At 38.9% G+C, this 72,089-nt stretch overlaps 1 protein-coding gene across 3 annotated transcripts; it reads right to left on the minus strand.

Annotated features, from left to right (window-relative positions):
• Positions 1–6,774: 6,774 nt before the first annotated feature.
• LOC137298894 (innexin unc-9-like) lies at positions 6,775–39,562 on the minus strand. 3 transcript variants are annotated; one of them, XM_067831257.1, is made up of 3 exons: positions 39,514–39,562; positions 13,626–13,707; positions 6,775–12,148 (listed from the first exon to the last, which is right to left on the minus strand). In XM_067831257.1, exons 2-3 carry the CDS (start codon positions 13,637–13,639, stop codon positions 10,945–10,947), a joined length of 1,218 nt encoding a protein of 405 aa, XP_067687358.1. In that variant the 5' UTR covers positions 13,640–13,707; positions 39,514–39,562; the 3' UTR covers positions 6,775–10,944. The 3 variants fall into 3 exon arrangements, with proteins under 3 accessions (XP_067687358.1, XP_067687357.1, XP_067687359.1); XM_067831256.1 differs by lacking the exon at positions 13,626–13,707 and having other exon boundaries at positions 39,514–39,548; XM_067831258.1 differs by lacking the exons at positions 13,626–13,707; positions 39,514–39,562 and adding an exon at positions 21,530–21,592.
• Between the last annotated feature and the right edge of the window lie 32,527 nt (positions 39,563–72,089).

A 72,089-nucleotide genomic window follows, 5' to 3' on the forward strand; every position in this document is an offset into this window, starting at 1 on the left:
TCTGCCCGATGTACTTCGTTTTTATGGAGCGGTTATCAACGCATCCTTGTACACCCAGAAGGTATTGTTACATGACCTCTCTGCTCGATGTACTTCGTTGTTATGGAGCTGTTATCAACGCATCCTTGTACACCCAGAAGGTATTGTTACATGACCTCTCTGCAGGATGTACTTCGTTGTTATGGAGCTGTTATCAACGGATCCTTGTACACCCAGAAGGTATTGTTACATGTCCTCTCTGCAGGATGTACTTCGTTGTTATGGAGCTGTTATCAACGGATCCTTGTACACCCAGAAGGTATTGTTACATGACCTCTCTGCAGGATGTACTTCGTTGTTATGGAGCTGTTATCAACGCATCCTTGTACACCCAGAAGGTATTGTTACATGACCTCTCTGCAGGATGTACTTCGTTGTTATGGAGCTGTTATCAACGGATCCTTGTACACCCAGAAGGTATTGTTACATGTCCTCTCTGCAGGATGTACTTCGTTGTTATGGAGCTGTTATCAACGCATCCTTGTACACCCAGAAGGTATTGTTACATGTCCTCTCTGCAGGATGTACTTCGTTGTTATGGAGCTGTTATCAACGGATCCTTGTACACCCAGAAGGTATTGTTACATGTCCTCTCTGCAGGATGTACTTCGTTGTTATGGAGCTGTTATCAACGGATCCTTGTACACCCAGAAGGTATTGTTACATGTCCTCTCTGCAGGATGTACTTCGTTGTTATGGAGCTGTTATCAACGGATCCTTGTACACCCAGAAGGTATTGCTACATGTCCTCTCTGCAGGATGTACTTCGTTGTTATGGAGCTGTTATCAACGCATCCTTGTACACCCAGAAGGTATTGTTACATGACCTCTCTGCAGGATGTACTTCGTTGTTATGGAGCTGTTATCAACGGATCCTTGTACACCCAGAAGGTATTGTTACATGGCCTCTCTGCAGGATGTACTTCGTTGTTATGGAGCTGTTATCAACGCATCCTTGTACACCCAGAAGGTATTGTTACATGTCCTCTCTGCAGGATGTACTTCGTTGTTATGGAGCTGTTATCAACGCATCCTTGTACACCCAGAAGGTATTGTTACATGACCTCTCTGCAGGATGTACTTCGTTGTTATGGAGCTGTTATCAACGCATCCTTGTACACCCAGAAGGTATTGTTACATGACCTCTCTGCAGGATGTACTTCGTTGTTATGGAGCTGTTATCAACGCATCCTTGTACACCCAGAAGGTATTGTTACATGTCCTCTCTGCAGGATGTACTTCGTTGTTATGGAGCTGTTATCAACGGATCCTTGTACACCCAGAAGGTATTGTTACATGTCCTCTCTGCAGGATGTACTTCGTTGTTATGGAGCTGTTATCAACGGATCCCTGTACACCCAGAAGGTATTGTTACATGTCCTCTCTGCAGGATGAACTTCGTTGTTATGGAGCTGTTATCAACGCATCCTTGTACACCCAGAAGGTATTGTTACATGACCTCTCTGCAGGATGTACTTCGTTGTTATGGAGCTGTTATCAACGGATCCTTGTACACCCAGAAGGTATTGTTACATGACCTCTCTGCAGGATGTACTTCGTTGTTATGGAGCTGTTATCAACGCATCCTTGTACACCCAGAAGGTATTGTTACATGTCCTCTCTGCAGGATGTACTTCGTTGTTATGGAGCTGTTATCAACGCATCCTTGTACACCCAGAAGGTATTGTTACATGTCCTCTCTGCAGGATGTACTTCGTTGTTATGGAGCTGTTATCAACGCATCCTTGTACACCCAGAAGGTATTGTTACATGTCCTCTCTGCAGGATGTACTTCGTTGTTATGGAGCTGTTATCAACGGATCCTTGTACACCCAGAAGGTATTGTTACATGTCCTCTCTGCAGGATGTACTTCGTTGTTATGGAGCTGTTATCAACGGATCCTTGTACACCCAGAAGGTATTGTTACATGTCCTCTCTGCAGGATGTACTTCGTTGTTATGGAGCTGTTATCAACGCATCCTTGTACACCCAGAAGGTATTGTTACATGTCCTCTCTGCAGGATGTACTTCGTTGTTATGGAGCTGTTATCAACGGATCCTTGTACACCCAGAAGGTATTGTTACATGTCCTCTCTGCAGGATGTACTTCGTTGTTATGGAGCTGTTATCAACGCATCCTTGTACACCCAGAAGGTATTGTTACATGTCCTCTCTGCAGGATGTACTTCGTTGTTATGGAGCTGTTATCAACGCATCCTTGTACACCCAGAAGGTATTGTTACATGTCCTCTCTGCAGGATGTACTTCGTTGTTATGGAGCTGTTATCAACGGATCCTTGTACACCCAGAAGGTATTGTTACATGTCCTCTCTGCAGGATGTACTTCGTTGTTATGGAGCTGTTATCAACGGATCCTTGTACACTCAGAAGGTGTTGTTACATGTCCTCTCTGCAGGATGTACTTCGTTGTTATGGAGCTGTTATCAACGCATCCTTGTACACCCAGAAGGTATTGTTACATGTCCTCTCTGCCCGATGTACTTCGTTGTTATGGAGCTGTTATCAACGGATCCTAGCACACCCAGAAGGTATTGTTACATGACCTCTCTGCCCAATGAACTTCGTTTTTATGGGGCTGTTATCAACCCATCCTAGTATACTCAGATGTACTGTTTTGGTATGGTGCTTATTCAATCCTGTTATCCTGCTAATTTCCTCTATTTAAATGCGAGCTACTTGACAACTAATAGTCTATGTAAGAATCGTATCTGGCTCTGAATCTGCTGTCATCACCGCTAATTCAAACTCGCGTATGTTCATAGTTAAGAGTTCATATTATGATGTGCTCAAATTTAGTTATCGTAATGTCGCCTTCCTGGTTAAGGAAGACTAAACAAGGATTTGCAGCTTACATATCCTGAATGTAAAGCATACAATTGTACATACACTGCAGTGGCAGCATAAAATAGGTAAATCGGTTAAACGACCGCTATACATGCCATCATTGATTGTAGTCTTGATTTATATATTTATCAATTATACCAAATGCATAAGCCCTAAGTGTCTGAAAATACTGAACAGCTCTCAAGTCAATAAATACTTTTTGTTAGTACGATATTATTTCCTTGGCAAAAATAATTCTCTGATAAGTGTAGAAATTCGGATAGTTTTTCTATAGAAGGCGTCAGGCGATGAAAATAGACTATTAACAAAGAAATCCGATTATATGAATATACATGACATTTCTTGCCAATCTTGTGCATTGAGACATTAAACGGGAGAAACTCGGCAAAGCTTTTCGCAGTACAATGTAGTCCCTCTGACGTCTCAGGAGCAGTTTCTCCTCAATGACGTCACAATACTCTCGTCAATACTCTCGTGCCCTCTCGTCGACCGATCCTCACAAATCCCGCAGATCGTAAGCCTTGTGTATATATATCAATATCGGACCGAGTTATTACTCAATACTACACTATTGTCATAGTGATCGATATCCAATCACAAGTCATTTTCAGTCGGTACAATGATTTGTGTTGCCGAATCCTATCAGGCATCGTGCTAGAGCGACAATCGATGATGGCTGAACCTTCATGATGAAATGGCCATTATTCTCAAACCATTAACCCTTTCAAAGCTGATGGTGTTGTTCATGTGTTTTGTGAAAGAAATATCTCCTTGCATACACGGTACATCTAAATCTGGCACTTGATAGGATTTGTGGCATGAGAAATAGCCATAAGGTTATATTTTCCCATCTTGGAGCCAAAGCCAACGCTCATAAAGGTTTCATGCAGTAATGAAAACACAGCTGAATATTGTTACAGAAACACTGTTATCATAAGAAATACAATTATACTAGTAGAAAATTCATAACACCGAAAGTGAGAATTATTGAGATTATTTGAATTGCACTCGACTGACGTGCTTCAGTGAAGTATAATACTTAAGTCACATTTTTTATTTCAATCACCACTTTGAAGTAAATTAAACCAATGTGCATCACAGAAAGTAAGGGTGATTGAATCGCGTAACAAACAGTTAATGTTCTGCTTACTACTGAATACAATTTAAGCACGACTATTAAGTAAGCCCAGTCTTCTTTAGCTGCACAATCGCGACTGAAGAACTTGCTTATATGCGCTTAAGGTGTTTATTTTCAGGAATCAGTATTCAAGAATTTCAATATTTCTATGCGCTCATCTTCATTGGCGATAATCTAATATATCGGATGGTTACACATGCTTCCTGCAAACATCTGCCTGATTCGTGTGTTTGACATCATGGATACTATTCAGTTAAACATGTGGATATCATTTCGCGGCATCCTAATGTGAGTAGAAATAAAGCAGGTGTTCGGCTCTTAGGTGAATATTTCGAAAACAGGCATTACGATCCAAGAAAGGTTCCAAGGGCGAACATGGAACTTGAAAAAGAGAAGAAGAGTTCGGACACGCATAGGAAAACCTACAAATGACGACACTTCCTACTGGGCCATCCATGGTGTCTCGATGTATGTCTGAATACTGTAGGAGTTGCGCGCGTGTGCGTGTGCGTGTGCGTGTGCGTGTGCGTGTGCGTGTGACATTTGATGGTGTACTAATCATTGAAATATGTTATCCATGTTTTTATATGTGCGTCTTAGCGAATACATATCTGATGAAACTGATATAACTACGCCGCTAAATTAGTACGTCATAAGCAGACTACGTCATCATCACATTTAAGTGTTTTATATGCACTTTTGGGACTTCGTAAGATCTGCTTCATTAAATTTGATAAAACAGCAACTGGTAGACTTAAGGATACCGTACTGGAAGCCTAAACATGGATATAACAGGTAGTGGATTCTTTATTAAATCTGTCTCCACTACGTCCTTTTTAAAATCAGAACCGGTAGAGGTACCATCGGTTTGCATTAACTGCAAACTAGTAATGACTTTTGATAAGACTGTAATGACCCCTATGGATTCTCTTTACCACATGTAAATGCCGAAGAACATGTCTAGTAACTGTATAAATTGCAACAAGTATTGAAACTCTAACACCCCCATCAGCACATAGTTAACCAAAATAGCCCTAACGGGGCTGATTCATCAACAATAAGCATGTGATACCAGTTGATAGTGAGTGAGTGAGTGAGATGGGTTTTGCGCCGCCTTTAGCAATATTCCAGCAATCGCATGGCGGGGAACACTAGAAATGGGCTTCACACATTCTGCCCATGTGGGGAATCGAACCCGGTCTTTCGCGTGACGACCGAACGCATGAACCACCAGGTTATCCCCGGCCCGGTATCAGTAAATAAAGGTGATAGGTTGTGGGTGAGATTGATGCAATGTAGCTTTGATGAAAATTTCTCTTATATAACGGCGTGTTAGGAATATGGGATCAGTTATGAATGGGAAACCTTCCAAGTGCAAGATGAACCAGCCAACGTCCTTCTCTGCACTGAACCGACCAGGATGTCTGACTGAATTGAAAAGAACATGAAAATAAATATTCAGAAACTTGACTTCTGGTGTTTGTGCCAGTATGGCAAACATTTTCAAGCACTCCATAAGCGACCAGATAGGTCGAACATGACACCAACTACTTATGACATAGAACATCAAAGTATGAAACGGATATTACGATATGGAAAGAATGAATTAGATGAGCGTTTTTTCAATTCGAATACTAGTAAATCATTATAATCTCGTTAGAGTCTCCACAACATCGGTATTTGGATATATTTTGTATTTTGGTACTTTTTCGAGCATTGATTCGAAATGGTCAACGACATGTCCTTCCATCCTCGTGAATGTAGGCATTATAAACGTGACTGGTGCCTAACTGTTCTACTGTTTGTCTTCCGTTGGGGTATTCCGTTTTTGGAAAAGGACCCGACTGTAGGCTCACTGTAAGATATCCATTCATCTGTATTTAGAAACTATGATTTATTCCGAGATAAGAGTGAGATTATCTTTGTGTTTCTTTTAAGTTTGTATCGAGCTGCGATGTTCAACGGATGAAGGTGTACAGCTCCGTGACGGCAACAGCGTCGTCTTTATTGAAGGAATATTTTCATGCGAAGGGGACCTGTGAAACTATCAGCAATACGTCATATTTGGCTTAAGTGACATACGACATAATCCTTAAGTGTTTTTCTTTATTAATAACAGAATCTCTTCAATTGTACACAGAAAACGAAATTTAAAGTTTAGTTTCAGCAAAGCAGTCACACGACTTTCTCGCCATGACTTGATTATCTGTCGGCCCATGAAGCAACCGCCTGGTTTGTTTACAGGGTGGCGTCGCATGACTGGCGTACAGAAGAGCGTCGTGACACGCAACAGACGAATACTTTTTATGGAAATGACAGTGCTACCAGTAAGAAAGTCATACCTACTGTCTTCGCGAACACCTGATATCATCACTGAGGTTCACATAACGGTGACTTCTCTGGCGTTGACGTAAACGTTAGAACGTTAGAACGTTCACAGACATACAACTGTACCAGTTGCGCGGCATGTACAGGTCATTGCAGCAAACATCCTAAAGTTTTTGATGCGCACGTACAGGACAAACTGTTCGTATGTCCATGTGAGAGTAGACAATCAGATAAAATAGCCATATCTGGAATGACATAATGCCTCTTAAACGCGTAACGAGAGACTATATGCTTTAACAAGCATGCAACTAAATAATACCTGTTTCATTCTCCTTTCCGAGGTCGTGCTTTCTTGGCGAACGTGAGACAGTGCCCATTTGGACAAAAAGTAACGATTCATAAATCCCGGTGCATAGTTTATTCGTAATGGAAATAATGATACAGTTTTATCTAAATCAAATAAACTCTAAAGTCTGCTTGAGTGAACACTATATTTTGCATGTACAATACCTTTTACTTGCAAATCACAATGGTGATTTGTGAATGAAGGAATGTTATTTCACAATGAACAGATATATCAGTGGTAAAGTCTCACCCAAAACTACTTGATTACTACTGAAAAATGTATTTAAGATATATTCAAATATGAATGATAATCAGTAAGATTGTAATACAGAGGTTATAGGCTAGAGTGTAAAAATAACACTAAATTATTTTAGACTGGACCCATTCTCTCTCATGACCTGCGTTTTACCATTGGTGCATTATGATAAAGTCACAACTGTCTGAGGTTTCACTGGATAATCGATATGCACGCAAACCAATGCAATGCAGTCATGATTCAACTGTTACTTGAAACTGGAACCGGTTTGAAAACAGATTAAAAGTAAATATATATATCCTCAGAAAATAGTTCTCGTGACAAAATATCTATACATATAAAAACGAAAACAAAAACCAGGTGCTTTATTACGTGTTGCGCTTATGTACAAAGTAGAGCCAGCGATTCTTTGACTTGTGCATCAAGGTTTCAAAAGTGCTTTGAAATAAATTCAGTTTTGGAAACCGGTTCCACCTTCATAACTACAACACTCTCTCAATACCAACACAGTCTATATATCACATTTGGCAATTTTACAGTTATTTTTCTAACAAATGAAAAATCAACGACTCTCTTCATGAATATTTCAACTACTTTCTAAATATTTCCATTTAAACAACGTAACATTTTTATAGGAGTCTATATGACGGAGGGACACTAATATATTCTAATTGTTCCATTTCAGTTTATTTCACAGTTTTGGTCAACAAAACAGGAAAAAAGATAAAAGTTTAATATCTTTTATAAAGTAAGCTGAAACAGAATATTGCTAACCTTTACAATTTTTTCCACTTTTGAATCAAGTACCTGAGCTGTTTAACTCATTGTCGACATCTCATGTAGGCTTAAATATTATGGCTTTGATAATTCCGATGTAACTTTTCTTTGGTATTGAAATATTATATGTTTATTTTAATCAAATACACAAGTTCCACTAACATTTTGCTAAGTTAGAAAAACATACTATGTAAAAATAATTATTGCCAACTGATAGAAACTATATGAGGGAGGTGAAATGGTATCCACACCATTTTAGGCCTAAATCGTAATGAGAACATGAACAAGAAACAATAGAATAAGATGGGTACAGCGTAAAGAAGCTAAAACACTAGAAGATATGCAAACATAGTTTTTCCAGCCACCCAACGACTTTGCGTCTAATTTTGTCCATAAATCGTTTTGATTCCCATTCTCTACCAACCATGTATGCTGCGCAATTTTTCACGTAACATTTTGAAAACGAGAAAAACTAGTGCAGTTACGCTTCGGTCTTTCTCAACATAAATATAATGCATTATGTTTACGTTCCAAGAGAATCTTATGTATACATCATGGGTTTTATTTCATTATGTTGTTTCATAAGGTTAAATGATATAAATCAGATTATACGCCATTTAAGTAGGTGATATAATGTATGAAGAATCATTAATTGTGACCAATAAAGTCAAGAAAAAGCAGTCTGACATTTTGATTCTTGTATTATGGGATTATAGTATATTTGTGTCCATTATCATGTAATATTTATGAATGAAACATCTATATTTGATTACCGGAAATATGATGATTTTATGAAAAAGTCGGACTGTGCTACACCAATAAATTTCAATAACGGAAAAAACAATATTGTTATAGACAACTTCTTAGAGATGGAAAAAGATGCAAGACAATCAGACTTCGCCCCTTTCTTCTTACTTACGATGCATTAAAAATGAATGCATTCAGTGAACTTCGGTATTTTGGAAGAAAGTATTCTGCTTACAACTTTTTGGGTACCTTCTTTCATGACTATTTCTGAAATACAAATTTACGGAAAATACCGAAGTTTACCGACAAAAAGCAGCATGAGATCGGCCTTTTCAAGAAATCTACATGAGGAAGGACATAAACGTTTCTCCACTGGTGAACTTTATTCACATAGATATGTATACATACAAATGAGCCAATTTCCAGAATGATTTCAACATAACGCCTTATGCCCGGGACTAATTAATACTTAATACGCTTTCTGTATTGATTTATCATCACTAATATATCTTACAACGCCAAAACAAACCCCAGTATACTTTTACACATGATTATAAAGTCTACCAATGGAGTGTTTTCTTTGAATTCACTACAGATCAAAAGACGGACTTGTGATTATGTGACTAGAAGCTTGTAACAAATGAAAACAAAATAAATAAATAAAAAACCCAAAAACAATTGTCCCGAATCACAGACAAATGTTCCATTGCATGAGTTCGTAAGGGCAGTAATGATATTCAAAACTTTGTACACATAAAAATGTGAAAAAACAAGAACGAGGTTACAGTCTCACATAAATATCACACTCGCTAACACACATTCAGGTGCGGGGTATCCCTTTCTTTGTACAGTAATACAATTTTGGCTTCAGATATTTTACATTTGCATTAAACAATAAATATAACTTCATAAGTTTACATAAGTTAATGCATAGAAACGACCGAGTTTGGATGACTATAAACTTCTAAACGTCATTGACCGACGTTGGTGCTTCTGGAAGTCCCTAACAGTCAACTAGCTGTCAAATTACTTCGTCTTTTCCCGGTACCCTACATGTCATTAAACGGAAACAGTCGAACTGTTCGAAAGCCATCGACTTCAATGAGGGGTTACAAAACATAACAATAAATAGTTAATTCAGCACCCGTGGTTTCCATGACATCTAAGTTTCTAAAGAACATTTCACTGGCCAGGATTACCGTGCTAATACTTAACCTCAGTACTACTATTTTTCTAAGACAAACTGGAAACTGCGTTTATTGATGCAAAGACTACACTGTCATTGATGACATACAAAAAATGACCGATACACTACACTCGGAAAGGGTACTACATTATTACATATAGTTCCAATAGAAATCCAAACTTGGTCTTCCTGTGACAATGACAATGAGGTAACCATAGATGGTGATAAATGTTATGTCTGTATGATTACCTCCGTAGGTGAACAAGAAAACATCACTATGATGCAGCCTGGCTATCGTTAGGATGATCACAATTTTGTTGTCATTATGTAATGACATACGACGGGTCTAGGACCACCACTTGCATCTTCCTTATTGCTAGGAGGGTCTGTAGAACGCATGCATTTATGATGCCAATGACGTCACATCCGGGTTAACGCCATGCTTGTATCACTGACGCCATATTCTATCTTCCCATACTCTAAGCTAAGAATAGTATATCCCTTATTTACACCCGTTGGTGAGATTTTACTAAAAAAAAAAAAAGAAATATTTTTTTTATTCTGTTTTTGCTTGGAATGACACAAGTGCATGAATGATGTATCCTTTGATCGTGAAATCCAATGAGGACTTGCAAATATATAAGTGATAAGAGCGCATGAGGCAATATTTGGCAAAATTCGAATTTTGAAAAGAGAGGCTTCGGTGATTTAATGTTTCTAGTCACGTGGTTATGTGCTGATATTTGGTCTGATATTTCATAATTCATCACCAGTTATGACAGTTTCACAGTCACGTGATCACATTCCACGAGCACCGTAATCAGGAAGCTCTGTCTGTCAGCTGGCACACGAACCTAGCCTCGCCGTTGGATGTGTTCAGTAATTTGGACGGTGCCACTTGTTAATTCAAACGGTGAATAATGAGTTAATTTTGGCTTAGATTAATACCTATACAATCGGGTCCTCGAAGGATCATTCACGTCTAATAAAGCAGTCCCAAATTTGGATTTGGGCTATACCTTTGTAACCTTGAGAGCCTCTTCCATACCCTGATCGCTCTCAGATTCTGTTTCCGTTTCCGGTTCAGACCCGCCAGCCTCGAGACTGAAGCCATTTGATCTCTGGAGGGGCTCGAGCTGAACTAACTCAATATTGTCATGGGTGCATGGCTCCGTCTCCTCCTCGTTGGCCCTTAGAGACCCGTACTTTATCTTCAACATGCGAAGTACCACTTGAACAGTCCGCATTTTCTGCACGGCTAGTCAAACATTACTATTATCATCACTGATCTGGTTGGCGTGCCTAAACAAAGGTTTATTCCTGTAGTGGTTCCACAGCTGAAGGATCAGCTCCGACACAAGAACGTCATTCGCATTTTTGCCAACCAGACGCAACACAAATATCCCGTCCTGTCTCAAATACTGCTCCCCGAATTTCACAGCCATCTTTTTGTCCAACTCTGATTTGTAGCAGTCGTTTACGCGAAGAAACTTTTTCAAATACCTTAAACGATGCTGACGGAAAATCATAGTGTAAACCCATATAAAGAAGTTACCGGCACTTAGGGCGGACACAAAAACTAACCAGAACCAAACGAATATAAAAATCTTTTCATTAAATAAATTAATAGGCAGCACACACTGCACTGTATAAGAGTGTACATTCTGAATCTGTCGAATGTCAAAATCACAGTGCGTCACTCTGGGGAACCGCGGAGATTCCCCCCAGTCTTCGCCACGTGCCAAATGGTCCATAACTTCAAAACCATACACATTAAAGTTCGTTCCCAGGAATTCATTAAGTATAAACAACTGGCCGACAGAATTTACCAGGTATAACAGCTTGATGAACATGTAGAGGGTCACTAAGTAGTTACCATAGCGTTTGCCCCAAACAAGACAGCAGTACTTGGCGATTTGTTGACGAATCCGAATGAAGCAACCAGACCGATATTCCCTGGCATTTTCCAGCCATCGATCCATGTACCGGACGATATGTTTGATAGTTCTTTCCCTGTCGTCGGGTGAAATATAAGCAGTATCTGCCGCAAGAGTGACAATCTTGTCCAGATTAACACCAGCAGAGGCAGTGAGGATTCTCCATAAGATACAAGGGACTTTGAAAAGGAGGGCTTGAAAGAGAAGAATCATAGGAACCCACTGATAGTAACCTATTTCCTTCTCCTTCTTCATCTGACCATGGCGGGGGACCGATTGCTCGAAGGGCACGTGGTATGTATTGGATATCCAGCATACGTTATTGGTGTATTCGACTTGGCTGTCCTCAAACTGGGCGGGACACCAGCAATGTATTGGCTCCCCCACATACTGTTTCGTACTGACGACAATAGTGAAGATGACCAGGATGATGGTGGTGTAGAGATGGTTGAGGCGATCGATCCAATCGTCATCGTACCTACCCTTCAAACGAGCATAGGTCGCAAAGCTTCCCAGAACGCTGTCAAGCCTGAAACGATATCAAAACGAGGCTTAAAAACCGGAAGTAACCACCATGATGTTGAAAATTCAAACTTCATGAAACACAAAGTAAACGTTTTGAACTGTTGTATAAATACATAGGTAGTCAAAATCAACATTGAATAAAACATGTCCTTTTACAAAACGTTAGACCTAAAGTAGGTGCACGAGTACGAAATCTATATCGCTTTTCTTCATATGTACAGATTTGTCTATTGTTTTGATGCGAAAATTTGCTACTGAGGAAGAGAACACTTGAAATTGTAAGCCCTGGAGATGAAAAAGTATTTATGAAGTAAACATTTGCCCTGACGTCCAAGGACAAACATTTCGCAACAGCCAAGCCCTAACATCCTTTCAGGTGTATCGATTAGTTAGAAACTACTAGACGTAACCATTTGTGCAGGTTTGGAAATCGAATGTACTTGTAGGTCAGTAAGTCATTTGATAAAACCTATCCCTTGTTTGAATAGCACAGGCGGAAGGAGCGGCGTTGGTAAGTGGGCAGGAAAAACACACCAGCTTACAACGGCAAGAAGATGACATTGACATAAACGGTCTGCTAATGTAACGGTAAATGTTGCCTAAGAGTCTTATTGTTCGCTGGCTTCTTGTATTACTGGTCGTATATTCTCGCCTCACATGCTTCACTAAAAGGTTCAGATGAGAATATCTAATATGTTCTTATATCGACGGTCTGAAATGGAAGGTAAAACACAGTAAAACACATAAGAAACATTGGACTAGTCAAATGTTCTACCAACATGTTAGTAAAAGGATTTCACAACAATAAAAAGACACACACGTCACAAGTATCCAGAAATAACGCCCCATTCACACATAAAGAATATAAATGGAAGCATTTAATAAAATCAGTGACTATTTCGTTACTTAGATCTATCTATGTACGGTACTTTTACAGGTGTGAGGGAGTGCCTGCTTATGTACGTGTGTAGTGTGTAGTGTGTAGTGTGTAGTGTGTAGTGTGTAGCGGCTGTCTGATGTGATGAACTGTATCAATTATCAAGTCAGATCCAAATGTTTCGGAAGCGATGAATGTACAATATATGGTGATCTGGTAAGGGTGCGTTAATGTTGGATCATGAAACACATACTCCTATGTATCGCTGAATAAGCAAAATGCTGAAACCATGTCCCCAAGTCCACCCCAACTTAAACACTAACAAAACATGTTATAATATATTGTATCAGAAACAACGTCCATATATATGAATATTAGAAGAAACAACATGCACACCGAATTTAAAAGGTTACAAGAGCTATAAGCAGGTTTGGTTAGACGTTTGAAGATTATGAGAAACATGAACATGCTTAGCAAAAGAGCTAAAGAGCAAAAGAGCTAAAGAGCAAGTGATTGTGACGAAGCGAAGCGTAAAATTGATGAAAGTGTGCATTAAGGCCGAGAACGTGATGTAAGTCTCGTGCGGGAGGATGAAAATACGAACCCCCAACCGAACATGTTCTCCTTGCAACTACTCCTGATGCCCAGGCAAATCTAGGGCTGATATTTCATGATCATCAGAGAATCTATATGTCCAAGCAAGAAGGAGAGAGAGAAAATGATTCAAATGAACACGTCTTTGGGAAAGTAGTTTGTGTTTTGTGCATTTGTTGGCTAGAGTTAGTTCTGAATTATAAATTCAGAACAGAGGTCGTAAGTTGAAGGGAAGTAGTATCAGCCAATATTTTGTTATTCTTCTCTTCGGGATCGAAACTCTGAGAGTTGATTAGCTAGGATTTCAAAGTGTTCGTTTTCGATCCAACTTGTCAAATTCTATTTGGAGGATGAACGATGCCTACTCTTTTATCACACATTAAAACTAAGGTGTGAACTTAATTATTGGATTTTGTGAAACACTAGCCCGGTACATCGGCACGGTGCCGAACCCTCTGCCAAGGTAACGCCTTGGGAGAATGCCAAAAATTGATCCATGAAAGTTGGTGTATAATCCAAATAAGAAATGCATATTTCTTGGATTTTTTTCAACTGCGGGAGATAACACATTGCATACTTCGGCTATATACACATCTTTTTTATGTGGATATCAGGTATTATTTCTGCATATTTTTTAAAACAAAACAATACTGAAGATGAAACAGTAATTATGGATTTATGAAAGGGCTGATAAATTTTTAAGACGGAAGTGAGACAAAATTCACATTTGCGCGGGGGAGAAGGGGGATCGTGTGGGTGAGTAGGGCCGTGAGGTTTCAAGGGCTGTATATGGAGAATATACTATGAGGATAGTACACTAGTATAGGAAGAAAATCCCCGTGCATAACGTATCGAACGATAAAGAGCTAGATTTGTGTTCTGGAATGGTGCCGATTGACCTTAGTAAACACATATTGTCCTGAAAAAGGCAGTATTGAAATAAACCTGCTTGACACAAAAAACGTTCCGTTTGCTGTATGTGAAATTCATGTAGTAATCCTCTGAACTCCTGTATCAAACATTCAACTGAGTTATACAAAGGTAAGTATACATTTATACATTTTTCTTATCTCCAAACATGCGTCAGGAGAAGGAAATGTTTGTGAGCATTCAAATATATTCTCTTCCTGAAAGTTACTTTGCTTATGAACGGCACTATAAAGACACAAAGACAACTTTATACCTATAATAGCTGAATATGATTTGAGACGCCATGCATATAAACTAAATCAAATACTAGTATTAATATATTGCTAGACGTTAAAGTACACTGAAAGTAAAACCAGATTTGCCCTTATGATTTTCGAATTACATTGTGTTATGTAAATATCACATTTATCATTACCTGCTTTCTATAAAATAGGAAAATATTAACCGATTTCCCGATCAATTTCGACATTTACCTTTAATGGTTCAGCATTTATCGAATCACAAATCAGAAACCTTTGCTTTCCACGGCTGACGATGATACGTTGTTCAGAAACTGGGCTACCTAATGCAACATTTCAAAGTATTTTGCGTAACAACTGCGTTTTAATTATCAACAGATCTGATTTGAAATAAACGTTTGTATCGACCAGGAGAGGCCGATCCAAACTAATCGATACCTGCTCTAAGCCTTGGGAAATGTCAGCTAACATTAGAGGAACAAATACATAGAACTGAGGTATTCGTAAGTAATTTCAAAGCAAGCCTTGATCTGAGATAACAAGAAATTCAACCTCCGGCCTCTATGACTTTTATCTGTTGATGACGAAACTTTGTGAAAAAGAGAACAGATTTGTTATGATGAAATATTTCACAGGAAAGAGTCATAAATGGAAAATTTTTACAGTTGTTTCTGTTCGCAAATGAACAAAGAAGCGATGTGATGTAGACAGAACAACTTCTGGATGATAAAAACAAACAGAACAACGATGAAAGGAACTTGCAATTATGACATCAAAACAAATATATAAAGCATAGAAACAATTTACTGAGAGTCGATATGTAGTTCACCAGAAACAAAAGCTAATTGTGGAAGCATAATATGGGCTCTTACTTTGCGGTGAAACAACGACAATGCTTAATTCGACTCGGGCACGGGAACTTGTGACATTTACACTGGATACTAATCCACTGTTCCCAGTAACATGCACCTTCCCTACAGGAGAACCTGACGTCACCTTGTTTGCGGCGCAATATCTGTCAATAAACAGACATGTACTGGGCTATGCACAGGTAGACCTTACATGCCTATTCTTCCACGTTTCAGACAGGACATCTGCTCATTCCCTGTGACATTACACCTGACAGACAGTATGGTGCTAGCACATTTACTAGACTTGCTCGTTAACTGAAGGGACATCGTTTCTGACGAAAACAATAATGCTTTTCTTATCTCAGTTATTTGTTTATCCGGTATTTTGTAAACAAAGTAATATCTATGTACCTTTAAAACTGATGATGTCTTCAATTTCCAGAAAGTAATAAAGGTACGGAGTGACCTTCAATATGCCAATGTTGCGTCGAATACCAGCACGAGGTAGGAACTTCTAAAGATCAGTACTAAATATATCATCAAAACCCATAGAAACATAAGCTCTCAGGATGTAACCTTGCACGCAGTGACCGGCGAACAATCTGGTGAGTTTCAAAAGTCAGGAATGCGCGCGTTTCATGTATGGTACTTTCACGATTTTTAACAAATAGTGGAGCACAGCAGTTGCACAAAGAGAGTCACACAGAAACTATGAGTGCTTAACATGAACCCAATGTCAAAGCCATTTTGGCATCAATGACCTTTTAATTTCAGCCTATGACCTACATATTTTCATTTAATTTCAGCAAACCCTAAACCAACTAGAAAAGAGAGATATCAATACAGATCACCTACATCTTCAAAATCTCATCATCTCCTTCAAAAGGAATTAATGCTTCAATTAGATCAAGTAGAATTTAAAAGATATGTTTTCTGCTGCCGGAACACTCACGAAGCAAAGCCGAACGATTGCAGATGTCATAAAACGCAGCAGTATGATGAAAATAGCAACTCTCATTTACAGCTGCATTGATGATGTCATAAAACGCAGCAGTATGATGAAAATAGCAACTCTCATTTACAGCTGCATTGATGAAGAGGGTTAATTTTTGGACATGGTTATTTAACCGAATAGGAACAGCTGTAGCTGGAATTTGAATAATGACCTTTGCCATACGTGCTGTTGCGCGTTGGATCTTAGTGATGTAACCACTGTCAGTAATTAGCGTTGCAAGGACGGCCTGATGTGGCATTTGTTGAAGAGACACGAGAAATCGATGGCTTGCATGAAGTGACTCTGATTTCCTTAGTATAGTCCCAACCTTCATTAGTTTTTGGCATGCCATGACACGAAAACCAATTGTGGGCATACTAACCATTGCGCAACTCTACAACAGGGTGCAAATGTGATGACACGTTTTCTCGATAAGGGCCGTGCATTCTGTATTACTTGCCCTTGGCGAGGATCTGGTAATTTATTCTCTTGATTCAGTATTTGTATTCACAGACAGATTTTGAAGAAAAGGTAAATAGCAAAGAGAAATTGCATTAAAATGGTGGATTTAGCGATTTGAAGCAAACTTGTGGATGTCTTTTGAACACTTTATTTCTGACTTTGCGTCTGATGCCGTATGCTATAGTTTATATTCAGCTGTAATCTGAAGTTCCATTAACCGGCCAGCAAACGTGAGGATGATTAGCCGTCCACATTTCGAATGCAAGTAGATGCGCGTCATGAGACATTCCTGAACAAGACAAGTCGATTGAAGTCGATTTTCTAGGATATTGCAAGGTGAAGATATTCCATTACCATAAGGAGTGAAACTAACACAGAGAGTAGTGTGTGTTTAAAACTTAATGGCCATCCTTGTGTATGTAGAAATCGAACTGGCTGTGTCATTCAGAAAACAAGACATTTGCATGTGTAACTCTGTCTTACCAAACCAGACTTAACAATACATTTATGGCGTTGAACTTGTGCTTTTTTACGTCAATGGTAGCATTAAAGTTCATTACTTATTCATACAACTAAAAGAATCTTATTACTCCAATTTAGCAAAACGCCAGCTTATCAAGTCAGGCAACTTTCTTGAATCACTGTCTATGATCGAAGCAAATATATCCAATGCCATATATATCCCCGAATTCTCGTCATATATACCATATACATTTGTGAATATGCTATTCACTACCATCTATTCTATATCCTATGAAATAATTGCCCAGTGCTTTGGCTTTGTCCTATGACTATTGTTGACGCCATCCCACCTATGGTATTAATACAGTTTTGTCAAATCGTGCTTCTACAATAGACAGACACCACACTGGTTAGTTTGAGTAAATATCAGATAGGACTTGATCGAATATGTCGGGAAAGTCAACACAATTTGCATGTATACCCGGTAAATAGCAACCCACATAAGGTCAGCCAGAAGCTTTTAGTTAACCATGTATACGTAGGCAGATGCCCTTCCGATACTAGGTATCGCAGACAATGGGAATCAAACATTGATGGTGTTGCTATTCCGCGATAAATGTTCAGTGTATCTTTCAAGGTTACTTCACAAACATGAAATACTGATAAGTATTTTTTGTTTTCTTTCTGGGTCAATAAACATTACTCTTTTTTGGGTGTTTAAAGACGCAACCGATTGCAGATAATATCATCTGAATTAATACTGAATTTCTATGAAATGGATTTACACAAGGCCAGCAGTTTGTACACACTGTGTACTCACGATCATTACATACGACATACCGACTACTACTGAAAACTGTGTCAGGAGAACATTATTATTCTTGTAATATAACGCGGAGACGGCAAGTAGTAGCCGCACTTTTTCAGTAGGAACAGAGGTTCACCTATACTTCAGAACGACTTGTTTACCACACCGCCAATATCAACAGAATCTGCAATTGCAAAGTGTGCTTAACCATGGAAATACGATAAAAAACGTTGTGTATTGACTTTCTGCAACAAGGGCGTTGTGAGTTGTGGGCGTTGCCTTTCGTTAAAATAACAGGTAATCAGAAAATGATAGCAAAAAGTATTGATCCAGAGAGCAAATTACAGTATTACCATCAGAATCAGCAAGATGACGTGAGAATGCATTCAGCGTGTGGCTGTGGAACTTCGCCAAATTTCTGTGTGTGTGACTGCCTGAACATGAAACAGTGACTATGGATTTATGAAAGGGCTGATACATTTTAAAGACAGAAGTAAGACAGAATGGACCAGAAGCTGGCCTGCAGAACATGAAAGATTCTTCTCCCCAGCAAAACAATATTTAAGCCACATTTTGATGGACATCATGGAAGAATTCTTTTGTACCAAAGTGTTACGCCAGGTTCTACATAAAAGCGACTATCGGTAGTATAGTGTGAGTTATCACCCCTTTATTTTGTTTGAAACACGTGTTATTGGCATGTCGGTATTCACTGGTTGTGTTGTAAAATAATATCCGTGTGAAATGTAGTATATACGAAATGTATTTTTGCAATGCCATAGCTAGTTTTGTTAAGACAATAATAACTGTTCACTAGAGGTACATGTCACACAATCATAGGAAAGTAAATATGTAACAGAACATGCTTTTTGGAGTCATCAAATCCTTAAGTAGACATTGCGAAGTGATGATGAAACTTGAAAGTATAAGGGTAAAGCGTAATTGGAAATGGTAGAGATAAATAAACCCTGATCATTTACCGGAAAACGTTTTATGATTGGGTCTCTAAAGTGATATTACCACGTGTTCGTGATCAGAGTAAATTTGATCAAACATACATAATCTTGTCAAAACGAACTCCATAAAACACACATAATTCAAACACAATATCAAATGATATACCCCAACAAAAATATACCGAAGACATGAAATGAAAACTCCACGTGCATCAATAATAAACCACTAATGATTATTTCTCGAAATCAGACATTTGATATTATCACGCAACATATGAATGAAACTATAAACTGGTTCGAAGAAAATCTCCCGTGCTTCCTACCCTTCTCCTGCCAGCGCCGACCCAGTAAGTTCCAATTCCCCACCGTGGTGCGATCCACCGCCGTGCAAATGGCTATGGTGGAAATGGCGGTGGTTCGCATGCATATGCTTGTTTGCGTGAGATCTCGTGTGATTTGCTTTTCGAGCATGGTGAGAATGGCGGCTGTGATTCATCTCCGGGACAGCTATTTTTCCGTCTTTATAGAAGGAAAGTTCCGAATTAGAGTTGAGCTCCTGCAGGACTATGCCGCCGTTGATTATTGCCTCCACTTTGGCTTAATTTGTAGGACACCAAGACCTATGAGAAATTATGTTGGAGATCTAAACACTTGGAATTAAAAACAACCACACACAGTTACATCATCTGGGCATGAATGACTGGACAAGCCACGGCCTCAAAAACAGTCAATGAGGAGACAGTAGGAAGCCCTGTGGGCATCGGCTAATGCTAGCATTCACAATACTGTCAAATAATACTGCAGTCCATGCCATATCCGTGAAAGCCACCATACTATATCGGGGACTGCCCTGGGTATGTCACACCTAAATATCGATTTTATAGAAGCTATAACACTTTGATCCTAAAACAAAGCAATCGCGAAGGGTTTTGTGTCCATGGCAATAACTGGGCCCGGATACCAGCGCACCTTATCTAGCTGACGTGGAGAAGAGTGGAGACGTTTGTCCTTTAGAACCTCACTTCAGCCTCTACAAGAACAAATGTTGAAGAAACAACGCTGACAATTGGAAACGCACCACTTCTCGATCCCACTCGTTGTTTAATTCAGGCCTGAGATAAGTGTAAGAGCCTTTACGCTTAGCGTCTGGGTCTGGCGTGAGATGAACGGGGAATGATGATATGTTGCTTGGCAAGAGATTTGGTCTGCAGTCATCAGCGTTATCGGTTTTCCCCAAATTGTCAGCAAAAAGACCTCAAGAGAAACCGGATGAGAACAAACTGAAGCCACGCGCTTTGTAAAAGTAGAAAATCGCCTACTGTACAATAAACCCTCGCAACACAGTGCTTTACACTTCCCAGTGTCCATAGCATCAAAAACTGTCAGTATAGTACACGAACAGCTTCTGTCCGAATTATGATCTCGTTCTACAAAACACTCCCGTTAAAACACCACATCAGTCAATAGCTCCATCGCTTCGCGACACAAGCGCTGGCTGAACATCTTCCAAGAATTCATAGCCCGGGGTTCTGATCGTTGCGAGATGGACCCCCACAAATTGCCTGGTCCACTGAAAGTGTTATGCCACGATACATATTGTCACCTTCGTGTATTATCGAAATAGAAATCCACGGTGAGCGACTACAGGCTGACGCCTCGGCTCCTACCAGACAAGCAGTCTAGGCTGTCCCCTGACAGGTGTGGAGTATGGCAGCAGAGATCAATAGCTCCAAATTACCTGGACTACTTGCCAATTTTCGATTATTTCCAAGTCAAGGAATCAAATGTTCGGCAGGGGGTGGGTTAAGCGTAATAAAAAATAGATGACTCAAACCAGATTCCAGCATCTCTACACACACATGTCGTACAAGTGAAAAGTTCAAGAACATGAAAATAAGACATCACAATTTTCTTCTAAATGAGACCTTCACACTTCTCCGATGACACAACCGTCTTGTATACACAGCTTAGGGCGTATGGAAATCTTTAGCAAATGAGCCCAGAAGAAGCTCGTTAAAGATGGAGCGACATAAGACCAAGTGGATCAGTCGGTCTCAGTCGAATCATTCACTCGCTCCCTCTAACAGTCCATTCGTTCGATCAATACCAACAGTCATACTGATTTTGCAACGAACACGTCACACTGTTGGCGTTTTCAGAAATTCGGTAGCCACACTAAGACAACAGACACATACAATACACTAATACCTACATATACATCGTTAAGAATCCGGGTCAGTGTCCATAATAACCGCACCAACCTCCATAACAAGCCACGCTATGTCTTCCTACGAAAGGGTTCCAGTTCCGCCTGCTGGTAGAGGAATTGTGGTAGCGAAGGCCAAACACTCAGGCGCATGTGAATGATCGGATCGAGGTAGTCCACGGCCAGCGTTGAGCAAGCCGCTTGGAAGGTGTGACTACTATGTTCCCGTGGAACATTCGCCAGAAGGTGGGGGTTTGTAACAACTGCAATATGGGTCTTGCGAGAGATGGACTCAATCAAATGGTATTCATTATAGCGCTCTTAACAAACAGATAATTAGATCGATTTGACGGTTGGAGTAGTCGGTCCCAGCAATGGTATACGTCCCATGGGATTGGAGACTGTTGATTGAACTGTTGGTATAATTTATCAAACTTGTATTTACATGCCCAGTTCTCCTGTTTGCCCTTAGGTTTATCGATGCTGATTACTGACAACTTATTATCATTTGTTTGATTTCAAAGTGATCAAAATGCTTTATAGATGTCATCGTCCCGTAAATGTCTTAGGAACCATGTCGTTGGTATTGACAAATACTGTTTAAAGTGATGACTGATATTACCCAACAGATGGTGCCTTACTTGAATTAGAAACGACGCCAGACATCCTTCGTTGGGATAACAGTACAATCAACTGCAAACGAGTCGCGTAGATTGATCACCGTTCTGACATATGTTTGATAACAATATTTCAAATACATATACATAATGTGTCATATGGGTTATAATTTTGCGTATTGTCTATCGATTATTTCAGCGCATCGTGCTGTCTTCGAATGTAATCGTTAATTCCTCTTAATGGAGAAAATCCATCTCGTTAATACCCTGTATTGGCAGAAAGTACAGGGCTGGGTTTTCATATCAGTCAATTCATCTTTCTTTTTCCACTTGTCTTTTCTGGTGTTATCATTTATCGATACGCTCCAATAAACATTACATTAGCGTCTCTAGAGAAGCTGTGTACACTGTTTTATTGAAATCAATACATGAAAACTCTAATCTTTGTGTGACTAGGCTGGGACGTGACGAATCCCTAGTTCTAAGAACTAGTGTTTTGGCAATTAATCTCCCGGTATTGACAATACGCATTTAGTTTACAATAACCGGGGCAACACTGTTAAGCTAAGTGAGTCGTTCTGGAATGATTTAAAGGAACAGTTGATGATAAGATAATATTTGAAGCTTGTCAGTGATGGTACTTGATATACAACCAACGCAATTAGGAAATGAAAAGGTTTAGGTTAGAAACAGAGGGATGAAATAATCCATACATTAGCAAACTGAAAACGCTTTGTATTTATGAGCAATTTACAAACAATGTAGGTAGCACAATCTCCTTTGTCCTTAACCATTTGGAAATACGCAATTACATGACATGATTTATTGCTAACATTTCTCGATGAAACTATTCGGTTGCAACTTATATTAATTGAAAATCAACCAGATAAAATGCCTGCTTTCCACATTAATTTTAACAATATGCTGGACAAAAATAGACAGGGATTATATGTGAATACCAACATCCCTAATTTATTTTGTCCACTGTAGATAGAAAAGTGAAATGGCTACCATCCAGTCATATCAGTCTGAAAAAACTTCTGATCATGTGTTTATAAATCACACTTCCAATCATGTTTATCATCACTGACATTTCCCGGTTTAAAACACAATTAACCAATCAATCATTCGTGTAATCGTTTACACAAAGAAGAAAAATAAATAATAACACCACTATGTCGAGGAATATTCTGTTCATGTCGTGGTGTGTCAATTTGATGGGACCAAAAATCCGCCAGAGACAATTTGTCAGTTTGGAGACACCTTCTGACCAATAGGCTATACATATCAACTGGTGATGATGTTTGGATCCCGACCCACTACCATGTGATCAACAACGGGACAGAGCCGTGCAGGTATCGTCTCTTAAAAGACTATAATTGTCAAAGGGTTTGATGGCCATAGACAATGCGGAATCGGAAACGGGAGCGTGTGGTGTGTTAATGACTAGACTCCTGGGATGGGCTAAATGACAGGTCTCTATCTGTTGGCTTAAGAACGTGTGTAACCATTGTCACATCAATCTAGGGAAACATGAGTCAGGAAAAGCAATCTATAGGACTGTTTGGGGTCACCAGGTCCATTTTCTCTCATACTTTATCACTGTTCTGATAAATATTTTTGAAACGTTTTTTCACGGTTAGTTATTTGCTAACAGTTTTATGACGCTGTTTTGTAAGTTAAACATCTAGATGGTTGATAGCAATATAGAGCAGATGAACACAACGGTAACTTTGATTTCAGCTCTGCTGATACAAGAACACCACTAACAGCAGCAAGGAAGAATGCCCTGGTATAACTTTATCTATCGCCAACCTTGTACAGTAGCCACCTAAAGGAAGCTTGCACAACAGCTACTTTGAGCAGACCAGGGCAGATGCCACTTTCTGCAGACTAGGGCAGCTGTCGTTTAAAGCAGACTAGGTCAGGTGTGATTTAAAGCAGAACCAGGACAGAGGTCACTTAAGAGTGTGACATCAGATACTTAAAGTAGACTAGGCCATCAGAGACTTTAGCAGACTAGGACACCAGCTGTGTTACAGTAGATTAGGACATCAGTTACCTAGAACAGTCTAGGGTATTAGTTATGTTACAGTAGACTAGGACATCAACTACCTAGAGCAGACTAAGACATCAGCTGTGTTATAGTCGACTAGGACATCAACTACTCAAAGTAAACTAGGACGCCAAATACCCACGACAAACTTGAAGATCAGTCACCTAAATCAGACTAAAGCATGAGATGTGTTACTGTAGACTGTGACATCAGCTGTGGTACAGTCGACAAAGAGATCAAGCACCTTGAGCAGACTATGATATCAGCTGTGTTAGGTAGACTAGGACATCATCTGTGCTACAGTCTACTAGGACATCAGCTGTGTCCTAAATATTACTCCGACGTCAGATACTTAGAGCAGACAAAAACAACAGCTACTCAGAGCAGAATGTGGGATCAATGCACATACTACACATGCCCACCACAATACGGGACAAGAATGATAGACATACATCACGAGAGGTATCGTTGTCTTGTTTACAAATGTCTATATGACACTTAACAATAAGAGAATTGCATAATATCAAACACTTACATCGCCTATTTACAACATGTCTACCTCACGTGAGTGTAGTTTTCAATAAACATGGAGAAATGGGTAGCTTAGTGGTTAAAGCGTTTGCTCGTCTCGCCGAGGACCCGGGTTCGATTCATCACATGAGTACACTGTGCTAACATCATTTCTGGTGTCCCCAGTCGTGATTTTGCTGGAATATTGCTAAAAACGCCGTAAAGCCATACTCACTCACTATTAAGCACTATATGCAGTGCACAAAAACGGATGTGGACGAGATTCAGCCGCTGGCTATTGGCCGTGATCAACAACAGGCGGTCGATCCACAATGGTGTTAAGGTGCTCTTTCTAGAGCTTTGTTCCCACCGCAAACATACAAATTAAACACCATGACGAATCTCGTGATGTTAATTTTCATACCCACCTCTGTCAGACGTGCATGCACCACCTGTCATCCCGGCAAGTGTTAATGTACTGAGAATGGGTAAGTCAATTACTGATACTTAACAGTGGAATACGAATCAACATGGAAGAAACTGATAATTCTCAATAACATTTCAATAATTAATGGGAATACGTACATCAGCTAATACCGCCCAGGAGCCTTTCAATAGCATTAGAATAGCACACAGCCGAGAAAGGACCCGTACATATGAGATCGCCAGAATTTATCACAAATATCCTTCGTAAGACTGCCTTCACTCCCATCGGGTTGTAAATTACTTGTCAATTTCAAATGAGACAATAATATCTAGCAACATGCATAAACACATCCCCGTGGGAAGAGGGTTTATCCACAAGGGTGGTTTAGGTGTAAATGGCAGACAGGGACCCTATACATCTATTCGTTCTCTGAGACCAAGGGATGATGATGGACAAAGCAACAATTGATTACTAATAGTCTATTCATTATGTAACATGTACTATGCATGGTAAAAGGAAATGAGCAATTATGCATTTATTATTAATTTTCGAAAGACTTAATGTTATGTCTAAATTAGCAACAAATGTATATACAGCCAACTGAGATCACCAACTTGGGCGTTGTGAGGAGATGCAACACAATATCATGTGGGTGAGTGTGGGAGTGAGGAAGTTTAGTTCTACCTCGCTTTTAGCAATATTCTAGTAATATCACAGCAGGGGCACCAGAAATGGGCTTCACACATTGTACCCATGTGGGGAATCAAGCCAGATATATCACCTGAACATGTCAGGTTGCGTATGTCACTCTTCACTTACGTGTGTATGTGTTTGTTTGTGTGTTTGAGTGTGTGTGTGTGTTTGTTTGTGTGTGTGTGTGTGTGTGTGTGTGTGCGTGTGCGTTGCGCGCGTGCTAGATTCTAATCCGCCTTTAGCCCCAGTCCACAGACATCGTAAAGGAAGAACAAATTCATGGTTAACATATATACGCCTGAGAATCGAACTCGGTCCTTCGTCCTAAATGAAAAAAAATCATACGGGTTGTATGTAGACATAGATAGATAGTTATTGGTATTCTAATTTACATCTCTCTCAATGATTAGCACTGATGTGTAGAACCGACATGCCTGCCTATTTGCAACACAAAGAGTTAATTCCATGTCGATCCCTCTGTTTAGTACACCTACTAGTAAAGCATATCACAAACATGTATCAGTCAGTAAACTAGCACGGCCTAATGTACGTTTACCGAGAATTAAAAGCGAAAACCTCACCAACTAGTGAACATATTGATCTTCTTATATACCAGATGGAACACCGTGACTTTGAGAGATTTTACAGTCGCTTCCTCTGATAATGTGAGGTATTAGACGTTACACCGTTTCCTTCATCGCGGATGTTGTTTAAGGAGGTGTTGCTCTTGACATACTTTAGGTACCTGAACACACACACACACCAACACACACCCCACTCCCACCGTTTAAGGAATGTTTATAATCAAGCATTATCCCTCTTTCGTTTAAGGAAATTACTTCACGTTTGCTTCCTGGGTTTTCACAGAACTACATGACAAGCATCACTTCACAAATGACAATCGGCTAATCTCTTTCATGACAATGTGGCCTCGGAAATAGATGCATTTCGAAGCCGAATTCATGTCCGAAATCAATATGGGTCAACCAGTCGGGTAAAACCTGAGTCTGTAGATAAATATTGGAAGCAAAATGCATAAAGAATACAAGGAGATTTTACCGCTGAAACACTGATAACAACAGAAACGATGACATTTAAAATTGAACTTCCAAACCACATGTTAAACACATATGTACGTACCACCACATAGCATCTTGCTGAAACCTTACAACTCAAAGTCCAAGTTCCATTTGCCCTTAGGTCTGAAGATGGTGAATGCTATGACGAAATATATATCTACATGTTTCATTTTCATTGGCGAAAGTTTCGTGCAGATTATTGTCATGGTGATATAAACAACCTCCTGAGACATTCCAATATATCATGTCCACATGAGATTAATTACCTAGGTCGCTAGAGACTAGAGGGTGGTGATTTTCATATCGTAGCATGGCCGTTGAGAATATGAGATGGATTCAACGTGGGAGTAATGCCGTTGACAGTATGAACACGACCTTGTTACTTGCATGTTTATGAAATTATAGTCGTTAATCAGTTAAAATAAATCTTTTCTTAAAATTAAACCTCCCACCCCACCCTAAGTCTATGAAAGCTGACTTCAACAAACATATTAATTTTCAAGTGCGCACGTGCAGGCCTGTTACTAACAAAATATATTTAAAACAATTTTATTATATACGACTGAAAAAAAATATTTGTGGTGTAACCATGCACCTTAAAATGCAGTTTCCTGCATGCCACTAATTTTGATTTCCATTTCTCTTAAGGCTGATAGCGGCTAGTGAAAACATATTATCCACAAAATATTTCAAACACCTGATGACACACATCCACCTGTGTTACAAAGGTACAAAGCCCGCAGTATCGATTTATAATGGATGATGTGACGTCAACGGTTGCTGTGGAAACGGTAAAGACAGAGAGTTGATTATGAGCAGACAAGTTAATACAGCTTGAATAACACTGTTTGAAAACTCCAAATGGTCCTCTACAGTAAAAGATTCTTGCAAAGGGAGAGAACTGTTGTAAAGAAAGGATATCCTAATTTCATCAATAATCACCACATCTGCCCATGTAACAAGTTTTACCTATGCGCTGACCATTTGCTATTTGAGGTCATCATATGAATGGAGGCTTAACTCTTGTAATATGTGATAGTAGTTAATTAAATCGCCAACCTTCACCCACTGCCGCGTTGCCATAGCAACGACACTTCCTCCCTTTGTACGAGCAAAAGGAACCGTCGCTGAAGTCATCTATTGCATACGCGTCTGCCGTGTGGGTTGACAGTTATGTATCAAAATACTGTCGGAAAATGTCACATATTTTTGACAAAGCTAATAACTGTGTATATGTGACATGATGTCCACGCAAGATAAATGTTTCCGGAACATTTCAGTTGTATCTAAAAGGCTAATTCGAGACGTCAGAGAAATATGATTCATATCAAGGACATAAGGCATTAAGCCATCTCTATGATAATGGTTGTATTGTCAAAATCTATAATCTTAATGCCACAATGCTAATCGTGGGGGAGTGGAAACACAAATCCCAACCCTCACCCAGCTTAAATCGTTAATGAATCATTTTAAATATCTCCATCCATATCTGAGATCCGTAATACTTTCTACACTGTTAATACGTGTTATCACAGTCCATCTGTGGTAGTACCGCCTACAATGCACCCACGAAATGGAGACCAAGTAATCATTTCCCAGTCACTTATGGATATATTACAAAAAATAGTCATCTACAGTCTCTCCACAATGAAATGGACATCAAGGCCGATTGGGGTACAGCAAGGGTTAGCCTTCTCATCCCTCCCTGTGTTTCCTCGTATAATCACCTACAGGGATGTTTTCCTATCGATCAACGTTAATTTCTGACTGTGTGATTATTCCATTGGTGGCGGTGGGTCTATATTCGTTATTGTACCAGAGGCGCCTGGCGATGTCAGGATGGAAATTGATCCCTTACCCCTCCCTCAAGACGCCATGGAGCAGCCGCGACCACAAAAATCACGGATCTCCCATCTTGGTCGAACTATAAGGGCTATCAATTAGACCTACCCTAAACAGGAACTTGTTATCCTGAGATAACCGCTAGGTGGCGCGAATGGTGAATTATCCATCGCCGCCATATTGGAAAATTCAATGACTTAGATGCATGAGTGAGTCTTACCTTGTATATCCGAACAGCGGGAAGAACAAACGGAAATTATGAATTTTAGCAGGAATGAGCATGACGTGACCACCTTTGACATCACACCAGCGACCACAGTTTTCGCACTTTTAGTCAATAATACAGGTTTTCAACACACGAAAACGGCACACACTACGATCAGATTATAAGCGAAACATACGGAAATCTTTTGCCATGAAATTAAATATACAATTTATTTTTTTTGAAAATTTGAGTATTCTGTTTTGTAAGTGTGGAAGGGAAAAGTAAATACTCCGTGATTTGGTGGAATATCACGCATTTTCGATATTGAAAAATGCACCTAAAATGCAAAAGTATGACTCAGTGTTTGCCTCTTTGAATATTAAATCGATCATAACGTTAAATATAATTAAAACCTCTTTATCTAAAGATGTTGAACATGGTGACCGTGACTAGTGTGTGCTGTAGTCAGTGTAAATCGATATGTGCAGTAATTCAGCATGTTTTAAGATACATTTGTACAAAATGTTAAATGTCAAATGGCTTCACGTTCCTAAGTACTGCACATTTTAGCACGTGCGCGTGGCGACGTGATTCTATTCCTCGTTTGCACAGCATAGAAAACTTCAAAATATCAATAAAATCCTTCGATTATCAGTATTAATAATGCAAGTAACGTGCCCCATCATCCAGATCGCGAGTTTCGACCAAACGTATAAACCAGAAATTCCTTACCGAAACAAACACTCATGAAAAAATAATTCAATCATCTCTAATGACATCGATTATTTGACAGTGGGGGTTGGAAATTGTTAAAAAATTTATAGACCTCCATCTCCGACCTAAGTCGATTCTTCCGACCTCTTCGCTTATAATTCCTTCACAGGAACTCCACACAATACTTTACATCAAAGTCCACATGACGCAGGAGCGCTTCTAATGAGGACTGGGAACAGCCCAAAAAACTCCATCTTTGACATAACTATAGATACATAAAAAATGACCTTCTTTAGTCATTCAAACGGCAAGGCTTGTGGTGGTCGTATGTAATATCTTAAAGACAAGATTTACTATGAACATTCTCCTCTTATTATTTACCAATATAAGAGCGCACTAGTTTAAGTAATATCAATACAGGTTCACTTATACCGAAATCATGCTTATCTGGCAGTAATGCATACTGATGATGATAATTAACTGGACTGTTAGAATATCACGAAATATGACATTAGTACATTGTACGTTATAAATCTAAAGTGTCGCCAATAGGTGAGATGAAATGAAGTCAACGTCGCAGTTGAGAATATTTCGCTCACATGACGACGCGTGTGTAAGTATGGCTACTTGTACTAGCCCAGACTTAAGCCGGTTTTATAGTGCCAGCTCACTGAGATACCATGCTGCAGTTAAGCATGAATACCCACTCATTATACAGACTCCGAGCCGACCAGTTGTTGTTGTACTCATATTAATGTCGAGGGCCAGGCAGGGACCAACAAGTACCATATTTTAAGCGTGTTTTGGTATGAGGCGGTCACTCGAGATATCAAGTGCTGCGTACCACTGAATTAAACCCGATGTAACTATGTATTCTTGGAATCAATATTCATTTCACAGTAAAGACGATGGATTACATCACATGTAAATAAAGCTTAGGAATCGGTGTCACTAAGCATATTTGTATATTCCCCACTTCTGGGAGCACGACAAGACAATGCTTGGTCATTTGTAAAGTTTTGATTGTAGTTCCTTAATAATGTACGGAAAATATTTTTAAACCACTCTAACGAAATGGATTTAGACCTTTAAAAACCGATTATTGTTGAAATACTGAGGAATCGTGAATAAATTATTTCAGAAATATTTTGAATTAGTTTAAATAAGATGTAAATATATGTTAACATCATCAGCCAGTGAAATATAAAATCATCTAATGTGAAGAGTACGTAAGAATAACAGATTCAACTATACTTGGTTGATATGACTGGTAAATCTGTCTATTGTAGCATATTCAAAAGAGAATGAATCTTCATTTTTTTAGGATTATATTTTAACAGGATAATCTTACTCGTGTTAAATACCGGTATATGTACAACCGAGGTGGACACAACTTGAACTTGTTTTCCAGTCGTCGCTTGATCAAATGTCTTTTCGATTCAATTAATACAACCTAACATATCGTTTATCAAAGACGTACACTGCTCTTTTCCTATGTTCTACCATATATAATACCCTTGTTTAAACTTCAATATCCTTAATACTCCCAAATGATACCTTTATTGTCGCGGCTTACTAAAAAATATCAGTGGGTAGGTTTCATATATCTTTAAGAACGGTAAATTGTTTTTTCTACTGGAATTAAAAATATATGCCTTAATGCCTGAACCAGAATGCTATATATACTGTGAGCATTGGCAAAAACGATGTATCTAATAAAACATTATACCAGGAACCTGTTTAATCTGCACCGCAATCGACACGCGCCTGCCACCTATACATCACTTAAAAAGAAAAAAAAACCATAAAGTGTTTTGTTGTCCCAATACTTACATTATCTAGGGTCGTTTAAATCTGATTGAATGTAGATAACCTTTGTGAAAAACAACCGCCACAATCTTTCTTACAGCAATTTCAGACAGCGTCGATCACTTACCCGAGTCGAGGGACCTATTATTAATCTTGTGTCGACGGTACGCGACGTTCGATTCCTAGATGTGGTAGATAGGTTAATTAAATCTTACTTCGGACAAGATATTTCAAGTCCGAGCTCCTGGCCTGTACTCAGAATCTTCAAATCAAAGAGTATCGGAAGGATTGGTCCTTATCGTTGATTCCACCTTCAGAATCATGGTCTTTTACACCTCTATCGTACATTTTACACAAACTGGAAGCCAGCAGGGATTATCGTGTCTCTCGAACGTAACCCTGATTAACATGGGTCGAGGACATTTTCAAGACACGTTGTTTTCTTGTTTAATATAAACTATGCACTGTTAAATGTTAGTGATATGAATTGCTCGGGTAAATGCTTCAAACACGTTGTAACATTTTTTGGAATATTTGAAGAACCTCTGACAGTGATACAACAGTTCAAACTGCATATTTGATCTACAACTAACCGCATTACGTTTTTAGGTAGATTTTCTCCAGAATGGCGCTATGTTTGTTTCATTATCATCGGCAGTATGGCTTAGATTAAGGGGAATGTTTCATTATCATCGGCAATATGGATTAGATTAAGGGGAAAATGGTTTGGTCTTCAGAAATAATCGTCGGAAAAATGCTCCAATACTCCCGATATACAGATCCTAAACACGACAACCAACTGATTTAATCGGTGCTTGAGTATGTGGTCGTTTCCTAGCAACGGATTTAAATCCCGAAGCCGTTTTTAATAGAAAATGGAACTTTTCATCTTCTAAAACACCGCGGCTACTTCAGTAATAACTAATTTAACTTCAAAATATCCATGGTCGAGGTATACATTTGAGCCTGTGTCCCTTGAGGTACACATCAAACAGTGCAATCTGAAAGCCTTCCAAGTACGTCAGTATAAAGTAAAAACTAAAGCTTCTTTCACGGACCTGGAACGATGTAATTTATCACGTAATTGATTAACTTTCAGATGTATATGAAATACATGAACGTTTCAAAATTAAGCACTGCAGCATTTAAAGGTTATTCTCAGTGTAAAGTTTCAAGAGTGTTCAATTCATCGTTTGATATCAATTTTCATCGTCTGCGACGAAACCCCATTCCTAGCCTGGTGGGAGATGCATATAGCTGAGAAATTCCGTGTCAACACAGTCCATTGTTACTTCGTCATAAATAGGACCAATTTATAAAAAATGACAGTTTTTCGTTATGAATTGCCTGATTTTTATCAATCGTTACTCGTAAGCGATAGGCGATCTTTACAGTGTTAAAAGAACCATCGAAAACCTTGGCATGTTTATCAAAAATTGAACAGACTGGATCAATAGATTTTCGATCCCGTCATTACAAACCGATGCAGTTTCCATTATAGCACACTAATTAAGTCGATGTGCGTCGTTTTATTCCGGGAATACGACAAGAAAAAGCTTGTTGATTTATGGAGTTTTGATTGGAGTCTCTCCAGGATTGTATAGAAAATATTCTTTACATAAACGCTTAAACGAAATGGCTTTTAGACTGCTTCTGAAACATTGTACCATTTAGAGTCTTAATAGTTACATTTGTAACTGCCCTTCTTAATCTAAATTACGTATAATGACAGGTAAATTACCAACCTGTCGAGGTGGAGGAGAATTTAATCACCGAAATGGTACCAAGGATGGCAGTTGTCAGGTGCAATATCAATATGCCAAACAGGCTACTTTAAAGGCATTGAAAACTATCCCTCATATATATGAAACGTTTAATTTTGATAATCAATAATCACCTCAAACATCAACTTTTTGAATTTCAAACATGCCCTTGCCTGTGTGTGTTTGATTAGAGAGGTGAAGTCCTTAATGTCTGTGATTGGCAGGAAGGATGTGGTCGCCTAGCAACAAATGAACTATCAACATCCGATTGGCATAGCCGGTTGTGAAATAGAGGTATGTCATCCTTATTGTAACAGTGCCGCCTGCGTATAAACGATAGCTGGATGTGTAGGCGATGGAGTGCTATTTGTGACTGTAATCAATTAAAGGCTGAATACTGCAATGCTAAGAAAATCCAATGTTGACTGAGTAAACTGATTGATCTGACTTAGAACTCCTCAAAAATAAATGATATTTGTTGAGGAACAGCATCTACATCTTTTGGAAGATCCACCCAGAAAACACGTGGGTCATATTAGCGTTGTCTTTTGGACGTTGATATTTACACATTTTGATAAAATTATTGATACCTAAGTGAGAACACATTGGCACTATTACATTGTGTGTTCTTAAGTGTCCTTGCTCATGGACTAAGAACTGTGCACACTGGTGATAGATGAGTCTTCTTTTATTTGCCCCGTGAAGGTCCCGGGGTAAAATAGGCCATAAAGAGTGACGATGCTTGTCGTAAGAGGCGACTAACGGTTGGTGAGGCCGCTTACTTGCTTGACATAAGTTCCCAGTTGCGCAGATTGATGCTCATTCTGTTGATCACTGGACTGTCTGGTCCAGACTTAATCATTTACAGACCGCCGCCATATATCGGGAATATTGCTGAGTGCAGAGTAAGACTAAACTAAGTCACTCACTCTTGTTTTATTTGTTCTCAGCGTGTCGGATGTGGGAGGAGAACCCTACAGTTCAGAGTGAGTGAGTATGGTTTTACGCCGCCTTTAGCAATGTTACAGCAATAGCAGTGTTACACGGAACCACATTTCAGACGCACTGGTACCACTTTGGTGAACACACAAGCACGGCTATGTCTTTTGTTGGCAGTTGAATTTTAAGGTAAACCATCAGTTCGAAAGAAAAACGTCATTTCCATGCACCTATATGTGCCTCCATTTCTAAAAAAAACCCGCCAGTTTTCTTTGTTTGACACTAACAAAAAGAGTACATCAATCAATTTGAAACACTATCTATACATTATTTGCAAGCTCCTGACATGCCCACAATGATTAACAACCGTAATAACCTCTTTGAACGATATCATCTGTGAGCTAATTGATTGTGACGTATACCCTGATTTTAACTCATTGTGTTTGCCAGACTTGAAGGGCCGGACCGGAAGGAGGCTCGCGCAGTTGGCACCCTCGTTATCAGCACATTACCGAACTGCACGAAGAATGGAAATGCTATTGAAACGTTTATTGTATATGATATTTCTTTCACGTGTTCGCATGACGCGTACCTCTGAGTCACACGTATCAGTATCTAAATAATCACGTTCATAGGTAATGAAGGACACAATACCATCGATCATTGAAGAACGCTGTAACAGGGAATGCGTCCACCTTGCTTTATATATATATATATATATATATATATATATATATATATATATATATATATATATATATATATATATATATAGCGTCTCAATACGCTTTGTTGATCCTAAAATGTCCGTGTTGAGCTTTAATGGTCAGACAAGACAATGGGTAATCGATGGATGTGTCTATTTCTAGCACAGGTTGCGAAATGCAAGTTGTAATGTGATCATCAACATCGGGCACTCATATGTTAGTGTTGCAGAGAAGCAGAGTCAACGGCACTTCAGTGACATTCAATTTGGTCGGGCACGGTACTGTAACAGCGTAACAGACACGTGTCGAAACAGTATAAAATGTAACCTAGATCGTACAAATACTGTAACAAGAGTCTAATCTGTACGTGTCCAAACAATGTAAATCGTAACCTAGGGTATGCAAATACTGTAATAACAGCCGGCCCACGCCAGACTGCCAGTCTGCACATGCAAACACTGCAACGATCTAGCCATGGTTATTTGGACAGCAGGACGTCTTGGCGTTAATTAATGCTGAAAAGCCCCGAAACAATGCACCATACTGTACAAATACTGGTACGTTCAGACAAACCTAAACCGAGAAACCAATACTTCGGTTCAACCTAGGACTTGCAAATATTGCAACAAGGGTCCAGCCTAGACCATATACACTCTGCAACAACAGTCCAACCTAGCATGTGCAAATGTTGCAGCAAACGTTCAGCCTAGACTGCAGACATTCTGCAACAACAGTCCAACCTATCACGTGGAAATATTGCAACAAAGGCCATGTCTATGATCACGGCAACAGCATTTCAACTTAAAAGTGAGGTAGACCTCAATATCAACTGTTAACAAGCTGTAAACCTCCTCCTACACTGCACACCTAGTGAATACATACATGAATACATACATGACGCATACAACATATCATTCTGTATTCTGTTCGCGTACTACAAAAGAGGAATCTGGAAGTGTACAAGCACTGTAATAGTAATATACTGTTGAACTAGTACTGTAGGACGTGTACAGCCAGTACAAAATCTAACTATACGGTTCGAGCTTGATAACAAGAGATCAGTTTAAACATCTACACCACACGAACCATTCTAACCAATACCTCGCCGTTGTACGTCACTTAATACAACATATTTCAAAATACATAAAACATCAGTGACGTAAAAAAACATACATTAAAACATTCCTGTCGCTTTACATGATTTAAGAAACATTTTTAATTCGATTCTGCTATGAACATTGGTAGTATCGGTGTCAACTGTACATTCGGCAAGTGACATACTTGTCTCTGCAATGCAGATAATTTCTCTTGACGACACAACAAAATCGATAAATGGCTTCTGAACTAATCTGAATATCAAGATATTAAACGAAGACAACTTGATTAGGAATCTTTTCTCAAAATGTATTTGCATGAACGATTATATTTTAAGAGAATGTAGTTTATATTTGACGTTTTAATCTTACAAAAAGAGACTGAATAAGCGCAATGTGTTATAGGTATGATCAGGTGTAAGAACCAATGTTTATCCTCATTCCAGATAAAAATCCATTTTATTATAAATTCAAACCACTGACAATTTATAGTTTTAATATTCCATAAATCTCTTTACACAGTTGATAGTTCGGAGAAGAGATGTAGAAATCTGACAGTAAGAATTAGATACACACACAACAACCATATTCAAATAGGGGTTCAGTGCTGAGTGAGAGAGTCGATTGAGTTTTATGCCCCTATCAACAATCTTTTGTAATAACGTGGTTTCAAAGCCGAAGTGATGAAGGTCGCAGGCGAATGTCTCTTTGGTAACACCCTAGAAAAGTGTCAAAATGGTTGAAAAGAAACAGGGCGAACCAGGTTCAAACCAACGATCAGAGATCTCTTTCTTGTCCAAGGGAAGCAACTCTGATATAATCTTAGACAGCTGGACTACCCATGGCTCCTGACAATGCTGAAATACGCTCAGACAGTTCGATATATACGAATGGACTCACAGTTGCTGCGTGACGGGCCTTATCAGTTCGTGCTAGAACCAACACCAAACGCGCCTTCGTAATAACATGTTGAGATGCACATGTACGTAGACAGACTGCTATTACTGGAGTAATGTCCAAACAAACGGTGTGTGTCACAGTCGCTATGCCAGCATAAATAGTTGATGACTACGTAACGTGTATAAACCCGCCAGATGATACTGAATCATGGTAACCAATTTCAACACATACTGTTAAACATCAACAGGCCGAGCCGTCGTATGGCGGGGTCCTCCGAGAGCATGACATATTTGCACAGTTTGTAAGTCCTCTGAATTATTTAGTTGGATGGCATGCTTTAATCAACTGACGTGCATATTTAAAACATGACGGTCTCAGAGGTACAAATATACGGATATGAAGAGCTGGGGATATTGATGCCCATGCGTACATATACTGAAGGTAAAAAGTAAGGAGCCGTAGTAATGTAGAAGCAAAATATACTGAACTGAAAAAGAAATGCAACTCAACTTTTGTCAAGTTTTTCAATAGAAAAACACGAACGCTTACTTCAATCAGATTTCATTTTTTTCGAAACTTGCGTTTCTTTTTTTGTACAGCATATGACCATTATATATGTTTAATAAATGTTTACTTCACTGGGATAGTATTAAACTTTTCTCTCTATTTCTCCGAACGTGGAAGGGCTTGTAAATAACTTGGTGACTAAAGTGACTGTTATGATGAGGACGTCGTCACTAGACAAGTAATCGATGAAGACTCCGAGTCTGATAATCCATTTTCGAGAGGATATAAAAGTCAAACGGAAACTTTATTATATATATATATATATAAAACAAAAACTGCAAATGAACCCATCCGTAATGCTCAAACTGCAATCAATTTTTCGCCTAGGAATATAATTTCAAAAACACTTATTGCGATGTAGCTATGGGCGAATAAAATTGATAAAAGTGATAAACCTTAACTTAGGTTCCCATGGCAACCGTTAATAAATAAGATTTCATTTCCACGAAGATGCCATAATACGAGATATTGTAGAAAGCTGTCATTCAATCGTTTCAATGGTAGACACTGACAGCTAGTTATAGATATTTCATTAATCATAAAGGCGAACCGAGCTTTAAGCAGTCCCTAGGATGATGACGTTACGTCACCAAGGCCCCGCCCGAGCGTGTAACGTATGTCTTTGCGTAACCATTGGCATTGCCTTGTAACAGAGCTAATCGTGTCTTAACACGCATGTGTACACTACTGAGACCCTGGTCTGCCATTGACACTGAACAAGCGTGCACTACTACAATCACACTCGTCACACTTTCATGCGTATTTGTCCTTATTGATTTTTTTGTCCAGAAAAAAAATCCTCGCTTACTAAAAAAGCCTTTGCAGATAAATCAAATTGGGTAAAACTGTCACGCGTGCGAAACACGTTAGGACCAATCCTCGTTGTCATGGCGACACCATTTCCTGTGAACATGTTTTTCTGTGTCTGTATGATAAAATGCCTCGCATTATCCAGTTACTCTTTATGAAATAATATTCCTATATTTTTCATTGTAGAAACATTATATCAACGGAAAATGTAAAATTTTAATGTGTTACAGTATGCATATTTATTACCCACAAATTGTAGTTGCATTTTTGTGAAGCATTACTCAAGAGGTAATCAACATCATATTTAATTTCATCACTATGCTTCACACACACTATATGCTATAGCAAGTAATATCATGGGTTTCCCAACCTGTTGTGAATAAGACAAGTGCAGCTTGCTCGCGTTAGTTCTTCCAAAGCACCCTAGGAATTATCTTTCACGTGAAAACCATGTGTTTTTGATTTGTGCACTTGCCCTCCTTCTCTTGCAGCGAGGAAATAACGCAAAACGCACGCGGACTAGATTTGTAAACATGAAACTTTCATTTGGGTGTTTGATTGACATAGAAGATATCACGCAGATCAAGATAACCTTAAAAGATGATCCCTTTTCTTACTTGGCATCCCCGCTTAATGCTACTTGAAAATTCAACAGATTAAATAGATAATAAACGATCCTTTAAGCGCTTGGCTAATTATGCAAATAATAACGTAATTTGATACGATTTTTAGATTCAGCTTCTCAAAACCAAAGCGATGTCGCTGAACAATCGATTTCAAACTCATTAATTATCAGAAAAAAATAATAAAAACGAAACGAAACGAACTACAATTTTCACAACATAAAGCACTGTATAAATTAGAAAACTACAGCCATTAACTATGTATCAAAACGGCCTGAGATCCCCAACATGAGGCCTTGATTTGTACAAAGATGCAACGATGGTCAAGAAGAAAAGAGAATGACTTGAATGAAATCCCTTGAAAGCACGACAAGGCAGATCTGAGGCTAGCCACAAATTCAGAACAGTTACACCATCACGGTTCAGACTTCGATAAACATTTAACTACAAATGCGTAAGCGAAATACCAACACGATCGTAATACACTTGAGTCACAGGATACCCTGATCTTTGATGGCGTGATCGGGAACCAATACCAGGAAATCATGTTTGGATTTGGTTACATGCATGGCGTCTCAAATACTAGTTTCCTCACTAAATCATTTCGTGATTATACTCGCGGTACCTGTTCTTACCTCGTCAGTGAATGCATCATAGTGTCCTGTAGCGTGCTGATTCCATAACATACCCAGTAGGTACCTCAACAGTGTATACTACCAGGTCTTCCAAACAATCCCCGCCACAAAGCACGCTCACAAAAACTGGCGGGAAACAAACTGAAAGATGTGTATGGGCGACGCAGACGACTCGTCGCCGACATATTGGAATGACGCTGCTTGCCAAGATCTTGGTGGTCGACGAAGACTGGCGTGTACAATGCTTTCCTCAAACGTCGATAAGGCAGCCGTTCGATACTGCAAACAGCCCCTGTGCCGTGTATGCCTCGTACGGGCGAGTAACACTTATCGACCAAGGCTCCCGGTCCAAGAACGAAGGCGGGAGAGGGGTCTTCAGGCAAACCTGGCCTAGAATGGAGGCACTATGACGAGGAGGTCAACTTGTGAAATCTCTTTCTTCCTTCCAAATCAGAAATGTTCTTGGCAGCTTGTTTGATGTTCATTCGAGGTTAGCATATGTTGTTGGTTATTTGAAAATTGTCTTAATCAATCCGTTATATTCACAGCTTCAAGTTCTGGTGTGCCAAACCCGTGCAAATTCTGACGCGCGTAGTTGGCATCCCCGAGGAACATCCTATTTCAAAAGGCTTTGCAGGTCGTGGAAGAAATTGGCGACCTCAATGCGGAAGCTGATGATGGCCATTGAAAGCGAGATGGACTCAGCCTCCAAAACAACAGGGATGCTGGAGTTTAGAGTAAAACATTGAGATAGAAATTCAACACTTCTTGAAAAGATGTGCTTGAACGTGGAGAAAATCTCAACAGCTTCAAGCATAGGAAGCAACGAATCGTGAATAAACAACTTTCCTATTTGAAAGGAGATCATCCTGTTTTCTCCATCCATTGGTCATGTGGTATCTCAAGGGAAGCCCTGTTGAAACGCACACAGTGTGCTTTCATGAAAACACTAGTACATCCACGGAGACCGGCTCTGTCTGTATTGTAGTCCCGGGTGTATTAGGTGTGAAACACTACGATGTTAAAGTACGGCACTCTTCTTTATTGAAAGGGTAATTGGGCCAGATACTAATGCTATTTCATCTTGATTGTGAAAGGATGATGAATCGTGTATGGAAGGGCTGATCTATTTTGAGCCATTCGTTAAGAGAGTCTAAATGATAACAATAATAATCCCTTTTTACAGCAATTCTAGCAGCGCTCCAAATTTCCATCTCAATAAATTAGTTAGTTGTAATTAAGAGTTAGTAATCAGTCGTTCGTCAAAATCCATAATTAATTGATATGGGGACTGAAAATGATAATGAGTGCACACTGACCTTGGCGATGAATACAATCAGTTATATCTGCGTCACTATTTCAACGTCAATGAGAATTCTCTGAGGCAAAATGTTCAATTACATCAGTATTTGCTGACAAAAGTAAAATGGTCTCCACTAGGCAACGCATATATCCCTCTGCCAACCTGTACATTGTTCTGTTCTGCACTGGCCTGCACCATTCATCTTAAGTATTTCCTGACGTACATTCCAATCTTTGCAGGAATATTCACATATTAAATGTATACTTACATAAAGGAAGGTATCTTTCAAGGGTTCTAAAAAAATGTCCGACGCCCGTATACAGTAATATTTACAGTTCGGACAAGAACACCCATCGTTTGTGATCAAAGAGAGCTCAAATAAAAAAGTAATATAAAATACATTCTTGGAGAACACACTTTGATAAATATGTCTTCATGACGCAAGCAAACACATCGAGTTTGCAATAACACTTGCCAGAACCAGGCTTTGTCTTTAAAATTCCCCGACAGTTAAACATCCTCATTTTCGATGAGATCAAAGAGATTACAAAATTATAAAATCTGGGCAAACGAGCTTTGATAGTGCGCAGCTAGAAATCAATTTAAGTTCGCTACCGAACAACTAAACTTTTAAACTCATGGAACTTATAACCTCATTTCCTGTTGTGTAATTACATGCTTCTACGCATATTCAACATATTGATTTTTTAAAGACGATAATCATAGGATCTTACACATAAGACTGTCGTACTTATAAAACGGGCCTGTGAAATTACTACTATTTGAAAAACATATTCTCGTCTACCAAACCGCTCCCCAAACAAAGGGCTAATAATACATTGCATAGCAAATTTCGTATAACAAGACTAGTACATATATGTATCGTATCCGTAGTGTTGACGTACCTTGCCATCCTACATTAGAGGTGCTTTGTGAGTTCTGCTGAATAGCTTTCAATTGAAATCCCGGGAATGGGTACAGGGGTATATTATATAACTAGGTTCCCACATTCAGCACATACAATGCTATAATTAGATATAATTTGACTGTCTCATTTGAATTTACCACTTTTGGAAAATTGATCAGACAATCCCGAACGATGGGAGAACGTGAATGGATGATTTGGGTTTGTGATTACTACCATATGCCTAAGCACAGTCGGGTAATTGTCCCTTGCCGATATTCGCCCTCAAGATATAACATTTTATTCACAGGGTATTCACCTGTGCTGTAACAAGGCAGTAAATTCGATGAGTGGGGGCTACTCAGCTGCTGGACGTCGATGTCGTTCGGTAATGGTTCATGGTTTAAAACCAAAAGTGAGAAAATGCCTTGTAACAGACTCATGAGTTTAATGCTTAATATAGAGCGCCCGCTTTGCAAATGACAAAATGATAAAATCAGTGACTGGCAATACCAGCCTGTCATTCATTCTGTCCAGAGATACAGTATAAACCCACAATGCCTTTGCGAAATTGGTCTATTTTGTCAAACATGTAACGCACAATGAGAATGGATTCTCACTGTTGCCCAGGATGGGATAAATGATTTTCAAGTATAGATATATTTTGAGTACTAGCGAGGGAACTACGTTTCAAGCATTATATCGTGATTGGGCCAACTGTTTCTTTATTGCATGTATTGAAAATGCTTTTGTACGAGACACAACCGATGACTGATATTAAGAGAAGCGACTAAAGTTATCGGCCCTCGACACACGTTCAGATAGTCTAATCACTAATTTCTATCCTGTGCATATATACTTGCTGGCTTAACTGACGGCTTCCAAAGACTACTGAGTGAGTGAGTGAGTTTAGTTTTATGCCGCAGTCAGCAATATTCCACCTATATGGCGGCAGTCTGTAAATAATCGAGTCTGGACCAGACAACCCAGTGATCAACGGCATGAGCATCGATCTGCGCAGTTGGGAACCGTGTGTCAACCAAGACAGCGAGCCTGACCACCCGATCCCGTTAGTCGCCTCTTACGCCAAGCATAGTCGCCTTTTATGGCAAGCATGGGTTGCTGAAGGCCTATTCTACCCCGTGACCTTCACGGGTTTCCAAAGACTAGACTGCCTTTTGACTTGTATCATTATATATACCACTGTAATGGAGCATGTAATGCATTACAGCATGTGCTACATTTGTGTATAACTCACATACACACACACGCACACACAAGCACACATGCAGGCACAGATATTGTGGGAAGACCATTTATGATTTATCCTTCTTCAGGATGGTGCCGGAATTTAACAAACTACTCGTAACGGAATTCACTCTGGAACTAACACTGTCTCCATATATTTTGCTCGGATATTCGGACACGGAGTAAATCTATCAGAAAAATACCCCAGCTAGCAACCCCACATATAGAAACTAATTAATATCAAAAACATTAATTTTCCAGTTTATAACGAATTATAGTATCTGGTGTTTGCTTCTACTGATGGTAATAATGGACGTATATAGTCTGGTATTAGATGTCTTGAGGAAAACACCCAGAGCAACCCAAATGCCCGTGCAAAGGTTTACTTTACCTTGAAACACATATGACACGTTAATTAACGTGTAACTATAAAGATAGACAGTCACTAACAAAACATTGTGGCAGACGAGTCGAGCCTATTGATTTTTCCAGAATGTATATGCCTAAACAACTTACTCGAAAGGCCACATGTGTTATAGCCGTGCAGATGAGCGTTAGATCTTTCATGTTTACAAACCTTAAATAGCAAAAAGCATGCGTTGACTTTTCCAGGCAATTACTCGTAAAAAGTGGAAGTAAACGAGCTGCTGAAGAGCTTCGGATAACATGAGTGGGCATCAATATGTCGAGTGTTTTTCTAATGAAAACCTTGCAAGACTGTGAGCACAAAAGTCGGGTAAAAACATACATCTTACCTAATACGGATACAAATGCAAACAGATTAATTAAACTTATGAAACATGGACGTCCGGGATCTGGGTCCGCGGAACAAAGCGTGACGTGGCTCCGTGGGGGTCAAGGTCACAGCGGGAGTTGGTTAATGCTCATTTCTTAAACACTGGTTCGTTAGATCCAGTCTCGAACTTTTATATGTTGCTGTGTTATTGCTAGGGTAGTTATTCCAGTCTGACGTGAAATGCACATTAGATACTTATACGTCGCATTAGATTTCAATTACTCTCAAAGTATAATCAATTTTTCAAATCAGTGCAGGATCGATGTCGCATACTTTGAAATGAAACGCATTTTCAGGAATGTATACGATTCGTGACATTGTAAATGACCTTTAAAAAAGTCTGGCATCGAATCATGGAAGGCACGAGTTATCTCCCTTGTGATATGTCACGTCGACGTCTCGGGTTAGTCGAAAATATAGCCCCCCAGGAAACCCGAAACGAAATTTGATGAAATTTGGCTGATGTGTGGAAATATTGACGTGAATCAATACAACACAGAGGAGAAAATCACGCAGAGCGAGTGCAGCATTCGTGTTTATTTCGTTTGTCGTCTGCTCCGCTCGCGCAAGGTCACGTGCATCTCGAGCAGGGCTATTGACAGTCACGACGTGTAAAGAGAAAATAATAATGGCGAATATGAGCGTCCTAGACAGACGCAACCAGTCTAGCACAGCCGACAGAGCCAGCCAATTTAGTTTTATGGTTCTACAGTTTGTTCCGATATGCTGTAGGCCCGTCAGCTTATTTATACGTCAATGAATTTTGATCAGAAATATTAGAAATCTCCTGAACCGACGAGCAAGATGATATAGAAAGGCACAGGTTCGCACTCTGGCCAGTACAGGTCGTCCATCAATGCCAATCGACCGGACTGGAATATGGGCCTCTGAGAGAGACAGTCAGAATATGGTGTGAACCAAACAGGGACCTTGGTACTGATTTCACCGAGAATCGCGTGCACAACATGCTCAATGAAATCCTATCATTATCATTTATATTCTCTCCTATAACGGTAATCTTGGCTGGCGAATCTCTTGATTACGATGACGTGACATTCAGGATTAAAGACGTTATATATGATTTGGTTTTGCTCTGGGCAGAATATCACTCAATACTAACGTAACTTCTAAGTGTTCGGAATTCAAAAAACGCAGCGAAAAAAACATAGGCAGGACATGCATTAAAGCTGTAAAATTCATTTCGTTCTTTTACAGTTATCATTTGCTGTCATTACCATTAACTTGCCACCCTTTTCGTTCTGAATGAAATCACAAAACAGGCAACACAACTTTATAATGATAAGTGTAGTTAACTGATTATTAAGAATCCTTTCATTTGCTTTTATGTTTCGTTTCAATTTTAAAAATGATCTTAAAATCTTGAACACATATTGATGAAGTCGAACGCCTGGAGTGCTGACTCCTTTTGAAGGTGTAGCGATTCAATGTGAAGAAAAATCTCTAAATCTCGCTTCCGTGTTGCACACAATAAGCGAGGCCGATTTAAATTGCATTTGTCTCGTCCAACTAACCTTTCGAAAGCTTTCCGTCCGACCCCATCAAGATATAAACAGATTAGTGAGGTTTGTAATTTGCATTAAATAGTGCTAGAAGACCCGAGACGCGAGAGAAAACTTTAAAAAATACCAATTGAAAGTGGAGAAATTGCATGCTAAATTTGCATGAAATTGCCCTATGGGCGATAATTTTCAAGAGGTTTTCAAAAAGTCTTCTCATCCGTTGATTTCCCGAACACAGTTCCAGACGTAAGCCAGCAAACAGAGAAATCTAATTTCGGATATTAAAGGAGTCCATTGGAACAGAAAGCAGACTGTTTGAGATCTGAATGTACATTATGAAGGCAGTATTTTTATACAAAACGCACACAGACATGTAACAAAAGCCGAAATCTCATAATAGTTACCTGCCCTTAGCATCTTCTAAAACGATCTCAAGCGTATTATCAAACGGCTCGGGACGTAGATAACCTGACAATTATTTCAAAATGGTGTAAGAAAACCTGGTTTATAAACATATGATTTTTTATCAATGTAAATTTCAAGTCGTATGTCGAACGTTTTACGTGTGCACCGGCCACTGAAAGTGTAAATCTTGTTCTTAGGACTACCATACAAACACCATCCATATTCAAATATTACATGACAGAATCGATGAAGCGTGTTACTCATTTCCATTAAGTTCACAAGCTCTCTATCTCATATAAACCGCGTTGCTAAATATAGTCATCATGGTACCGACGGTTCATCGTAGGGTCTGGCGGCAAAGGTGCTTACTTCTACCAATTGCTTCCCTTAATGGCTAACGAGGCATAAAGATAAACCTGTCCTTAGCACCATAACCAAGAATTGGTTAATCGAGCCAGGAAATCACAGTTTCTTGACAACTGCTTCTATCATTAGCGCGACACTGAACTTGCATACGACCAGGAATGGTCCGGTTTGGCTACTCGCTGAAATGTGATCAGCTCAATGTTCAAACTTCTTTTTTCCTCTAAGAATCGTAACTTCAACTAAGCAGATGAAAGAAATATTTGTCATCGAACATATTTTAAGGCGACAATGCAGGAATTTGTATTTTGTAATGGTGGTAATTGACGATATTTCCCCCAGCAAACGAATTGTACTTTTTTCTATTTTTAGAGTTAAGGACTATTGATGGGAAATAAATTTTCTGAAATTATTAAAATCTATAAATGCGAGAATATATGGGCTTTTCGTGTGTGTTGAGTTCTGTCCCTTAGGTACCAGGAAACGCGTGTCATACCTGAACGGGGATCCAACTCACTCAATCTTTTGTCAGATCTAGGACAGCTTCCTTGAATAGAGAGAACGAGTGGGTTCATCCTTCCCATTCACAAAAATAAGTTATCTGACACAAATTCGCAATACCAAGGTTTTACCTACTTTCGGGCCGTCAATTTTATTCTCTTCGGAGTCATCAACTGCCGAACTCAACGTCTGAAGCCCAGACGTTACCAAAATCATTTCGTTATTCTCTGTAATATTTGGCAATGTAAGCCCCTATCGGTCCCATTTAGATCTCGATCGATCACGTTACGTTTAACCCTTAGCAACCCAACAGGAAATCACAAAGGTCCTGTTCGTATTTTAATATCCTCTAAAAGGGCCGGCGGAGCGATGCCATCTATGCTATTACCGAAGGAGATGATAATTGCGCTGAAAATGGATGGAACTTAGCGAATAAGTCGTCAAGATGATAGAATCTAGCAAGCACTCATTCTGTTAGCAGGAAACTGTCGCTTGAAGGCTGTGGTAGAATAATGTCCCTCTCCTGTCCGCGAAGGTAAAGAAATCTGACTGATACCGGAAGTTTAGGAAAGGCTCACAGCAAAGGCCAGATAATGTGGGACGTGCGATTTTTAACCAATGACGTTCGTGGACGCTATCAAACCACCGTCTGAGTTAGGTTAGAAGGGCTATCAGTTTCATTAATTGAAGGAAAATAGGTATCTTGACGTGTAACCACGATGAGAAAGGACATTTAAAAATATGACACATTCCTGAAACTATTGTCTGATATCGCCTGTACATTAGCCTTCCATTACTAAATGCAGTGGAGCCATGTTGGCATCTACTTGGGCTATTTAAGATAAGGATTAAAAACTCACATAACTAGTAAAATAGGTGTTCCTGAAATGTGTGTATGACGAGAAACGTTTGACTGTCACGCGACCCGTATCCATGGCAAATAAAACACATTCAACATATTTATGATATGCTTTCTTCATGCTTCATTGCCTGCAACACGAGAATGATGCATTAACAAGATATGAATGAGGAATAGAAGTGCCAAATGACGACAACATACAGAATAATACACAGCGACTTAGTAATAGGCACCTTTATTGTGTGAGGTGTTACATAACGTATGTATGAAATGCTGCGTTGCGATTGATTCTGGCAAGTTATGAGAAATGAAGAAGTTGATTTCGCACCATAATGAATTTGAAAAATTTGAAATTTGAAAATTGCATTCCTTAGCCATCACCTCACAGTACCGTCAACTCAGTAACATAATAATACAGGGTGTCATGTAAGGATGATTGTGTAAATGGCTCTGATAAGTAGAGCAAACTGTCTACACCATTTCTTATTACATGTATTTTGTGATTTTTCATTTGTTTCGTTGCTAGTTCGTGTCATTCATTTTGACAACTATCTTGCACTACACTGTCGCCAGTGTTTGTTTCCAGCAGTTGTTTTGTTTGAAAATGAAAATCATACACACTCAGAATTTTCGTCATTCAGCAATCATCAGTGGTAAGAAGGAGGTGCAAGTGGTGATGCATCCTCACAACAATCATTATTTCATGATTATTATATCAGCATTGATTGACATCGATATATATCCCATTTCCCTCCATCGTAAATTAAAAATGAAGTTCCTTTGCTTTCTTAGGAGTAAGTCAGAACTATTTTGCTCATCTAAGACATGACATATCACCTACAAGAATCCAGATAACGTAAACATGACCTAAACGATATGTCACGAACAAGATGTAGCTCTGTCGCGTATCGCACTAAGTGAGTTTAATACCTGTCTCATTAGATAAACAAATGTAATTAAATAAGCCCGCGCACGTAAATAAAGTAGGTCTTTCGTGCTAATGCTGGCAAACTCCTGCCATTGATTCAAGCTGTAACATATAAAATACCCCATTTAGTCTCGCCCTCGTATGTGATTTTGGGTCAACATGATGTTTAATCTGAAGCTGGCCATGTGGTTGGCGACACTATGTGCATGAAGACCTGACCAGATGTCATAAAGCCGGTCAGAATAATGCCAGTCCAAACTACTTCATACCATGCAACTCTCGAATATACAAGGTCCAGAAGATGAATCCGCAGAGAAATTTACCAGACCACTCTAATCGATAAATCAGCTATTTTTAGTTAATTCTAACTGATTAGCCTTGCCTTCGGTTACGTACCGCCATTCACCGCAGGAACGTCTAACGTCTAACGTCAAAAAGTCCCTTCAATGAAAACTTCAAAGTATTTCGTGTCAAGACGTAGCGCAGTTTGTTCCGAGGAGACTGTTCTGAACGGCAACACGAAGTAGTCCTGAAACCAACAGAGGCTCTCACGGAGCACATCCTCCTAAAGTTCCGGCCGATTGTGCTGGTATCTTTTTATCCCTTCTGAACTATACAATATATGGAGCGGTTTCCAGCGAGAGGGCGCACTGGCGAAATATCCCGACCCAATAACGCCTTGAGTAATACCTCGAAAACAGGCCTCTACGAGATAAGGTCAAGACTTATTTAATGATAACCATACGACGTGGGGAATACCTAAAATGGAAAGCGCTATCTGTACATGTGTTAACTTGAATCTTCTAAGCGGAATAATTTAGGTGTACTGGGGTTTGTTTTCGGTGACTATGACATGGCTCTTTCAAAATATATTACCGACGGAAACTAGGAAAGGCTTATGGAATCAAGGCTTAGCAATCCTAGCATAAGGGATTCAAGTATATTTTCATCAAGCAAGGAACTTGCGTGGGTTTGTGACGGTTGCCCCAGATCGGCAGGATGCGCCTGTCTTCTGATACCCATTAAAAATGAATACTTCTGAGACAGTCGGAATATGAAGTGAATTCCTTGTGATTAATGCTAACGAAACACATATCGCTTTGATTGATAAATATCAGAATTATTAGATTATGCGGTTAACAAGTACACGTATTCTCTAATTACAATATTACCTAGTCACACAAGATACACATAGTTTATCACCACTCTGAGCTCCGTTTTACGCCTTTTAAGCAATATCTCGCTCAGGGACGCCGGTATATCCCTGCCGGGAGTCTTACACCATCCTTGGTGTGACGATCTAACTCTCTATAAAAATTAGGTTATTCCACCCTCAGGGGCGTAATCTCTCTTTAACTTTCAGGCGATACTGTTCTGCTATATGCTGACCCCATTATATGCGAACGGATAAATGTTAGCCAAGTCAGGGCAGACAAGTGGTACTGTAGTTCAGTCCCGAAATTGTTTGTGTTGTTTTATTTTCAGAGAATGTGTTACACATAAATTCTGGAGTGGATATACGGTTGCAGCTGACCCCAAGCAATCTTTGAGTGTGTCTGTACGGCGCGGATCGGGGTTCCTTATATCAACCACGCTATTCTTATTTCCAGACACGAATATTTACAGGCCTTCGCCATAATGTTGGACTTTGCTGACAACAAACGAACATAAAAGCCAAGGCTGCCCTGGTAATGCTGTATCGTGGCATGCCCTGTGTGGGCATTTAGATTACTTATTGCTGAATTCATCAGAAATTATCCCCTAGCATCTCAATCCTGCCATAAGTAACATAAACTTTGACGTGAAAAGGCAAATCGATGCTAACGACAATGCATGCGGACCCTTTTAGCAAATGATATAATGCATTTCAAAATATCGCTATTAATAGGAAATACGATCGAAAAGAGATAACCATATAACTAATACATAAACGTGCATATGAGAGGCAGGGAAGGAAAGAATAATTAACACTATAAGTTTATATTTGCATGTATAGTATACTTTAAAAGGATTCTAGCGATATGCTCCTCTTAATGCAATCAGCACCATTATATCTAATGGATGCTGGATGCTAAATTTCAACAAAGATGATGACCACGTGCCACGAAATAAAGTATCAAACTGCCATTAATTACCATAGCTTCAGGAAGTATTGAAAATTGTGTTATGCAATCAGCATTTAATGCAATGTATCAGCTGTCACGATTTGTCATGTTTGTTTAGAACAATCGCTATCACGATTTGCCATTTTGGTTATGGCATGAAAATGGACGAAACGAATTAGGACCTGGGAAACATGTCTGTTGTGTTGAAACCCGACCAGAAGAGGTCAGGGAGATTCGTTTCAAATTATTTCAACATGTAAAGAACTTGACAGCAAGAAATCAAACAGGACAGGGGAAGGCTATTGCAAGGTAACGGTTGAGATGAAACAAGCCATCACAATTATAATAATTGGCGCCGCAGCCAGGAGATGATGTCCTTCAGGACGAGTATCGTGAAGGCAGCTCCTTCTGTCCTGGGGTCTTATTGGGAGGAAGTTATTGATGTATAAATATATTGATTAATATCAAACAATTGTAACGTCAGTCGTAGATTGTCTGATTGATAATGGATTCGGTTGTGCTCAAAGATGTTAAGAAGATGAAGAGAATTATGGAGACTTAAGGTCGCTATTCAGTCGTGACATCCGGCCTTTAAGAAGCTTGGCAAAACAATAGAATATGAATAAAAATATGTTCATGTTCTTAACAGTAAGGACTGTTCCCTCGATGTTAATACCTCATCGATATGTACTTTATAAGAGTCATGCTGAAAGCATTTATCAATAAGGAATCCAGATGATATTGTTTATGCAAATCTCGAATGAAAGATTTTGACTTCTTTTCAGTATTTTTAAGGGAATTATAAATATATAATACAAATGCGAATTATTTAAAGTAAAAAATATTTAAAGGAAATGTATGATGTAACGATGTAGACAGTTTTATTTGTATTTTTTCTAAGGCATATTCGTCGAAAATCCTGACACTTCTCAAGTAACGCGTTGAGCAAACAATGTTCTCTTCCACAAATGTATTTTCTCAAAATGAAACAATGAATGAATGAATTACTGTATCCAGAAAAAAATGAACAGTTCGTTTCGAAAGTGTTTCATGCATATTCCGTGTTCCATATCGCTCATAAAAGTCACCACTAAATAAATGGATTCTTCGATTCTTCCCTATTCTTCAATTCATTTTACAAACGTAACGTCGGAAGAAACAAAATGTGCCAAAATGTGCAAATTTCTGAGACTGATGCCGTTTAAAGAGGCTTCATTAACACTGACGTTACTTAGCACTGATGCATACACGGATCTTCTCGTTCACTAGCCCGGGTTCTAGAAGAAATTGGGTTTTCCTTTATTACTCGGATTCATCATATTACTGGAAAATTTTACATCTGAGGTGGAAAATTTATAACGCTTTTAATTAATCAGTTGGGCAAATGAAAGTCATGACAGTGATACTAAACAAGAGGCCGCGATGCATCAATGGAAGCGCTCACGTGGAGAGAATTCTTGAGCGATAATATTACATCGGCTGTATCCACCAGTTGCATTCCTGTGGCGCTTCAGTTATTCTCGTATTACGTTCATTATAGGGCATCAAAATGTATACGATATCTTAACCTTACACAGGACGCTTCGGTGGACTGATGGGATCTAAACACGCAAGACAATGTATATTAATGTGTGTAAATTCCGTATACTCTGTACCCTCTGATGTGGTCTTCCTTGGAGAAACATACAGATGGCATGTTCTAATTACAAACTCATAACAATGACAATAAGGGCGCATGTTGTAAGGAAGAAGGCTGCACACTATGCACGAACACTTATTCTTTACGCAAAAACACCCATGCGTAAAGGTTACTGATATTATGAAAAGCCTCAGATCAAGAGAACACTGTCATATCAACAAAATGGAAGCAAGACGTAGGCCACTGAATGGTAAATGGCTTGTTTTTGTATAGAACGTGGACATGTATGTTTCGAGAAGTTTATGCCTCATTAGAAAGCCATCGTATATTGACTTCATGGCCAGTGTACATTAAATGTAGATAAAATGGGGTTGGTGGCGGTTTTAGTAGTGGTTTGGTCACTAAAGCAGTCAATCAATAATCAACACAACGAGCTATTTCTCTGACTGCAAATATCGTACGAATCCACAAATACGATTTTTCTGATCTGAATACAAAGGCCACAATCTATTTTCGAGTGCAAACGTTACCTAATGTACCCCAGACAAACTAGGTTTGAAAGATCGATAATCGATGGCCGGATATAAGATTTGATCAGATGAATACGTCAACCCCAGTTTTGGAAAGGACACCACTGCCAGATCTTTAGTCCATCAAAAGGCCATGTACACAAACATTAAGCGTAAATAATGGGGATAAATATTTGTGAAGGCCCTTACTTTAAACTGTTGTGATAGGAAAACGGGGAGTGCGAACACCATCCGTGTTGGCGAGAGAAGATTGTTCATAAAGCAGCTTAAGTGCAAATTTTCTGCTATTAAGAGATTTGCATCTGCCAGCATGTTACATAATCCTTTTTTTCGATGGGGAAAAAGATGTTGAACATGTTACACCTTAGGGACGTTTTCTTGCATCAACGAGATGAGATACGACGAGAACCAGCACAAGAAGGTAATGAGAATCAGTTTTTCTACAGACAGATTAGAGTGAAAATCCTCTTCTTAGCAATATCTTCTCACATATATGAATTCATCTAACACGTCCAACTGCAGAACATTTGAAACACGATGTAAATTGTAATATTGCTTGTATTTCATGTGCTATATGAGCCTTACATGTATTAATTAATGATATCTATCAAAGGTGTGAGGGATATTACCATCACTCATCGTATCTTATAAAAAGGCATCTGTGTAACGACACAAAACTAAATAGATCATTTACTTTGCCATGTTATCAGAACTTTGATGAACAAAAGTCTAAGTAAAGTTTCTAGAGACGCTTCTCTTCATCATTCAAGCACGTACTTTATTTCAGGCGTCAAAAATGCCTTTCTTGAAGCCCTGCTATCACTTTCCCACTTCCGGGTATTCCATACATGTAAGACGGAAGTTCCATTTGCGCGTAACTCCAAAATTGACTGCATTGTCTCGATTGTTGGCAAACTAATGGAAAAATCAATTTTAACTCCAGCAAAGTGTTTACCTTTTATTCCGGAAGTAACAGTTATGGAGAGTGAACGATTTTCTGTCAATTATTTTTGTTCGGGTCTGTAGCGTTAGTTACCCAGCGGCTAACAAGACCTGGGAGAAATGGAAGCATGGTGATTTTATTTTCAGCATGAGTGGCACTCATGATTATGGCATTATTTTGGTCCTTGAGGATGCTTTTTATATAACTGAACTATTTACTTACTTCATGTGAATGATTTAGGCATTTATACATGTACATCTCCAGTAACTGACTATTTACATCGATATATCTTGGTAATGTTACTCTAGTGGATAAATATCAAGCAGTTATTAGAATGGATGTTATTGACATAGTGTGGAGTAATCTGAGTAATCATGTGTTTGCAACACGTAAAACGTATATGAAATACGTCAAGCGTTGGAAGCATTGAGTTTAAGCATATTTGAAGAATATTGTCAATTTGTATACTGAGGCATGAAATAAACCTCTTTCAGCTACTAGAAAGTTAAGTTGCCAAAAAACATGGTCGACTTCATGTATTTGTAATATATCTGAAAGTGCTTCTGTCGGTGTCGTCAAATGTGATCACTGACAGATATTGTTGTGTATGCTTACACGCGAAATATAATGCTTTCCGTCTCTAGAAGGTTAAGTTGGCATAAAAAGTGGACGTACAAGTGTTAATTAGACCCATTTCGAACACAGCTTCTAAATGTTCATTCGATGTCGAATGTGGTTAGTTGCCAACACCTTCATGTTAATTCGTAGCTACTCTCCATTCGCCGAGCATCAGAACTCCATTCAGTAGAAATTGATGTTAACACCAGATCGCTTTTCATTTAAAGAAAATCTCGTGTTTTTATCCTCAGAGTTTTCAATTTCCGCGCAGTGGCTGAAAACGACTTAATTTGTAATCTTCAATTACTATTGCAATATACTAGTCCGTAACCCCGCCTAGAGATTCCTCTTTGTATGGGTTTCTCCCGGTATACATGACGCAATGACGAGATGAATTACTGGGAACGCGCAGCAAGGACTCGTAGATTACACACCCGGAAATGACGGAGAGCACACTCTGTTTGACCCCAGTTGATACCGCCATTTTGTTCTCATTTCCACACTCGCAAATAACGTCTATCGATCGTAACAAGGTATGTCTATTTCTTTCCACAACATATCAGTGATAAATGTGCCATAAACGGTATATATGCCATATGGAGAACGCAATATTTAAAGCTCGATCAGCGAATGCAATTTTATAACCTAACCATTATGTTGACTTGTCTTGAAATGATGACTTGTGAGATGACCAGGAGCAGTTACGATGCGATTTAATGAATTATAATGGAAACACGCTGATTCAGCGCTTTTGTTACTGTACAACATACTGGCATGATGAATTAAGCTTTCATGTATAAATATCGTGGGGTAAGTTATGTTGTTAAATGTTAAGTCGAAAAGTTAGAAAAGTGTAAACTGATGAAATATATGTCAACATAGCTACAGAATGCTAGAAATGTAACCTTAATGCCCTTTTAATGTATATAATATTGTGTATTAAACGTCACTGTGTCAAATGAATCAATGAAAGACAAATTTATAGTTATGCTAGTTATATCTGTAAAATATGGCAGCAACAACGTCTTATACCCTATAATCTTCACGAAAGTGTACCATGTTCTAAATGTATTCTGTGGAATACATAAAGCTCTAAAGCACACATTATTCAGAATGTAAATAACCAGTTATCAGTTATTCGGGCATCATGTGATAAAGAAGGATTATAATTTCCAGCTCTAGCACTGCTACTAAATAAATCGCTATACTTTACATGTGTCTTGAATCTAACCAGTAACAAGTTTATATACAAAGAAAGTGATAAGAATACCGAGCGTACAGTTGTAGATATATAAGAAGTAGTTTCCGAAATAATAACACAACCCGGATCATATCCTACATGTTTCAGTCGTGTATCTTCAGGGAGAAGTGATTTCAGTTAAATAGATCGTTATGACCTCACTTTTGTGTGTGTGTGTATGTGTGTGTGTGTGTGTGCGTGTGTGCGTGCGTGCGTGCGTGCGTGTGTGTGTGTGTGTGTGTGTGTGTGTGTGTGTGTGTGTGTGTGTGTGCGTGTTTATATATACAAGAGAGGTATGTTTGTTCCAAGCGTTTCTGTCCGGTTCTGAAGTTTTCTAACCTTAATGGTTTTGTTGAAAGAAGAGGAAACTGTACACTACATATACATGTAGTTCGGGCAAAGGTATGAGGTTTCTACACTTCCAGTAAGCACGGACCCTCATCATCATTAATCCGGACCCTCATCATTAGGAGAATCTCCGAAGGCAACTGTTGTAAACGTATATTATCCATCGACGTATACACCGATATCTACACCCACTTGATGAGACATCATGTCTGTCTTTTGTGTTAGTCTGTTGCAATACCAGAACATTGGCCGATCTCTTATCATACCCCAAATCAAAAGCATACAACATGTAACAATGATAGGTGTTATGCCACACAGAATATATGATGAACGATTTTAACAGCTTATTTACATTGATATATATATCAATTTCAGAACATGCTCAAGAGGATTGTATAGTATTTTGTATAAATCGAATTTGTGTCACGTTGTACACACATATGAAATGGCGAACGTGCTGTTGTTAATCAGATGATCGGGATTAAAACTCAGACCTGGATATAATAGGTTTTATCGACAGTACACATGTTCTAATTACTCTCTGGACGCATCATTGATCAAGAGACCCATTAACTGGTGCATAAATATTTGATATGGAACGCGGCACTCAATGAAACCAGGGTGTATATAATGGTACTGCATTGTTTCTTTATGGCGCTACCATTTACCCATATTCTGTCGAACATATAATGTGTGTGTGCCGTACAATGCAATGACCACAGTTGTTCAGTAACTGGGAAGCAAAGAATCATTTCAGCACGGACCATAACATAGTCAAACCTTTTGGTCCCAAGGTAATACGGCAGTGCTCACTCAAAGACATTACAAGATAAACAGCACTGCCAGTTGTTTGGGCTATATTCGGCCATAAGCCCATTCCTATTTGTCGATAAATAACAAAGCACAACCTAAACAAATACCGGGACACAATTCATATAATAATGACAGTCAAAGCCGTACGCAACTCGTTTTCCATTGTATTTGAATGTTAAGACATATTTCAGTAAACGTGATGAAATTTAAGAGATATTGTGAATTATGAAACTACCAACATATTCTTTGGTTGCATAAACTATGAAATTAGAAATAAATAACATGACCATGTTTTGGCTTTGACGTGGGATATTATTCAAGTCATATTTGTAGAAGTCGAAAATAAATATAAGAGAAGACAGAATATGATTACTGCGTTCATTCCGAATTCAGCGAGTCTTCCACATTCCGCTCGCGGCTCTCTATGTGCACTGATGTAATAATAAAAGGCTTTTCAAGGACATTCGTGATTCCTGATACGTAACAGATGTAACACACACTGCATCGGTAATTATGTTATACAAATTCTGTGATAGAATTAGTCTATATCCACGATTGCTATGTCAGTTCTGAGACAGAAGGCCTACACGGACCGACAGCACATTATCCATTAAATCTGCAAGCAGTCTCCCAACCTCCGGCACCAAACGCCTTGTCCAGGCAATGGCGAGGAAATATTTAGACAATTATCTTCCACAACTAGCCACAGAGTGGACCACACCTCCCCTGGTAACACTGTTTATTTATTCGTGAAACCATCTGCAGATTGGTATGCGAAGTCTTGACCGCCTAGCGTTATGTCTACTGAGGAGAGAGCTAGACTCTTCACATCGCTATAAAAAGGGAAAGGTAAAATAAATATATTTTTTGTCATATTTAACGGACACATAAAACAAAACCCAACGTGGCATACACATTTCGTTGTTACATTGGGTTATGTTGAGTAAGAGGCGCCATAGCATCGCCTTACGTATTGTACCTGATCGAGGGAAGGGGAGAGAGCGTTTGAAACAGAAGAGAGCTGTGCTCAATTTAAATGACTAATTATCTATATGTATCTGTTCCAACAAAATCAACACTCATATGCCGCAGTGAATACGACATGTTAATAAGTTATAAACCAGCACATCACATGTTTCTCCTAAATGTATCCATTAAGTATCCAAAAGGCTCTCTGCTGTGTGGCCTCGTGGCGTGCGAGGTGCTACCTGGTGGTTCACGAAACCCCTAATGGTCTATCGCTGCACCTTTCTCGTTATTTTCGCCCGGCGAGTAGCTTTGTAAGATAATATAGAATTCTAAGCACATCAAAACAGAGAGGTTGTCCCAGCCAAGTGGTTAACGATAGCTGACTTATTTCTACACTTCTTGCCAATCCTCTGACATTTATTGTTCCCCAAAGCGTACATCACACATATCCTCTACATGTATTTTCGTTTTCATCGTTTATATGTGTTGGTGTTTTATATATTCTGTATATTATACACATATTCTCCCTGAATTAATTCCCAAAGTTATATCTTACTGATCATAAGACAACCTTGGTGTTTAAAAGCTATTGACGCTATACATATTCAGGATATCCAGTAGAGAACTATCGTTAAGTTCATGGTTGACTCAATTAGGAGAAGGTACAGTCGAACGTTGGTATCTTTAGAAGCTGTAACTTTTGTAGTGAGTTTGAGGATGGTATTTCCAAGAGAGGTTGGTTGATATCATGGTTAATACAAAACTGATTATTAAAACTGCAGGACATTAGAAAATATACTTTCACTTGTGTCAGTGCTCTCTCTCTATCCCTCCCTCCTTCTCTTATTTTCTGACGCAATAATTCACCAAATGACAAGCGCACAAAACGTTTCGCAAGACGGGTAAACTGAAACGACATAGAAATAGTTCTCCTCCCACGTTTGCGTTCCGAATATTGAATTAAGGCATATATAATGCTATTATTTCAAAAACCAATTATTACAATGTAACGTCACACAATTCCATATGTAGTCCTACATGAATTAATTCTCTGTGACCTTTAGAACGCTTGGCATTTGAAAGATATAAGATCTGATTCATTTTACTCGAATTTCGTCTACTGTTGACGTCATGAAGGCTATTGCTGGCAGAAAACTACCGGCCGGGGCTACATTTGATCACGAGTTTAAAATTACACTTTTCAGTCTTATTATTTCACAGAATATTGCTGTTAAGCTTTTACAAAATTCTACCTCTGTCTGTAGCATTGTAAAAGTCTACAAACCCCGAATAATACCTTGCACCCTCGGTGAGTAGGTGCTAAAACACACTGGACTCTGTTGTTCCAAAGCACTTGGTAATACCAGTGCAGCATCCGATGTATGCTGTTTGTGCTATGTCAATTTAGTTCCTTAAATATATAATGTCAATTCTTGGTCCATCATTGTCCGTGCCAATTGTACCAGATAGCTCCGGTGATGGGTCATCAGTTGCCATTATCAACATTAATGCTTACATGACATTGGTCATTACTGTCCAGTCGGCCTTTGTCCCTTTAAGTGCTGTCTGGACTTGACATGACCACTTCCTTCAACCACTCTTTCACGCTTGAACAAGGCCTGGCCATTGTAACTGTATCGTCCCAAAGTTGAATTATATATATTATGATATGGAACGAACACGGATAAGTACATTGTTATGGTATCATAGCAAAGCTGATATTCTTCACTAACATTCTCGTCATTAAATTTTTCGTTAAAGTTCTTGCAATATTGTGGGGTGTTTAGTTAATATGCATTCTTGCATATTCTTGTTCATAGGTATGAATATTTTCAAACATATGACGTTTTCTCACAAACCAACACACAAGAAACGGTGTAACGAAAGGGTTCGGGGAGAAAACAGTACGAAAAACTAAACAAGAAGAGACCGGTTCTAATGTAAGAAGCTTATTATCAATGACAGCTTTTTGGAACGAAGCTACTAAACCGAAATGCCAAAATGTTATTACCGACAGATACTCTTTAGAATTCTGTCTCTGAAGGAACCATCGGAGAAAATACTGCGAGGCAAAAAATGTGAGCGGTGTCTGTCTTAATGAGTCAGTATTAGTTTGTTAGTAAAGTCTTATGCCTTCCACCTGTTTACCATTCACGGAACTACATATGAAAGGAGTGACGCAGGTTCGTGAACCGGTTAACGGATGTAGCTTTAGCCATGGTTCGGTTGTCCAGGTGGGTTCGTTTATTTCGACAGTTTTTTCTTCAACATAAATGTGCCTAAATATTTGACCTCTGTAACTCTTTGACGTATTTTCAAAACAAATCTTAATCATTGCCATCCTTCGGTGATGGAACTGCTAAACAATCTGTAATATTAGATATATCTGTTTAAAACCTTCACACATTTATGACAGCGAATGGAATTACATGCCAGAGCTCTCACGATATGTAATAACCTCTTACCTTGGCTAATGACAATATTCTTATAAAAAACATCTTGACAAAATATTAAATAATTTATTCCTTAAATCTGCTTTCAAACGGTTGCAAAAAAGAGAAACAAACATATATACATGTCTTAGATACATTTAAATTACTACATTGACGGTTTATTTACAAAGCTGACAACATGATTTAACATAAAAAATAATAACTGAAAATACAGAAATCTCCTTAACGTGAGTGTAAAATATAGCCATGCTCCCTGTTGTCACTTTACACTATCATATTTCAGTTGCATACTTGAAGACAATTCCATCCAGTTCATAATGATATATAATCAAAGTGTGTAAGACGGGTATTTACTAAACGGTCTGATATGATATATAGTGATACACTGGTTTAGGTTATTAACACTTACTTTGAACCCATGAAAACAAATCACTAACAAGAATCGATCCAGTGGCAGAGGGAAATGTAGCCAAATTAAATCATGGGTCCTAAGAGGTCTTTCTATAAACCCCCAGTCATGAACTCTTTGAAAAGGTTACTAAGGCGACATGGACATATTCAAACATCTTTAGCTCCGACGGCGATGTTGGCCGTCTAATGAACAATTGCATAATTACATAAAGTTCATGCCCTCTCTCGTGTCTATAGAATTTGACAGTACCGTGTGTTGTTTACTTGCGATGCCTTGAAATAGACCCATCAGGGACTAGGATATGTGTCTAATCTGTAATGTCCTAACGGTGGTTGTTAATGGGTTCCTTTTTGTTTTCCTTAACATGACTGGTTCTTTCGGTCGCCCTGTTTTAATGTGACTGCTTTAAGAAACTTCACAATATGTATAAATATGAACTAATCCAATATCACGTATAATAAACATAACGTTGTTTAAGTTTAACAAGATTTTTGTCACAAACAAAAATAAGGCACACACGACGATTGACATCCTTATTGACACGTACAGCCTTACTGACAGGTATGTGTAACTGTGAAACAAATATATAAGTGTATATCTGTGACATCAGTGTAACGCAGATGTAAACTATATTAATAAATCAAAGGAACAGATTAAACCTGAACCGTTGTCAACAATCAGAACAGACAATAAATAAACATACAAAACACGCCTGTGACAACCACGTGCTGTGGAGCTACACTACAAGATAAGAATATTTACCACTTTTCGTATAACAAGCATTCACTTTCCACCAAACTTCAACCAAATCATCTCTCATCTACATACTCACATAGAATGATGATGGTAACGATGGAACATGGTGTTCAAACATAACCCATGTGTCGGTTGTCCAAGTGGTCGACAGAATGGTCACCGTTCTCGAAGGACTGTCAGTAACGACTTTGCCACAATCCCTTGGGTCAAGGAACAACGCTATAGCGCGAGGTGAAAGAAGGATGTGCGCATTCACAAAGCTAAACAATCTTCTAATCCCCCATATCGACCAAGGGAATACGGCCAGAGCGTCTCATAAGAAGCTTAGGCCATGTGCTAGGCAAGCCGATGGTACGTTACCAGTAAAGGCTTGGGCGATTCTTGAACAATGCAGCTGTAAACACTGTATGGACGAGCTCGGATGAACGCTAGCCGGTAGGGGAAAAAATCTCCGAGTTTTGTGTGCGTGGTTCAATTAGGTGACCCGCACGTTATAAGCTCTACTTGGAGGAAACGAATCGTTCCGTTATAAAATCGACTGCCCGTAGTAATGCAAATAGCTCCGTGTTAATTAAAGCTCGGATCGACAATGTTCGTCCATTATGGCAGGGTCACGAGAGGCAATGGAAGAAAGCTATATCCCCCGGGTTGGAGTTCCTCTATCGACAGTCAAGGAATATGTTTCATTCATCTATCTTTCATTGAAAACTATTCCTCCCACGGAAAATACGATCAAATGTCAGTGTTTCCCATCTGTTCCAGCTAAGTATGTAAAGCGTCAATTCTTTGCTGTTCTAAAGGAATGCTTTCTCATTAAAGCAAGCAATCAATGCAGCATAGACAGATTTAGACAAAAATAACATGTTGACAGTTCACGGACATATTCTTTCAATACGTCCTTCTGAACGAATCTTCTTGTCAAGGTTTCAGCCACACTTCATCGAACTCTGAATTAATCAATAACACCATCCAGCTTGTCAGATATGAAAATTTAATTTGTCCGCAAATCCGCGACATTTCCCCACTAGGTAATTATGGCCGACCTCCCACATTGCTGGAGCTTTCAACTGTTACTATAGTAACGATATTTAAGCACTAATTCCAGAAGATCTCAGAATAAAGATGGCGGCTTTGCGTAGTCTGCCGCTGTCACCGGAAGCGGCAACAGAGTGTGCGTGGGGGGATTGGGATATTGCGGAAGGGCCAACTGACGTCATTGCCTATCGTCGGGGATTTGAGATTCAAAAACGCCGGGTTCAAATCCTTACTAATGGAATTGACTTGTGGAAACTCTTAGAGCGTTCCATGGGCGCCATTTTGGAACTTCAGGCAAGGGCTTATTGAGTATTTTCTACATTATTTACACAGAGACCATCGTTTACATGGCAATCAGCGTAGATCTATACCCCGCCTCGACCAATTGAATTACGTTTCTCCTTGCGACGAAAATTCAAATATTCCACTAGGTAAATTGTGTCAAAGGGAATGAAGTCCGTCCTAAAGAGTTTTGTGGTTGGAATGCGGGCTTTTATTTGCCGAACCATTGTTAAACAAACATTGGGCTAGCCACTTCCGAACATTTCCGAATTTTTAGGTTGGAGACACAGACGCTGATAACAAACTCTGCGAATCCACCCGGCTTGGAATAAATTGCTTGGAAAACATTTCACAAAAGATGCTATTTAGATCGCGTTATATTGATGAACCGCTATTTCTTTGGAGACGGAACCCTTTCATATTCAGTATCTCAGAGACACTTTCGGTTTTACACTCCGGGTGAGTTAAGTGAGTTCAAATACAGTTGGAAGTGGTGGTTTTTCAGTTCCTAAACTCTTTAAACATGGAAGTTAACGTGTATAAAAAAGGAAGGAACGTGTTTACATATGTCTAGTCACACAATTCAGACAGATGTGTATAAAACAAATAGATTGTGCTGACCTTGAAAAATGGAGAGAAAAAAATTCGATAGCAATTCTTATTGGTATGAATAACAAGATAGATGAAAAATATGATCATAAATTTAGCAAAGTGTATTTCAGTATCTATATTAATAATTGACTTTTACGCCGCTATTATATCAGTTTGAAACATAACACAGCGGTAATAATCCCAGAATGGCGTCTCTGTACGCATCGACCCTGGACCTTCGAGAGTGCGAGGAAACACATTGAATATTGCACTAATCTGAAACATTTTTCAACATATGGCTGGTGGCTATATAGATATGTTTAAAAGATTTCATAATTGGGTTGTAAGACTGGTATACATAAAGACTAAAGACCGGTATCTTTTGTGAAATGGTACATCACCTGTTGAGGAACATACACCAATCATAAACTGAGTGGTACTTAAACAGTCAACGGTCAACAAAAGTGACTACATGAAATGTTCTTTCAATGAAACTAATTCATCCAACTAGTTCGTATTGCACTTAAATTATTAAATAATGGAATTTTATTATACAGTCATTGGCACAGGAAAAACTGACATTACCTAATACCACAATCTGAAATTAACTGAATCAATGAACTGAATCAATGAACTATCCATTTTGGCCTTCAAAAGATCACATGGCAATTTTCCGTTTTGTTATATTATCATGTGACATCAAACATCCATCCAGCAGATGCATTTATATTAAATGGATTGATATACAAAGGATATATGTCTTAATTCGTATACACTCATTCTGATGATGAACCAAATGCAAATTGTCTGTTGTACACGGAGTAACATATGTCACAAATGCAAATATTTTCACGGGCCTACCGATAGTCACCCTCATTCAAACTATTTGCAGTTGCTATAGTTACATAGCTGCCAGCCATATGCATTGTCTTGGTCATTTAGTAATGACGTAGTTGGCACATTTGCGTGGTTAAATCAGCACTCTTGGAACAAGCATGCTTACACGAGTGGGATATTTGACTGATGCCGTATAGCTGTCTCGACATGTGAGAACTGTTGTCTTCAGATAAAGAAAACATAAATTTCCTACACTTTCTACGTCACAGCCATTAAATTATGCTGTTCATTTTATAGGTAAGGTGATCGATGTTAAACCGATGCGTCATGGCTCGTTACCATATAAGGACAGTAATTTTCGCATTACGTGGGAGGGAACAGAAATATATATTTGTTATCTAAGCAGTACTCAAATATTTTTATCGAGACAAGGATCGTACAAATGAACATAAGATCGAGTTGATATTTTTTCAAAGTTTACATTTTCCCATTCAAATTTTTTGTCAAATGTACGTGACATTTCTCCCTCCCCGTGACCACCCGCTGAAATAGCTGATTTTCGGTTATCCATTTGCGTAAGTGCAACCTTAGTACCAGTTTGCATTTTATGCCAATAATATCTGTTTCAGCAGATAATCAATAGTCCTCAGGTGTTCATGTTATATGTTTACACAAAATAGATAAAACATATATAAAACATTTAACATTTACGTATTCGATCAAGGATACCATATTTGGTCAATGGTCTACTCCGTATGAATTTGCTGGTTCTATTCTTACCTCTTGGAAACATACGCGATTCTGCGATATAAATAGCCGAGGGCATGAATATAACACAGGGGCACTGATTGCCCGGAAAATGGAGGTGTCTCGCAAATACCAATCTGTCTGTGTTTGACTTAAAATAAACAGTCCCCGAGCCTTTTTCACTTCGATAAAGCAGCGTTTTTTGCCAGTTTTGGTCGTAAGCGATCGTTAACTCCGGTGTTTCGATCAATTCCTTCGTATCGGTGTGCAGGCAATTGAGTCAGTTTATTCTTCCCTTGAGAATGGTAAATTTCAACAAAAAACATGATCACTTGTCACCCAAATTGATCGATTTGACTTGACGCAATCAGTTGGCCAATTCGGACCTATCAGAAATTAAATGGAGCCAGTTTGCTTAAATTTAGCTTCTACATGAGTGTTTGGTGCTATGTGTGGAAACATGTTGCTGGCAATTTAACAATCCCTTTGAAAAATATGTTCTCCATTTAATGTAGTTTTAGGACAAATAACATGACATATATACAATATTTATCCACAGCAGTAAAATATGTTCGAGTTTTTTAAGGCCAATTTGTTGATTTCATTGCAACATATGGCATTACATCTTGAACTTTCAATTAAAAAGTATCGCATTCTCACTAATTCACGCCTGTTAATTGGTGTACCTGTTAAAGCGATCAATGAGGTAGATGACGCCTGATATTTTACAATAAAGTATGAATGCTTCTTTTACTTCATCAAATGTTTCAGGAGTACAATATTTAAGGAATTGGATATTCTCCGAACTTAACCGTGTAGTGCACGGTGACATATGACGACATTAATTGCCTTCAGACGTCACTGCATCCTTAATGAAGTGATGTAATTAGTTCTGCAGACTGGTTACATCTTATACCCTTTCTCTTCAAAGGGACTGTTACATATTTGAGTGGCACTTCTCACCAACATGCACTTATTAAAAATACATTCTCTACTCTGAAGCATTGCCAAAGAATCAGTTTCTGACCTTCTTTGAAAGTGTTCAGAAGATGGGCATTGTGTAGACATGCGCTTCTATCAACGTTGGAAGGTGCGCAGAATTCAGTTTACAGTGCGCAGAATTCAGATCATACACACGAGAGTGTCCACTCCCTTGTCCTGGACTACACAATTGCCATCATTCAATCGCCTTTACACAGCAAAACCTTTTGCTCCTTTCAAACAAGCAAAATGCATCATGATCAATGTTTCCGCTTATAACTCAGGGAAAGCTCGAGAATTCATTTGACTTAGAACAAATGACGAACCAATAGGCCTTAGCTATTCTTTTCCTGTGCAAAACTAAAGTTTGTTTAACTCCAAAAAGTATCTTTAGCAGTTTCATTTATTTGTTTCAGGAAATCTGTACACAATACTTCTTACTCTTCCAAGCACATATAATGCCTACCCTACCATTCAAAGGATCCGACATCGGTCAACTGTCGAATATGTACCTTCCAATAAACATGTTGTCAAAGTGAAACTAAAACACGGCTAAACCACAGAAGACTTGTGAAAGCAAATCATGCGGTGAGTATGTTTCCTTCAACTGCCGACATAAGACAGATCATTCGAATACTCTCATCTTGGGGACGCATTTTCTTAAGTGTCAAGACGCGTTTTCCTACCATACCATTTAAATGGTCTTGTATAAGGAAGGCAAATGCAAGGCCATTTTATGATTCTTTTGGCCCCAAGGCATCTGTTTCTTAATCTATCAGTCAATCTATTAGTTAATGGACCTTAACTAGAACTATGGTTTCATCAGCTGGGACGACCGAACTGACACCTTTTATGAACAACATCAACTACCAGCATATCAGGTGTACCTCATGAAATGATAACCGATGCATACATAACTTTCTGATACAGATGCCACCACCAGTCTGGCTACACATGAAGAAACGTAGACATTGTAACAACATTCCATGGAAGTATCATTAAACCCATATTAATTTCGAGTGTAATACATGTGAATAGTCCAATTGTTGGAGTGACAACCATTTAAAAACTACAGAACTGCATTCGAATAATGTATTGATAAAACATTTCATTGTCCTTAATTTCAAAGTCTTAATCAGATTGTACATGTGAATAACTTAAACGTAAAACACATTATTTTGTCAATCATGGTAGTGGTCATTGTGCCATGCAGACCATTCTTTAAGTTCAGGAATCAAGGCAATTTACGTTAAACACATTGACTACACTAGTGCCTATGTCTTGCCCACTTCAAAATACGAGAACTGATTGCTTCTTTCAACTGACTGACCATAGCCGAGCCAGACAGAATAATGGCGGATATATGTTTAATTCATGCCAATCCTAGCCAGTGCCCCTTCGTAATCTAGTAATAGAGGATAGTCCTCGCTCAATCAGTGAGCAGTATCAAATTTCGCGCTACTCACTTTTGCCGAGTGCCATGGAGGACATTTGCAACAGAGTTAAGTATCGTGGTCAAAGATTGCGATGAAATAACCTTCACAATTCTTTGGAAGATGATATAATTATGTGGTAAGAAAACATTTGAGGTTTGAAAAAGATTGACTTTCATTCTCACTGGCACATGTATCCATTCACGCATGAACAAACACTCGCACGCACATCAACACACGCACGTACACTCACTCACAAACAAATACACAAGAACGCATATATGTAGAACAGAAATCAGAATGTCGAATGAAATAGAAAACGTTTTGGTCGCTGGTCATGATAACATTGTATTGAAAATATTTAGAGACAGCAAAATAATTAAGCAAAATGTACTAAATTGTAGAATTGTTTCCAATGGTATTCATCAAAACGCATCTCTCCCATTATACACAGGAAAATGTTATATATCATTCAAGACATCAAACCATTTTAAAACTCCTGTTGGTGAGGAGTATCACGTACCGACAAGGAAAAATCAAATTTAGCGCAAGAATTTCTGTCTTAGACATACTCTTTGATTTGCTAGCTGAATCTAAGAACGATCTTAGCTAGATGTCGCCGGTTAGATATTGGAAAATCAAATGAAATCTTTTTCTATCAAATTGTGTTACGCAAACAACGTTGGAGGCGATCGAACGCCAAAAAAACCACTCCATGCTTGTAATTGCCAGGAACAAGGAAAAGGATTCATGGACGCATCTCTCCGTCGCGTTTCAGTAAGATAAGCTACCTCTCAAACTACAAGAGCTCAGACAAAAGTGAGAAAAAACAAGGTACTACTTGACCGAATCTGGAAAATCTGACCCCCGCATCAATCATACGGGCTTCTTATCACTGGCTAAAAATATCAACTACAGCGTCCAAAGTGTGGTCCGACAACATTTGGAAGAACATGTCTGCTGGGATGGTATTAGGGGTTTAGCATCGATGGGCACAATTCTTCCGTTTACTTTTAGAACGAATTTAGCAATCCAATGGCTCTTTCCAATATCATGAAGACGTTTGAGTTTTGTGACGTCACCAGAACATCAATAGCGGCAAACTAATCAAAATGGGTGTTGATTTCCGTTAGAAGGTTTCTGGATTTCAGAGGAGAAGGTGTGAAGGACAATATTTGAACACCCAAAATCTACACATACGTACAAGGGTTATAAAAAGGCTCAATTTTAGAATACGTCAGAAAGAACGATTACATGATTATTGAATCTCGTTAATGATTTAGGTTTTAAAATATGATATGGCATTATAATAAACACAAGCGTTGATGCTACAATTACATTTGTACGTTACCTGACGTATCTCATTGTCAATGTTTGATTGATGAAACTGTTGGTGAAAGCTATTCCATGGTTAAAACGTTCAACATGAGTATTACATAGTGGACTCAATTACATCATGCCATCACTGATCGGCTGTGCTGCTGGGAGTTCTTCTAGAAACACAGCCCGGCAATGCTCCTTCTTGAAGGCCGAACACAGGATTGTCACTTGAAACAACCGTTTCTTAGCTAGCGTCGGTGGAAGGCCATGCAGATGTGTTGGTGAATCGTGCTTGCTATTGAAGATGCTACAATATAAATATGATCAGGACGCCTTCACTATTCTCCGCTTGGAAATGAGTGGGTCCACAACAGCTGTGTTAAACGTGATAAATGTCAAGCCAAATATGTTCTTGTAGTATCTGACCCATCTTCAGTCCGGCAGATATTCCAATCACCAGATCAAGCTAATTGCACGACCAATTAAGCAGATTCCTCCAAAACTGGAAACAAGTCCAGTATTTAAGACCCTACTCATGGCAGACACTTCAGTCTCTTCCCACGGATAGCTGACTGACATTAAGTCTTGTCAATGACTTTTATGAAGAACCAGATATGTCCTTGGTAACTGAGAAGGAATTAATGACATTATGCACAAGACGGCAGAATGTAGAAACCTTTGTTTGAGGATTTTCTATTGACTATTTTGCGTGACTATGCAGCTGTGTACGTTGAAAGTCATCATCACCTTGGGCAATGACAATGTATTTGATTTAACGCGGTTTCCTCCCCTTGATTAACATCATCATCTTGTACCCTTTTATTGTTGTAAGTTAGGCAGGTTCCTCGCGGTCTTCAAGAACAAAGGCAGGATGAGGATGCTAAAGATGAGGAAAGCAAAGACTTCAGGGAAAAGACGTTCTGTCTTGCACATTTCAACAGTAGCTGACTTCAATAAGAACGGCTCTGGCACATACACTAATCACTTCCTGTTTGGTTAAAACGAGAATAATATGACAAGAACTCATATCCGCTGACGTAGTATAAGGTTCCCGCATCCCGCAGTGAATACGTGACGTCACAACGAACATTTCGGATTCTGTTTGGTTCCATCGCAGGTGTCTTTTGAAATATTCAACTTAAAATTAAACGCCATCATCGATCTTGTCAAAAACATGCCGTAGGTTTGCCTGCAGCTCAAATACGATCAAATTAGTTTCTTTGAAGTCCAGAATCATAAGAAGTTTGGTTTTCTCCTAACGTGTTAACGCGATAATTATTTATTTACGCCACGGTTGTTCTTTTGAAATGTGATTTGGAAAATTTTATTCAATAAAGCAAAATTGCTTGAGCTATAATTGCTATATATGCAGTTACGCGGGATAAAACAAAAGCAATCTGTTAAAATAAAAACAGCGAATTAATTTGTGTTCAATTTCGGTTACCATAATGTCGGTGTTTTTCTCCTTTTAGACATTGTACGATAAATGAAATTATTGCAACATATAAAAAACATTCATTCATTGATATCGATAAAATGTCATATGTACACCACTTGCCAGTGCTTAAGTTTATATGCGACAAGGCATCGCTGTCATAATTTGCATGCGCATGACTCAAAGGAATGCTTTTTCCTCAAAGGAAAATCACAAGTTCATTCACATTTGTGTGAGGTTGTGACAATTTGAATATGGCCATACAATCAGATTTAAACATTTCTTGACAACGCTGGAAGTTATATGTGCAAGCAATCCTGCAAACTCAATTTCGACCGTCAATTTTATGTTTTGAGTCTGTCGTCTCATGCATGGTCGTTTTAGACAAGAAGGAATGAAAAAATGGTATCTTCCGATCGTCAGCTGTTTAACCTGACATGGGCATTTAACGAGACAGTCCCGCATGCGCTTACACTACAAGGCACGAACATAATTGACAGGTTGCGGAGATTGGGGAGATTTTTACTTGAATCTTTTGTCCTGATTTCTAAATTCACAACGCTCTGTCAGTCCTATAATGAGCAATGTGAGACAGTTCATTCCTTAGCGTTGTTCATTTCAGTTCCAAATGACAAGAACATGTGACATACTCGATCTGTCTGTACGTTCCTTCTAATAAATGCAATCTGTAACGAGGCTTAAGTTAAATAGCTTTTACAATCTCAACATGAGAAACATAAACATGATTTATATGTTACATTTCTACACACTTGATGGAAATATTTACACCACAAATAATGAATCGTTGCAGGTTTTGTGGCATTGATACCAAATACATTCTCAATACAAAAAGAAAATTGAGATTGATGGTGAAACCGTTCAACACTGATTCCCAGATACATGCATATTCATATAGTTCCTCATGGTTGGGTTGTGATCACTGTATTGAGAACGAGTTCTTAGAACAAGATAAATTCAGGTCAGAAATCCCAATAGAGAATAGTACGTATTGATATTTCATCTTAGGACTCATAGCAAATTATTCAGGCGTGGACTTCATCCGTATTAAAGAGCGGCCCCTTCTTATTACTGTCTTCTACTCTGATAGAACGGTGGTCAGTTGTCAATAGCAAGCCTGAAATCAGCATGATATGCTTATTACGGTGCGATATAGCCACTATCTTAGACTAAATGAAATGTCACTGGAACGAAGGATGAAACAACGATATCGCGCGTTAATGAAGAGCGACCTAGGGCATCAGCACATTGATATGAATTATGAAATGATGGAAACTTTTTCGCTTGGTGACTTGTACCCCAGCGCGTTAAAGCCTCAATGGTTTGACAAACATGAAATGGATTGCTATTGACAGGTATAGATTAAGATATACATCAGAGGAACCCCTACATTTTGTAATGATCTGGGCGAGACACGTGACATGGGAGGAAAAGTCCTGTCTGAATGTGTTTGGCATGGGGAATCCGACCTTATGGCAATCAATGTCTGAATATTTACGTTACCCTTCTGTACGGTTAACATCAAGTATAGCGCCCCTTGCTTGTGAATGTCCCTACAGTGTAAGGTATTCTGAAACACATACAAGTCTTTAAATACATCAGTAATATTTATCACATATACATACAAATAACTACGACAAATTGTTCGTCTTCTGTTGTAAGGTGTCTGTGTTGGGAATGCTTATAGACGTTTGCCAGGACTTTCATCTATTATACTTGATTACAATTTCTAGAAGCGTGCTTCCACTTGTTAAGCTGGTATTACTATAACGACAAAACGCCCATAAGCACACTAAATCTCAACAGAAAGAATAGCTTTTCGTATCCTGCTCCACAGGGGCGACTATCACGTGTGACATCCACACCTGCAACACTGCTATTCCGATGCCTTTTAGGTGGTTATATTCCCTATCCAATTGTGTGGATATGTTGCTTGTCATCCTTACTGTTGCTATCATCTAGTTCTCTTCCCCACTGATTCTGATACTGCTGAAGATTCGAATCTCCTTGCACCTGCCATATCTTCATCTCTCTCTATCTCTCATTTATTTATAGAGCTCTTTGTTAAGAAAAGAGTGAGTTTTACGCCGAGTGTAGCATCATTCCAGCAACATCTAGTGTCCAGGGACACTAGTAATAATTGGAACAGACTTCAGTTAAAGTATTTGCAAAGTTTAAACACTTACACATTTATGACAAACCTTCTGAACACTAACTTGTTTGTTTGTCAATTTCGTCTTTTTC

This window comes from Haliotis asinina, chromosome 10, assembly GCF_037392515.1.
Source record: "Haliotis asinina isolate JCU_RB_2024 chromosome 10, JCU_Hal_asi_v2, whole genome shotgun sequence".
Lineage (NCBI taxonomy): Eukaryota > Metazoa > Mollusca > Gastropoda > Lepetellida > Haliotidae > Haliotis > Haliotis asinina.

Bases quoted from the DNA above. Each gene is read 5' to 3' on its own strand.
- LOC137298894 (XM_067831256.1), bottom strand. From the start codon at position 39,533: ATGATGCATTCACTGACGAG. The intron at 12,149-39,513 runs GTAAGAACAGGT...ATATCGTTTCAG, and splicing joins ATGATGCATTCACTGACGAG to GCTTGACAGCGTTCTGGGAA.